We start from the raw sequence: 72089 nt of genomic DNA, 5'->3' as shown, positions 1-72089 counted from the left end.
AATCTTTATGTGTTTTCAATAATATTTCAATTGCATAAGTTATATATTGTTTGTATAATTGTTGTTGTTAATGTTTTAAAACCTCACAACCTGCTCCTACTATTAACAATAAAATTAAAATGACAAATATCTTAAAATTACAAACTATTTTAAAAACATTAACAAAAACGATGGGAAGTTAACTAAGTATGATTAATTAATTAATAGTTTATTGTTAATTATTTAATTGATAATTAATGATATAAATATAATATTGTTTAAGTTATATTTTAGGTGTGGGTGGATGCGTTTGTAAGGGTATATGATGGAAAGTTAAGTAAGCAAGAATTTGTTAATAAAATATTTTTTATTCAATATTAATTATTTAATTGAAAATTCATTATTTAAATTGTGTAAATATTATATTTTTTAGTTATATTTTAGCTGTGAGTTGTGTTTATAGGGATATAGAGTCTAAAGTTAATTAAGTAAATATTAAACAACAATTAGTTATTCATTTTAATTCAAATATGCAATTGATTTATAATTATGTAATTAGTTTGATGAATATAGTTTTTATGTTATATACTAGGTGTGTATTGTTTTGATTTTAGAGGGATGGGTGGGAAATGAATTAAGTAAATATTAAATACCAATAATTATTAATTTTATTTAAACTATTTAATTGAATTATAATTTATGTAAATTGGTTAATACATGTATGCTATGTATTAGGCTTGGGTTGTTGTGTTTTCTAGGGGGATAGGGTGGGAAGTTATTGAAGTCATAATTAATTAACAATTCATTATTCCTTCTTTATTAATTATTTTATTAATTATTTAATATGGTAATTGTGTTATACTTTTTTATTTTGATTATATTTTAATTGTGGGCTGCTAGATATGTGTGAGTGTAGTGCGGGAAATTGATTACATATTCAAAAATTGCTTTTTTACATTCATTATATATATTTATAATTATGTAAACTGTTCAATTGTTTTTTAAATGTATCAAAATATGTTTCCATTGCAGCCTATCCTTTTTGCTCTTCACCATGGACAAGGGTACAGCAGCACAGCCAGGTTTCATAGAATATTTATTATGGGTGGGCGTAAAATCCGTTTCGCGGGCATATTTGTGGATTTTCCGCGATTTCGCGATCCGCGAATCTCGCGCAATCGCGGTAAAATCCCCGAATCAGTGGGGGCGAATTTTCAGCCAAGCAAGGGTTACAGCAGCAGGTGCAAAAGTTGAACCTAATTTTTTTGTAACCTTTTACAAAAGGGTTACAAACAAATTAACTTCAACTTGGACACCTGCTGCTAATTGCTTCCTGGCGACCCTTGAAGCAGGGTCAGAGAATAGTTACAAGTAGGCAACAAGGCACCTGTCCAAGGAATTAAACCTCATCAGGAAGCACTTACAGATATAAAAAACAGGAAGAAGGGAGAGGATGGCAAATACACCCATTTTGAGTTGTTAGGAGGGGTTAAACTAAAAGAGACCTTTACAGCACAATTTTCATATGCATTTTGCTAAAAATAAAAAGCTGTATGTTCTGTAGGGGCAACTCAGGAATCTGGCCCTTCAGAGATCCGGCCTCTCTTTCTTTCTCTCGTTCTCTCTCTCCCTCTCTCTTTCCCTCTCTTTCTCTCTCTTTCTATCTATCTATCTATCTATCTATCTATCTATCTATCTATCTATCTATCTATCTATCTATCTATCTATCTATCTATCTATCTATCTATCTATCTCTCTCTCCCTCTCCCATAAACAACTGCATGGGTAACTTCGCTATACAAGCGGCTCGCGAAGACGCAAAAATCCCTGCGAACACCCAAAAAAACCCCGCGAGCGCGCAAAAAACCCCACGAACACGCAAAAAACAAAAATCCGCAAATTTGCTCAAATTTGCTCATTTTGCAGATCGCGAATTCGCAAATCCGCAAATTCGCGGATCGCAAATTCGCAAAATTCACCCATGCTTAATATTTATTTTTATTTAGTAAGTTTCACCATCAGGAGCAGACATAAGACCAATGCATTTCAGCCATAGCCTTCAACAGGGACACAGAGTTCTACAAGTGTATAATGTACTTTTAAAGGGTGAATCCTCTCTATTAATCCTCCCTGACCTTTCGGCGGCATTCGATACTGTCCACCATCCCACCCTTCTTAACACCCTTAAAGTTCGCTTTGGTTTTGATGGCACCATACTCAAATGGTTCTCCTCATTCCTTCAAAACAGATCCCAACAAATTAAGCTCAGTCAATGCCTCTTCAAACCCAAACCGGTCTCACTTGGCGTTCCACAAGGCTCTATCCTCTCATCCACCCTATTCAATCTATTCATGGACCCACTCACTCTCATTCTCAAACAAGCCAAAATATGCTACCACCTCTATGCCGACGACACCAAACTTTACTACAAGATCAAATCCCACAATGACATCCTTCACCTCAGCGACACATTGAATAAAGTTCAAGCCTGGTTCCACCTCAATCATCTCAAACGGAACCTAAAAAACTGGAATCATCCTATTTAGTCCCAAGAGCAACTCTCTACCTATTCAACTCTGGATCAACGAAATCACAGCTCTCCACTGCCCCCTCTCCACCTCGAACTCTGTCAAATCCCTAGGCATCAGCATTGACCTAAACCGGAATCTCATCCCACACATTAAAAATGCTGCAAAAAATGCTCTTTTCACCCTTCATCACCTCAAAAAACTGAAACCTTTTATTCCAGCCGATGACTTTAGAATCATTGTCCAATTACTTGTCCTGTCTAAAATTGATCATGGTAACGCAACACTCGCTGGCACACCTAAAATCCACCTGGCACAGATTAAATGTGTTCTCAACCTCGCCGCCAGACTTATCTACGATTGTAAAAAATTTGACTGCATCTCTGCTGCCCTTAAAAACCTCAACTGACTCCCAATCGAAGGACGATCCACATACAAGATTGCATGTATCACGCACAAAGCCCTCCACCTAAACACCCCCTCTTATCTTGCTGACAAATTACAAAAAGCTAGGTGCTCTAGGTCCCTTAGGAGCACTAACTCCCTTGTCCTAATCCCGCCCAAACTCAAATGCAAAAAAGCCCAATCCCGTGCATTCTCTGGGAATGCCCCTACGATTTGGAACTCTCTCCCCAAGGATCTCCGCTGCAACCCCTCCTACCCTCTCTTCAAAAAAAGGCTCAAATCACTTCTTCTCAACAAATATTGCGGCACCTAATGTCACTGATTTGAGCACTGTCCACTACTGCTCCCCCTTTCCCACCTCTCTTACCTCCTCTCCGCCTGTTTTACACCCCCTATTTCTCCGATTCTCTATCCTCTGCATCCTCTTTTTGATCTCCTTGCCTCTCCCCCCACTCACTCATTTAAAAGCTATGTTTTTTATCCTCAATGGTTACTTGCATGCAGCTTTTGTCGTCTTATATGGCTACCTCCTATCCATTTGAATGTAATGTTTTATATCTTTCATGATTAATGCACACGGTGAACTATTTCTTGTATGTATACCGACCTTGTAAAGCGCTCTGATACCCTCGGGCCCAGTAGCGCTATATAAAACTCTCTAAATAAATAAATAAATAAATAAACTGATGCCTACTTTTCAGTTATGCCACAATGTTTTTGATGGTAAGCGAAAAAGATTTATGTATATTCAATTTTTGTGGATCTTCCACATCCCATTGCACAATTCTTACAATTTTCAATTAGGTCAGTTTATATTCTATTTTTTTTAAATTTAATTTCTATCTTTTCTTCTGTTCAAGTTGTTTATGTTTTTTAACGGATGCTCTATATTTATGGTAAAGTACCCATTTAATTACTATAAAGGAAAGAAATGTATTGACACAGGAATGTAAGAATAATCTTGATATAAGACATTTTAGGGAAAGTTCTAAAATGCAATTTAGTTGTAAACATCTTCACTCTTCTGTGCAAAATCGCATCTCTCTCTCTCTCTCTCTCTCTCTCTCTCTCTCTCTCTCTCTCTCTCAAGAGACCATCCTAGGCATTCAATTTACTATGGCACTAGTTCAAGCTAATCATATTAATATTAGATTATATACATACATAAGTATATTTTCGGACAGACATTTGACTAAATCAGAGATACAGGTTTTGGAGAAAGGACTTTCTTTTGTTCCTTCAAAAAGAACGGATTTCGTAAAAATGAAATTGGAAACTCTAGAGTTTTGCAGAAAAATTAGATTAAAAACTTACTTCAAGGACCAAGAAACAGAACCAAGTGTAGAAGTGACAGGCTTACGCCGCAAATCAAATTTCTGTCCCCCAGGGAATAAAGTACCTAAGGAGGTCTTAGCTTTTGAAAAAACTTTACTGTCCGCAATAACTGAAATGGAGTCCAAAAAACAATTCGTCAAATTCAATCTACCAAAAGATCAAAAAGACGCCATGCTTTCCTTAAAAAACGACACAACCTTGACAATAAAGCAAGCGGATAAAGGTGGCGCTGTAGTGGTGTGGCAAACGGACAAGTATAAAGCAGAGGTTATGAGCCAATTAAACAACACAGATTGCTATAGAAAAATCAGAAGCGACCCTACAGTAGATTTACAGGGACAACTGCTTAACATTTTACAACTAGGCATTGAGGACGGTTTTCTTGGACCCAAGGAATTTTCCTTTCTTCAGAATAAAAAACCACGCATGCCAATTTTCTACGCTTTACCCAAAATCCATAAAAATGAAACCAACCCACCCGGCAGACCCATCATTTCCGGGTGCGAGTCACTATGGGAGCCAGTCTCCAAATACATTGATTTTTTTCTCAAACCATTCATTTCATCAGTTCCAGCACATCTACAGGATACCACTGCATTCATTAATAGATTAACTAATATTCCATTTGATCCATCCACACAGCTGATGGTCACCATGGATGTGGTTGCCTTGTATACTCAGATTCCTCAAGAGGAAGCACTTGAGGCTCTGACCTATTTCTTAAACACCAGGGAACAACCAGTAAGGGTACCTACGGATTTCATCATCTCACTGGCCAAACTAGCTTTACAAAAGAACTTTTTCTCATTTGGGGCTGACTTCTACTATCAAATTAAAGGGGTGGCGATGGGCTGCCCCTTTGCTCCAGAATTGGCTGTACTCTTTATGGGCCTGTTTGAGGCAAAATTTATATGTGATAACAACCCATTCTCTCCATGCATCAGCCACTACATGCGCTATATTGACGATGCGTTTTTCATCTGGAATGGCTCTGATGTAGAACTTAATGATTTCCTCAATTGGCTAAATGGACGTACCGAAGACATTAAATTTACCATCAACTTCAATGCACGGCAAATTACCTTCTTGGATGTTAAAGTCTATGCATTCGATGGCACACTGGCAACCACACTATTTAGGAAAGAAACCGACCGAAATCGTGCACTACATTACACTAGTAACCATCCACGAAGTCTCCGCCAAAACCTTCCATTCGGCCAATTCCTCCGAATCAGGCGCAATTGTACATTGAAAGAGGAATATTTTGATCATGCGCAAAACCTATTGGAACGTTTAATGGCTCGAGGTTATCCGAAAAAACTTCTTAAAAATGCCATGCGCAGAGCATGGTGGATGCCGCGAGAAGTCCTTCTGGAGAAACAAGTGAAACCGCCACTGGAAAGAATAGTCTGTGTGACTACTTTCTGCCCACAGGCCAATCAACTTAGGAAGACAATTAATCAGAATTGGCATCTAGTGAAGAACCTGGATGAGAGCTTATTTCAACCACCCCTTATAGCTTTCAAAAAAGAAAGAACTATTGGAAACGCTTTAGTTCGCGCCGCACTACCAACAAAGGAACCGGCAACTCTACGTAATTTACTTGGGCTGGAACCGATCCGTGGACACCACAAATGCGGAACCTGTGTCTGCTGCGACAAGACGATTGAGGGCGAGTTGTTCTCCTATAATGGCATTTATTGGAAACATACAACGTTCACCAATTGCAAAACCAGAAACGTTGTATATGGGATCTTGTGCCCCTGCCAGAAACTATATGTTGGCAAAACCTCTCAGGAAATACGCCAGCGTGTTAGCCAACATAAATCTAGAATAAGAAAATCTGTAGCTAACGCCCCGTTGGTTGATCATTGGATTAAAAAGGGTCACACTGAGCATGACTTAAAATGGACTGTACTGTGCAAAGTGGAAATGGACATAAGAGGAGGCGACCTAGAAACTAAACTTTGCCAACGCGAGGCAACTCTCATTCTGAAATTTAACACGTTTGACAACGGGCTAAATGAACTATCTGAAATTTCCAGAGCCCTTTGAATCACCGCCACAAAAGAACTACAATTCCCACAAACACAGTGAGCACCACATGACCCTGTACCCTCCAATGAGCCGCAATGCTATTTCCGACTGTGTTTCTGCAGCCGCTTCCTGCCTTCGTATGATGGCGTCTTCGAACTTTTGAGCAACACGACTTGCGAGACTGATTGAAGGTATACTTCGAACCAGCGCCGCTGCCAGCTACCTGTGCGGTATTGTGACCGCTTTGTGCAATTTTGCTCCCAATCTAAATCAGACCCTTTCTCTCCGCAGCCCGCGGTGAATACTCCCGCCCCCGTCCGCCCTCGAAAGTGAAACCGGGCCGCATGCAACCTCGGCTGCCTGACAGGTACGTACGGCACTGTGATCCACTTATGTCCGAGCGGCTCCACTGTTCCCTGGGCGCTCAAATTTTTTTAAGAGGGGAACGTCCCTGCTTGTGTTTTCTCTCTCCAGGGTCAGTAATCCCTCCAAACACCACCCGCTTTCCGACCCTGGACGCACAACTGAAGCGTTCCTTAAGCAATCCTGGACACAGGTTCGGGCATACAACGTACGGTCGTGCAATCTACGAACACAGGTACCCCATCTTCCTTGATTCAGTCTAGTGTAGGCGACTGCAGGGTAGAACTGTGTTTTCATGTTGTGCCACATTTTTGTTTACAGATCTTTTCTCACATCCCTCCTGTTTACACCCCAACTGTCATCATACACAGGTAGGAGCCTTTGCAGGTGGTTCAGTCGCTTTCTCCTTCATAACTTTACCGATTTTTAAAGGAAATGTTTTTCCTTTTACAGATTTGACGGTCTGGTCCTGATGAGAATCGGACAAAGGGTCCGATTCGAAACGCGTCGACCTTGTGAACGCTCTTTATTCTCTTGTTCGCTCTTGGGTTAAAAAGAATTGTGTTTCTGCATTTTTAGAGAATTGTATGTTATCCAATATCTGAAGAAATAATTATTGGTTTTCTCTTGATTTGTGTGACTTGTGTTTGACTAAACCATTGACCCATTGTCATCTTTTTTGTTGTGTTGTGTTACATGTTCCTTATGTTTTGTGGATCTGAAGGAGTGTGAGTATGAATGAAGAACGGATGTTTCACGACTGAGGTGTGTCTATTTACTGTTCAGTGTCCAGAACGTTTGTCTGGTTCCTTTTACTTGTCATTTTGGTCCTTCCTTTTCACATATATATATAAGATAAGCTTTGTAATTGTTTGGTTGTGTTGTTCCATAATATTTTTCTACTAAATATAAATAAATAATGATGGATTTATTCTAATTATCGGCTGACAATTGAATGTTTGTTGGCTTTGATTACTATTTTGACCTTTAAATAAGACTCAGTACGAGCACCTTATTTGTTCTTTCTATTTACAGACTTTGCTTTACTGTAGGTGAGTCTAAGCCCTTCTTTGTTGTATTGACAATGTTTTTGATGGTAAGCGAAAAAGATTTATGTATATTCAATTTTTGTGGATCTTCCACATCCCATTGCACAATTCTTACAATTTTCAATTAGGTCAGTTTATATTCTATTTTTTTAAAATTTAATTTCTATCTTTTCTTCTGTTCAAGTTGTTTATGTTTTTTAACGGATGCTCTATATTTATGGTAAAGTACGCATTTAATTACTATAAAGGAAAGAAATGTATTGACACAGGAATGTAAGAATAATCTTGATATAAGACATTTTAGGGAAAGTTCTAAAATGCAATTTAGTTGTAAACATCTTCACTCTTCTGTGCAAAATCGCATCTCTCTCTCTCTCTTTCTCTCTCTCTCTCTCTCTCTCTCTCTCTCAAGAGACCATCCTAGGCATTCAATTTACTATGGCACTAGTTCAAGCTAATCATATTAATATTAGATTATATACATACATAAGTATATAAATATATAAACATGTATATAGATTTACAAATATATTAGAAACTGTGCAAAAAACAAATCTTGTACAAGAAATTGCCAGTAGCACCTCTTCTATTAGGTTTATAGACCCACATATTATTGTGAGAAGATGTTATTCTTGGTAACATTCTTGATCATCAGTGCACATTAGTATACAGTACTTTACTATTAATTATATTCTCATCAAACCAACATTTGCTCCTTTTCTGGGTAGAGAGTAACATGCCGTACTGTGTCTAAAATCCTTTTAATAATCAAGTACAACTTTATTTTTCAAGAATTTCTTTCTTTTCTACAGATAATGCTCTTTTTCCAAAGCTGTCCTAAGGTGCTTATCTTTATTAGTATTCTTATGTGCAAAAAACACGTTTTTAAATTATGCAGAAAATATCCCAACTTCATATCTATTTGGAAAAGATCTTATGGTTAGATATTTTTAATTTTGAACAGATTGTTCTTCTAAGCATAACCACAATCCTCTCAGCAAATGCACCTATAAAATTATACTTTAGGGTATTTTCCCATGAATATAATGATTAATCTTAAGATCAAACTTGAAGAGATACATTTTTTAAAAAAAAGTATTTATTTATAAAATTTTTTAGAGTTTTATATTTTTGTTCAATTAATTGAATTATTAAAATATGGTATGTGTTTGAAGTGAAGTACTTCCCTACTGCTGCATGGACTGGAGTGGGAATAGTAAATGTTACCCCTCCTGAGTCCAACACTTTCCCTATTGTTGCATAGACTGGAATCAGTATAGTAAATCTTACCCCTCTGCAGTCCAATGCTTTTCCTACTGCTGCACATACTCGAGTGGGAATAGTCATTTTACCCCCCTTGAGTCCACCACTTTCCCTACTGTTGCACAGACTGGGGTGGGAATAGTACATTTTAGCCCTCACTAGTCCAACCCTTTCCCTACTGATGCACAGAGTGGAGTGGGAATAGTAAGTTTTACCTCTCTGGTGTCCAACAATACCCATATTATTTCTACAATTCAATAGTTTTGTTAAAATTGTTTAAATATATATCATTATTATGTGTTTGTGTATTTATAATCTTTATATATAGTTTTGTAAATGTTAAGATATTTTTAGCAAAACATATTTTTTTCCATAGTTTACCCTTTTATATATATATATATATGCTTGTTATATTAGTAAAAATTGTAGATCATGATATAATTTTAAATGAATATTCTTAAACTAGTTTTACATTATTTATGTGTGTACATAAATCTTTTTATAGGTATATATTTAATTTACATTATATTCATGTTACATGTTAAAATATTTAATATTTCGTTTTATATTTTTCGATATAGAAATGTTTGTAAGTATTAAAATATATTTTGTAAAACATATTTGTTTATCATTTACTTTTTTATCTATCATTCATTTAACATTTTTTGTATATGTGTTGCAGATTATTTGTTTCTTTGCATTTGCAGGTATATATGCATTTATATTTATATATAATATATATGTTATTATTTAAAATATTTATTTAATTTACATTAAATTAACGTTACATGTTAAAATATTTAATATTTACCCTTTTAACTATATATTCATAATTTTTAAAAATATTTCTGTATATTTTTATTTGATATTAGTGAAAAGCAATATTTTTTATATTATTATATTCACCTTTGCGAGTATAGGGAGGCGATATTTTCAACATCGATATTTTGGACTCGATTAAGGTACCTAACACACTAAGGGGCCAATCAGGATGTCGTTCGGAAACTTTTCCGAACTAATCGGCCTCGGACTTGTTTCCAAAAGAATAAGGATCTGTGAGTCCCGACGACTGATTACGAGGCTACCCAATATTGTTCGGCCTGACTCGCATTGACTTCAATGGGGTTCTGTGTTCTGAACACGAACACAGGCTCCCGGTGAAAAAAGGGGTGGTTGGGGAAAATCTTGCACCCTGTGGCGGGAAGAGGTGTCCTTGGGTACCCCCACGGGCCCCATTCGAACACCTCCGGGTGAAGGGGAGCTGCAACAGGCCTTTTTGTGTTGGGCAAATCCAATCAGAACGGCTGTCCGAATTGGTCATCATAATTGCACATTTGGAAATCCTATCCGTAGAGCTGTACGAACTGGCTCTAAAAAAAATCGTACTGTCCAAATACCTTTCGGAACCGATTCGGACTGCTCGACCGGTCTCCGGGCATCGTAATCGGTCGTTAGGAAATGTGTACGATTCGTTCCAAAACAATAGTTTTGAATCGGATTCTGCAAATCCTGATCCCATTCGGAGCCTTTCCGAATGACATCAGAATTGGCCCCTAATTGTTATCCAAGTTTCCAATTTAGGTTTTAACTCAGAAATGTTATTTGCAAATTGTTCTTTCTTTCTACACTTTTCAGATGTATGAAGAACAATGTTTAGCCTTCAACAGTTTAAAAACTCTGCCTTTTTCTCCTCACAAAATTGCTAAACCTAAATGATCTTATAAAACAATTGAGCTAAAAAGCCATTAATTCTGTATTCACTGCTAACAAAGCAGATGTACTAGTAGCCGCTTTATCTTCTACAGTAGAGAGCTTCCTGACTTTCTCATTGTCCAGAACAACTCCTACTGGCATAATGTTTGCCTGAAAAATATCTCCCACTAATTGTGTTCCATCAGTTGTACTACGAGTATGTCTGTGAGTAGGAGTCATTATTAGAGCATCTATGCTATTTACATGATACAGTTTAGGAAACAATGGAGCTAAATAGAAAACCTCTTTCCAGTCAACAGGCAATTGGAAACGTGAATCTTATCCACATAGAAAACAAACTTAAGGAATAACTGCCTTTTCTATTGTTAATATCTGAATAGACTCTCCAAGAACTTCAAATGTGTGTTCACAGTAATTTATCCCAATATGTCTCTTTCTAAACTGATTTCTACTTTTGTAAACACTTAGGGCCTGATTACGATGTCGGTCGGATGAGCGTCCGACCAACACTGTAGTGGAATGGAACCACCCGACTATTAGTCAACAGTTCCATCCACATTATTTGTATGCAACCGCCTTAAGGTCAGTCGGAAATATACATTTTTCAATTGCAGCTTGGGTGGTGGCCAGAAAAGGGCCACAGCACAAGCTGCAGTTGAAAATGGATGTTTACAAACATCCCTGCACTGTGTGGCAGGCACCATGTGGAGCCTGCCACAAGGTGTAGGTATGTTTGGCCCTGGCCCCATAGCAGAATGCCAGGGGCAGAGGGGCCCTTATAGGGACCACCGAAGTCACTTTCAGTCTGCCATGAACACAGGCAGAAAGCGACATCGCAATCCCGAGGACAGGGCAGAGGCTGGCTCTGCTGTCATTTTAAGATTTCTATTCCACCCGCCACCCCGACTGGCTCAGTGAGCCAGTCGGAAGCACAGCGGAATTCCCCCACAGGTTTCCCTCTGACCACCAGTATCAGAATACAGCAGTCAGACAGAAACCTATGAGGTAGGGCGGAAAGCCTCTGACGAGCTGTTGGATGGCTTTCCTCTCAGCATCATAAAAAAGGCCATTGTTTCCCTTTTTGTTGTCTATCTAATCTTAACTCTGGATATTTATTTTTCTTTTTGTACACCATCATCTTTCTCCTTCTTCAAAACATGTTTTAATACATCTTCCTCTTCATTTGTCTTATGAAACATGTGAGCTTTCCTTTCTTCTGATGCTAGAATACATTTCTTTTCTAATGGTCTCATTAAGCAAGTCAAATTTAGTTCTTATGCCTTACTGTGACCATCTTTGTAGGGGACCTAAAGAAATAACAAGATACTTCCACTGGTTTTGCTTGTGGATGAGGGTTCATTCTTTTCTAAAGGGGAATTTTAGAAAGAACCATATCATAATTGGAAAAATAACAATACTACATATACTATATAAACTATACATAGACACATATGAATGTGGAATATGGTTATAGGTTACATCTTCGGCAGCTAAGGAACGTAAGTGTGTACTGACAAAAATATTTAGCATCTAAAGCTTGGGTGTATTCCTGAACTAATCTAAAATTAAAATGTTTTTTTAAATGTTTTTGTTTACATCTATGAACAAAGCTTTTAATTTCTTATCTATTGTGAGTGAAGGTGATGTTGGTGCAGGTGTAGATCTAAGTGCTTATTTCTTTCGGACAAAACTCATACCAACTATGAGTGATAATATAATTATTAATGTAACAGCAATTACTATTCTACCCTTAGACTTGGTAAGGAAACACATGTTTGTCTATAGTCAGAACTTTCGTAGAATATAGCAGCAGGTAGATCACATTTTCTGTGTTGACATCTACTTGTGCAAATCAAGCAAAGCTTTCAATAGTTAATTTGTAATTATTTCATTCAGCTTATTTACATTAATCTTCATGAGACATTCCTAAACCTACTCCATCTCCTTCTAAAAATCGTATGGAATTTTTCTTAATTCTTTTTACTTGTCTTTGTTCGGGGGTAGTGGTCATGTTCACTTATCACAGTCTTTATAATTCATATAAACACAGTTCTCTGTTTGTTGAAACAGATCTCTCAGCTTTAAATTGGCTAAATATTTATTGTCAAATTTTATTTTGTATTATTATTTCAGGAATTGAAACCAAATGCTGTCTTAGTGTGGCATATTATGGTGGTTCACGTGACTCTAATTTCAGTTCATTGGGATCTTGATCTGTTGCGTTAGGCATGTTCTTTGTATAGTAAGTCTACCCAGGTGCTGAATACCTACAACAAGGTACTTTTGTTCTCTTGAATCTCCTTGAGTCTGTCAATCTTCTTCCTACTCACTTATACCACTGGATTCTATTTCTTCATCAATGGTTTGTTGGTATGCGTTCAACTGACACACAAGATCACAGTTTTCTCCTACTACTTGGCCATTTCGATCTTCATTGTAGTAATTCTTCCTCACAATCGTTCCCTTATCAGGATTGTTCAATAGTTCTTGTGGATGTTCATGGTTCCTCTTCTTTCAGCTCTGAGATCTTTGTCTACAGTGGTTATTTCCAAACCACTTTGCAAGATCTCAAGAACTTAACCAGGTGTGGAATTCTGCTGTACTTCACCCCCCTCTGGTCATTCAGTATGTATGGACTCGTGTGGTCTTGGGCTTGGCTCAAAGTTCACCACTTCCTCAGGCGGACACCTCACTCTTTGGGAGTGTGACGCATGCACCCAAATCAGTATACCAGCATTTTTCATATCAGTGTTTGCCATTGGAATCACCTGGTAGGGGCACTTCCACCTTGGCTCCAGGCAGGATGTTTGATCATGCTTTTTGAAGAGGACCCAGTCACCACAGTTAAGGTGTTGATACTGCTGCTTGCTCAGAGTGGCTGTAGCTGCTCCAACCTGTTGAGAAACAGAACATATCAAATCAGCTAACCCCTTGCAGTAGTCGAGGATTATGTCACCTATGATGTTCACAGGTGCATTTGCAGGCGCAGCAGGCAGTTGCATAGCATGCCACATGAGTATCTGATGAGGCGATAATCCTGTCACCCATGCTTCAGAGGCTCATCACAACTAATGGTAAATCATCTGTTCATTTTAAAGAGGTGGATGAGTAGACTGTAGCCAAACATGATTTCAACCTCCTGTTTAATTGTTTAACTATACCCAAAGCTTCTGGAGGATAGCTACAATACAGCCTCTGTTTCACTTATTCCACACATAGCATTCGAAGAACCTCATTCTTAAGGTTGGTCCCTCAATCTGACTCTAGAGAAACTGGTCTGGTATGAGTTCGCATAACAGCTGTTTGGCTACAGTGAGACCGTAATTTCTCTATGTTGGGTAGGCTCCACCCATCGTGAGAAAATGCACACTATAACCAGGATATATTTCAGCCCATTACAAACAGGCATTTTAATAAAATCCAACTGCATCCTGTTAAAGGGTCCTCCTGATCTTCCTATGTTAATCGGTGTTACAGAGGTTCTTCTTCTTACACTCAGCTGCTGACATGTGACACATCTACAGCATAATTCTTCAGCTAGAACTCTGAAATGGGTATTAAAACAGTTCTGCCTGAATAATCTCACCATTGCATCTCTCTCAATGTGTGCAGGACCGTGGGAAAAAACAAGCTATCTAGAAACAGTAGTTTTCCATCAGCTGTAACCTAAATGCATTGGCATTTTAACACATTCTGACCAGACTTATCCTTGCTGCTCTGCCTCTGAAACTTCTACCAAATGGACTATCTGTAAATATAGTCACTCACAGTTGCACTGAAAGATAGGAGGCTCATGTAAGGGTGATTCATTCCGCCTTTTGTTCAGTGGTATCACCTCGAGGTCAGGAGGTTTCAACCACTTCCTGAATTGTACAGACAGCGTAAACTGCTCTCAAAGTCCCATCAATATCTCTTAAACATGAGCCGTTCACAAAGATTACATAGTAGTTACATAAAGTAGTTCATACTTAATATCAGGTCTTTGCTTGGTGCAAAGATGTGTAATATCAGCCTTGCTCAACCTTTTTCCCCCTCAATTTCATTTTCATGCAATGGTAATAATGTAGCTAGATTGAGAGTTTCACACAGTTTCAGTTCCATATTATCTACAGCAATAATTTTGTATTCATATTTTGCTGTTTGTCACATATTGAGTCTTAGTCCAAGTGAGCAAAATTTCCACTGAGTGAGGGATCATTACTGTAGGAGGGCGTCCCCTGACTATGGTCTCGCTTCTCTCAATAGTGACACTAACAGCTGCAATCACTTTAAGGTATCCAGGCAGTCCTGTGGTAGCAGGGTCAGGATTGCTTGCAAAATATTCCATAGGACTCCGAGAGTATCTACATAACTGAGTAAGCACTGAGAGAGGGCTGCCCTCCTCACAGCAAAACAAAGTGAACATTTTAATGTAAGTAGGTATTCCCAGTGCTGGGACATGACAGAGATCTTCTCCCATCTCTAACAATGCTTTTAAGGAGTCGTTGTCCCATTGAAGTGGACCAAAGACATCCTTGGGTATCAGCCCCAGTAAAGGCTTGGACACTAAGGAAAAGTTGGGTGTTTAATGTCTACAGTAGCCCACCATTCCCAGAAACATCCTGACCTCTCTCAGTGTTCAGGGTGGATTAATTTCTAAAATTGCTTTGATTCTCTCTTGTGGCACCTTTTATATGACCTTCTTAATCACATGTCCTAATATAGGACCTCTTTCTGGTATGATTGCAATATACTTGGAGACACTTTGGGGCAGATTTACAAGCCCCTTGCACTGCCGCTGCATCACGCTGCATGACTCACCAGCAGCGCAAACTGCTGAGTGATATTTACAAGCACATGTAACGCCATCCTATGTGACTTTACTTGTGCTTGTAAATATCTCCCCTTTTGATGCAACACTTTGCATGTTAGGGGCATGGCACGTTGGTGCTGTGGGTGTTCCCACGCAACACCCATGTCCACTGATGCATTTCCATATTTTCGGACAATCGTCAATCTGGAAATGCGTCAGAATGGTACACCACCCTAGGGGTGGCATAGCGAGGAGCAATGAGGAGGAATGATTTCATCTCTCCTGGTTTCTTTCCTCCTTCAATGCATGCTGCATTCTACAGCACACATTGGAAGCGGAAATCACCTCAATTGATTGTTTTTATGCAGGAAGATGCCCCTTTCTGCACAAAAGCAATCTCCCACCGACTCAGGCATTCTTGCACCATGGTGCAAGGGAGCCTGCGCGTGGCAGCAGTTTGTGCGCCAGCACAGGGGGAAGCATGGAGATGCAACATATTGTTGTAAATATTGGTAGATAATGTGGTAACCAGGTATAATACCAGCTACAGGCGCTCCGCAATGTGTGTAGGGGAAAGTAAATGCGACACAATATTAGAGGTGCTAATAGGAAAGGGGGGGTCTCTTTCCACAATAACCCGAACATTAACCATCAGAGAATGGAATAATCTTTATTTCAAATTACCAATCCGAGCCCAACAAAAGCAATCTACCGTAAGTCCACTTTTACTCCAAAATGTATGATCTGGGGTAATTAGTATCCTGTTTCTTCACAGTGTTGCAAATTCCTTATAACAGTTCAATATTGATCCATTTGTGTAACCAGTATATATCCAATCTGATTTTCTCCAAACATTTGTGCTTTTTCCTGTCTGTCAACTTCAATGTATGTTCTCGGGGTAGACATTGTACACGTTCAATAGCCTTATCAATAACCTGTTTTTTGTAACCCCTTTAAGTAAATCTTTTTTCGATATTACATACAGTTTTCGCAAATTCCTGGTTTTTACTACAATTCCTTCGAGACCTAACAATTTCTGCATAGGGTATCGCATCAATTTGAGATTTAGGGTGACAACTTGATGCGTGCAGTAATGCATTACAATAAGTATTCTTTCCATACATTTTGCTGCAGATTTTATTATGCAATATGTACAATTCTACATCCAGGAAAACAAACCGTTCTAGACTATACTGGAATGCCAGTGTGAGATTGTATTAATTGAAATTCAGGTATGTAAAAATATCTTTTTTTAACCACAGAGATTCTATCAAAAAAGTGAAAAAAGTGATGATTTTTTTATTTTTACCGTTTCTAAAAGGGTGCTAGGCTCTCTCTTATACATGAAAAGATGGGAGCACAATGTGCTTGTTAAAATACCCCTCACACACTAAAAAAACCGTTAGTGTCATGCTTCATCATAGGGGTCTTCCCGCCCCTATAACGGGACGGGGCCTGCTACGACCAGACGGAATACGCGGGAGCACTAAGATGTGACAGAGGCTATGTGTAAGTGCATGGGTATCAGTGAAAGTGTAGGGACCTAACACTAGTGAGTGTGTAAAAAGTGAAAAAATAGAAAAAGTTAAAAATTCCCTGGCTTAGTAGAAAAAAACAGTTTTATTCGCTTCTCTAGCTGGGAACATTAAGAAGGGGTTGTGTGGTAGAGCATTAGCTACTACCTAGTCGACATGTTTCGTAAGCAGTCCCCTACTGCTTACTCATCAGGACCATATAGCGATCCCTACTGTTACTACTCAGGTGAAGCAGAAAAAATTGACCTGATGTGGTCTTGGAAATCATTATTCCTACCCCCGTGCTCCTCCAAGAAAGCACGGGGGTAGGAAGAATGATTTCCCCTTCTGGCAGAAATTAAACTGCGCAGAACACCCCTCGTCTGCAAACTCATGGGGTGCTGATATTTATTAAGATAAAGACCACATCAGGTCAATTTTTTCTGCTTCACCTGGGCCAACTCATGCCCTGAAGCCCAAACAGCCAACTTATTTTTGTTGGTTGTTTGTAGGACAGTAGGCACTATTTGTTAGAACTGAGTAGTAACAGTAGGGATCGCTATATGGTCCTGATGAGTAAGCAGTAGGGGACTGCTTACGAAACATGTCGACTAGGTAGTAGCTAATGCTCTACCACACAACCCCTTCTTAATGTTCCCAGCTAGAGAAGCGAATAAAACTGTTTTTTTCTACTAAGCCAGGGAATTTTTAACTTTTTCCATTTTTTCACTTTTTACACACTCACTAGTGTTAGGTCCCTACACTTTCACTGATACCCATGCACTTACACATAGCCTCTGTCACATCTTAGTGCTCCCGCGTATTCCGTCTGGTCGTAGCACGCCCCGTCCCGTTATAGGGGCGGGAAGACCCCTTTGATGAAGCATGACACTAACGCTTTTTTTAGTGTGTTAGGGGTATTTTAACAAGCACATTGTGCTCCCATCTTTCCATGTATAAGAGAGAGCCTAGCACCCTTTTAGAAACGGTAAAAATAAAAAAATCATCACTGTTTTCACTTTTTTGATAGAATCTCTGTGGTTAAAAAATCTTGCTTTGGAGGGTGATTCTATCAGTACCTCTACGCTTCTCCTTTTTGGTTTGGATGTAAAAATATCTTCCATTTGTCGTATAGAGCCCGTCTATATCAATAGACAGTTGTCTATATATCTCCCCCAGTAATGGATGTATTGAATCCAGGGAGAGCCTTAAGGTCCCCAGATCCAATCTACCTGAAACCATTCCATATTGAGATTAGCAAAAGACGGAGCGAATCTCGAACCCATAGCAGTCCCAACCAATTGTTTACACCAGGTACAATTGAACATAAATACATTATTGGCAAGTACCAGTTCAGTCATTCTTGAAATCATTTATGTGTGTTCCAAGTACCCAATACGTCTTTTTTTGTGGTCCTCATATGTGACATTCCAGCGAAAGGTGTTTATTATGGTATTATCAGTTTATGGAAAAAGATCGTATGCCCACAGGCTGCTGGGTATTTCCTTCCTTTGATACACCAACCTTCACCCTTTGTTTAGAGGTGGTGAGGTTTCCCCCACTTAACCTCTCCTTGGATTAGGATGTCTTATTCCTTGGACCATTGGGTGACTATTGCCTGATTGGATTTGATTTTTTGAGTACAAGAGGTTCCCAGGTGCTTAGCCTCTTCACTGATCCATTTATACATTCCCTACCAAACCACCTAAATGCCTTCAACCAAAGCTAAACAAGATGGCAAGGTGCTTGTATTCCAATCAATGCATTTTCCCTACTTGCTAATATAATCAGGATTTGTAGGAGCTATTCTTGCAATTTCCTGTTTTTCCCAATAAATCTAGCATTCTCTATAATCCCAAATGTAATCAAGGATAAGCTTACCTCTATTTTCCTTTTCATGATATCTATTAAGACGGTACCCACGTCTAGCCAGAATGCTTCAACTCCTGGGCACTGCCAGAACATGTGCACATCATCTGCTCTTGTAAGTCCGCATTTCCGGCAGTACCTGATTTTACCTCCTATTCTCGATAGTTTCTTAGGAGTCCAATAAACCCTATGTAATGTAAACAGATGATTTTTTCTTAATGGAGGGTACATAACAAATGACCAGAGCGTAGTCATAGATACTTGCCATAGCGATGTTAGATCTGCCATAGGTAAAGAATTCTTCAATTTTTCTTCCTGGACCAGCATCCAATACCACTTAGCCTCTTCTTTCTTTAGCTGGATGTTGCCACATATTGTTGTCTCCCAATTGTTTGATTCACCTACATTTGCTTGAAATGGGCCCAACTCACTGGTTGCAAATATTTGAATCTGGACAGCTGGTTATTAGATTTTATTGCTAAATAATGCCAAGAGATATCATTGTTCTCATCCATTAGTTGACCCCCTTTCTCTATTGCAGCATTCATAAGTGGTATAGTCTGTGAGTCTAGGATGTCATGTACGCTCCACGGGATCCGGATGATGATTATAAAGCCCGCCTCCAAACGTCACAAACACTCTGATATATATATATCAACAGAGGATTTGAGCCATTAGGTGAGGGGTAAATACAAAATAATAAACAGGGAAGGGAAGGAAGGGGTCAGCTGGGAAAGGGAAGTACCTGAAACGACAGAACATACAGAGATAAGAACACCGTTCATATAGCACTGTCAATACCCAATGTACTTTCCTAATAGGCTAGATACCTGTGTGAAAAAGCAGGACTCGAAAATAGGTTTTCTCTGATTCCCCTCTTGGCAATAATGCTTGAGTCCTATATGGAATATACATATATTAAGACCAATCTCATATCCACTACTGAAGCAATAGAACCAGGCAAGATACCACCTATCCTACCTTTGGTATGAAGAGATGCTTTAGTATAAGGGGTTCCTGAGGTGGGTTACCACCAATGAAAAAGAATAAATAGACTGAGGGGAAAAAAGTATATAAGCACATATGTAGAAACACAGATCACGGTAATGCGTGGGAAGAAAGAACCACAGCACTCCGCTCTGCTCTTCAACTGCACACCAAGTCAATAATAATCCACAGGTACTATAAATGAAAATGTTCAACAAGCAAGAACGGAATGTTGCTGAATAGTATTAGAATTGGCTAATACTATAAGAACACAACCTCCTCAAGAATCCACAGTCTGCTCATACGGCAACGCGTAGCTGCGACCGCCACCGCGCTCCGCATGTAGGAATAAACAAGTTTGATCACACAGTAACAAAGCGCTTGTTCTGGATACACAGAGCTGCGACCGCCACCGCGCACCACCTACTCAATGTAGTAAAGAATAATTGATTGTCGACAGGATATCACTCGAAGTACAAGAAGACACGGCGGCGTGTGGTGCCCTCTACCACTCCGCTCCGCTCTTCACTCTGAATTAAATAACAAGAAATATCTTCCGATGCTAGATACGAAATGGCAGCGTGTGGCGGAATACCACCACGCTCCGCTCAATGATCACTCAAACAAATGGCAAGGCGCGGCAGTTCCTTCACTGCGCGCACCAAGAAACGGCAACGCGTGGCAGCTACCACAGCGCTCCGCTCACCGACGGTCTAAGAAGGGCGGGGGACCGCTCCTACCTGATGCCAAAGATCACAACGACAGCGTCCCAGGCGTTCTACTCGAATACAGCAGAGAAGCGACCTCCTTCCTCCGCTCGAGTCCAAACACAGAATAACATGCAACAGGAAGCGTGTCACACAGTCTAAAGTAGCCTCAGCCGAGGCTTCTGGGAAATGTAGTCTTTTCCTGCCTGAACAAGATTACAGTCTTATATTCCTCTTAACGCTGTAATGCAGGCGCTTAGTCGGACCCTGACAGTATGCCCTCCCTTTCAGCGCCTACTAGGACCAGGCCGCATAGGAAACCTACGATGAAAGGAACGAATGGCCTCAGGAGCATGGATGTTGGACACGGGTTCCCAGGAGTCGTCCTCAACCGAATACCCCTTCCACAACACCAGGTACCACAACACACCACTACGGAACTTTGAATCCTTGATGCTCCGCACCACGTATTCAAAGCCCCCATCACACAACACAGGGGGGGGCCTACGTCTATCCGAGAAAGCGGGTTTCAGCAGGTTACAATGGAATACAGGATGAATGCGAAGAGAACCAGGCAGTTTCAGTTTATAGGCCACAGGATTGAGCTTTTTCACCACCACGTAAGGCCCAATGAACTTGGGGTGAAAGATGCTGCGAAGTTTGAATCTGATATTCCTTGTTGAAAGCCGCACCTTATCACCCACCGCATACGATGGACCTTGTCTCCTGTGTCTATCTTCGTACTTCTTATACTCTCTCTTAGCCTTTATTATGTGAGACCTGATTTTCTTGTCTATGGCTTGAACCTTACGCATCTGTCCCAGCACAGTAGGCTGATTGGCTACAACTTCAGGAATAGTAATGGGAAGGATTTTAGCATTGTACCCATAAGTAGCACAAAATGGAGACACCCCCAGGGAACAGTGCCAAGCGTTGTTATAGGCCACCTCGGCCATCCACAATAACGAAACCCATGAGTCGTGTCGTGAGCATCCGCAGCATAACACCGGAGATATTTCTTCAGGGTTTGGTTCAACCTTTCCGTTTGTCCGGTCTGTTTGCGGATGGAAGCTGGTAGAAAGAGAGGAACGAATACCCAGGGCCTGACACCAAAACTTCCAAAACCTGGCGATGAACTGCGGACCCTGATCGGATACGATGACTTCGGGTACTCCGTGTAGCCTGATGACGTTGGTCAACAGTAATTGTGCTGTCTGTCCTGCCGTAGGCAGATTCACGCAGGGAATAAAATGACCCAATTTGGAGAGACTATCGATCACTACTAGAATGGCGGTCATACCCTGATCCGGGGGTAGACCGGTAACAAAATCTAGACTTATAGTCTGCCATGGTCTTTTAGGAGTAGGTAGTGGAATCAACAAACCTTTCTTTTTCCCGGTCTCATTTTTTGCCATAGCACATTCGCTGCAAGATCTCACCCAAGCAACAACGTCTTTCTTGACCGTGTCCCACCAAAAGTATCTTTGCAACAACTGCATAGTCTTACACACACCTTGGTGTCCCACCAACTGGGAATCGTGACACCATTCAAAAGCAGTTTTTCTCATAGCATTATCTGGAAGAAACAACTTGTTGTTTTGAAAAGGAAGTCCTTTCTTCAATGTGCGACCACTCCCCTGGGTGGCCCACACTACCCATTCCCCCGGAGTCTTTGCCCGACAGATGTGATCCAAGAACGTGTCAGCTTGAATCACACACAAAACCTTTTTTGGATCCACAATGGCCTCAAATCTGGTTATCTCGGTTGAATCTTCCCCCTGATGTTGTCTGGATAGTGTATCAGCCTTTTTGTTGCCAGCCCCAGGACGAAAGGTGATAACAAAGTCATATTCTGAAAAGAATAGCATCCACCTCATTTGTCTCTGAGTGAGGTTGCGGGCGGTTTTCATGTACTGTAGATTTCGGTGGTCAGAGAATACAGTAACAGGAAAAGCAGCCCCCCACAAGTGTTGACGCCATTCCTGAAACGCCTTTTTAATAGCTAGCCGTTCTTTCTCCGCTATGGTGTAATTTCTTTCTGCCAGGCTAAGCTTCTTTGATAGATATGCCACCGGATGTAATAGCCCCGTGAGGTGATTCCTTTAAGACAAGATAGCCCCTACTGCTTCATCTGAAGTGTCTGCTTCGACAATGAAAGGATGTTCCGGCTTAGGGTGTGCCAAGATCGGAGCGGTCGTAAAAGCGGCTTTTAGGGTTTGAAAAGCTCCATCAGTGACATCTGTCCATTGGAATGGAACCCCTTTTCTTAACAACTTAGACAAAGGGGCAGCCACCTGAGAGAACTGTGCTATGAATCTACCGTAGTAATTAGAAAACCCTAAAAAACTCTGCACTTCCTTAATGCTTGCAGGGACTGGCCACTCTTGTACTGCCTTCACCTTTCTTTCAGACATCTGCAACCCAGAATGACTCAGCACCACCCCCAAGAATTCCACTTCAGGCACACTGAACTCGCATTTGGAAAGCTTGCAAAACAGTTTGTTATCCCCTAGCTTCTGCAATACCTGAGATACCTGAGCATGGTGCTGTGTGGTGTTGTCTGAATAGATAAGAATGTCGTCTATGTAAACAACAGCGCAAACATCCACAAACTCCTTCAGGACGTCATTAAGAAAATACTGAAACGCCGCAGGGGCGTTACACAGCCCAAACTGCATGACAGTATACTCGTATAGGCCATAACGAGTCTTGAAGGCAGTCTTCCATTCATCGCCCTCTCTAACCCGGACCAGGTGGTAGGCTCCCCTTAAATCAAGTCGTGTGTAAATCCTAGCATCCTTCACCTGATCCAGTAAAACAGAAATTAGAGGTAAGGGGTATCTGTTTCTTACAGTGTTCTTATTTAACACCCTGTGATCGACACACGCTCTCAACTCCCCGTTTGCTTTTTTGATCAAAACAAGGGGGAGGCAGCAGGAGATCTGGAGGGACGGATGAACCCAATGTCCACATAATGGTCAAGATATTCTCTCGAATGCGCTGTCTCTGGGACAGATAGGGCATACACACGACAGGAAGGTAGTGTAGCCCCGTCCACCAAATCTATCCGACAATCATAAGGTCGATGAGGAGGCCGCTGTTCAGCCATACTTTCACTGAACACTTCCTCATACGCCTTATATTGTGGGGGTAAAACCACCGTTTTTTCTACAGCTGTGGCCACTACCAATGGTAGATAAGACACTGCAGCTTTCATCACACATGAGGAAACCACATGCTCTCTGCATTCCTCGGACACAAACCGGACCTCCTTTGTCTTCCAATCAATCGTCGGATTGTGATGGCTCAACCAGAGCATTCCCAGAATAACCTCGTATTGAGGCGCCTCTGTAATATTCAGTTTTAGTTCCTCTCTGTGATGACCTTCTGGTATTTTTACTGTCAACACAAGAGTGTCTGTTTGTTCGGTGATCTTTCATGATTTCAACGGTTTCCATCCACAGCTAGTACCTCTTCAGGGAAGTCTCTTGGCACTCTTTCTAAAGACAAGGCAGTGACCAACCCACTATCTATGAAGTTCCCGGTGGCTCCTGAGTCAATCATGACTCTCACCTGATGGTTCTGGAGCTGACTCTCTAAGCACATGGGAAGGAGTATGTGTGTCTCTGTCTCTAACAGCGTCAGTACAGTTAACGAAGGGATCTGGAAAGGGGGAGAACTATTTTCTAAGGCAGGCTCTACATTTCCTCCTTTCTCCGTGGTTCCCATTGATGTGATGGCCAACCTTTTGCTTCGATTCCATACACCACTTGCTTTCGGCTTAGTAGGGCAGTCCCTAACATAGTGACCCTTTTTACCGCAGTAAAGGCAAAGGCCCAAGGCTCGACGATGTTCCTTTTCTTCCTTGGACAGTGGGGCTTTGACTGCCCCTATCTCCATAGGTTCGGAACCTTGTTCTGTAGCCGTTAATGCCCTTCGTGGGCTAAAGTCGGACCCCAAGTACCCACGATCCCATCGTCTCCTGTCACCCCCTCTGTCACTCATCCTACCATCCAAATGTAAGGTCAGATTTATCATGTCCGCACAGGTAGCTGGCTGGGGATCTATCTGTGCTATGATGTCCTTGAGTCCGTCCCTCAATCCTTGATAAAAAAGGGACATCCTCTTTTCCTCCGGCCAAGCAGTTTCAGCTATCAACCTGTTGAAATCCGTCATATAGGATATCAGGTCTCTCTTTCCCTGTCTGAGTGTAAGTAGCTCTCTGTCTGCACTGAAGGTAGTGGCTCGGCGATCGAACACTCGCTCGAATTCCGCCCTAAACGCCGTCCAGTTATTCAGCACAGGGTCATCATTGCGCACCAAAGGTACTGCCCAATTAGCCGCATCTCCAATCAAATAGGAAATGGCGAATGCCACTCTAGAATGGTTGGTCGGAAAGGAGGCCGGTTTGCATGAAAAGTGCATCATGATTTGTGTCAGAAAGACTTGGGTTTTTGCTGGATCCCCAGAATATCTCTCCGGGCTAGCGAGGGGTATAGGAGGCGGAACAGTAACCTGGATTTGTGAGGGGGAGGCATCAAAGGGGTTCCTGCTTAACCTGTCCACCTTTTCTTTTAGGGCAGTGGCCTCAGCCTTGGAAGCAACAAGTTCCTGTTGCACCAACACCAAGGCCTGAAGCACATCCTCCAAGGTAGCCATATAATCCCCACCCGGATCGGGTGTAGCTTAATTCGTGGGCGTGTTATTCTGTCATGTATGCTCCACGGGATCCGGATGATGATTATAAAGCCCACCTCCAAACGTCACAAACACTCTGATATATATATCAACAGAGGATTTGAGCCATTAGGTAAGGGGTAAATACAAAATAATAAACAGGGAAGGGAAGGAAGGGGTACAATACACACCGAGCACAGGGGTTTGAGGCTATACGATATTGCACCTATCCACTAGTGTCACATTAATATCTGCAATTTTTAGGTGCTAAGGACAGGAGATCCAGACCCCTAGGTCTCCCTGAGACTAAAAAATCTCAAACAAACACAATGTAACACAATGTCCAGCACTCTACAAACGTATAGAAATTATCTATTTCTGTGTGGTATAGTAGCCAAGGAAACAACAATATTCTTTATGGATAAACACCATATAATTCCAACATTTCATTCATTCCATCCAAGGAAGTTAAGAGTCTTCAATGGTTGAGTAGTCAGGTCTTTTATTCTGTTCAAAAAAGGCTATCTTCATAAAAGCAATGTTGTAGCCAGTGCCTACGCGTTTCGTCCAAATGGACTTCTTCAGGGCAGGTAAGTCACTGTTTTTTGTCTAATCTGTTGCTTCATCTAAGGAGTTGTCTGTGGGTTCCTTTCTCAGCGCAGTTGTGCAAGCATTATGACAAATATCTTGTAATTGGTAAATATAGTCTTTTCGTTGGGGGTCCCGTAACTTAAAGAGATATTTTCGTGCTGTCTTTAGTGAAGATATTTACTGAGCCGGATTGTCGTAGGTCCAACTCATTGTTGTGAAACGTAGAACCGAAGCTTCATGGCATCGTAACCGCATTCGCTTGCCTTACAAAGGGAAGGAAGGGGTCAGCTGGGAAAGGGAAGTACCTGAAACAACAGAACATACAGAGATAAGAACACCGTTCATATAGCACTGTCAATACCCAATGTACTTTCCTAATAGGCTAGTTACCTGTGTGAAAAAGCAGGACTCGAAAATAGGTTTTCTCTGATTCCCCTCTTGGCAATAATGCTTGAGTCCTATATGGAATATACATATATTAAGACCAATCTCATATCCACTACTGAAGCAATAGAACCAGGCAAGATACCACCTATCCTACCTTTGGTATGAAGAGATGCTTTAGTATAAGGGGTTCCTGAGGTGGGTTACCACCAATGAAAAAGAATAAATAGACTGAGGGGAAAAAAGTATATAAGCACATACGTAGAAACACAGATCACGGTAATGCGTGGGAAGAAAGAACCACAGCACTCCGCTCTGCTCTTCAACTGCACACCAAGTCAATAATAATCCACAGGTACTATAAATGAAAATGTTCAACAAGCAAGAACGGAATGTTGTTGAATAGTATTATAATTGGCTAATACTATAAGAACACAACCTCCTCAAGAATCCACAGTCTGCTCATACGGCAACACGTAGCTGCGACCGCCACCGCGCTCCGCATGTAGGAATAAACAAGTTTGATCACACAGTAACAAAGCGCTTGTTCCGGATACACGGAGCTGCGACCGCCACCGCGCACCACCTACTCAATGTAGTAAAGAATAATTGATTGTCGACAGGATATCACTCGAAGTACAAGAAGACACGGCGGCGTGTGGTGCCCTCTACCACTCCGCTCCGCTCTTCACTCTGAATTAAATAACAAGAAATATCTTCTGATACTAGATACGAAACGGCAGCGTGTGGCGGAATACCACCACGCTCCGCTCAATGATCACTCAAACAAATGGCAAGGCGCGGCAGTTCCTTCACTGCGCGCACCAAGAAACGGCAACGCGTGGCAGCTACCACAGCGCTCCGCTCACCGACGGTCTAAGAAGGGCGGGGGACCGCTCCTACCTGATGCCGAAGATCACAACGACAGCATCCCAGGCGTTCTACTCGAATACAGCAGAGAAGCGACCTCCTTCCTCCGCTCGAGTCCAAACACAGAATAACACGCAACAGGAAGCGTGTCACACAGTCTAAAGTAGCCTCAGCCGAGGCTTCTGGGAAATGTAGTCTTTTCCTGCCTGAACAAGATTACAGTCTCATATTCCTCTTAACGCTTTAATGCAGGTGCTTAGTCGGACCCTGACATAGGAGGCACAAAGGAGTGCCGGGAGATTTCCAGATTAGGGCCAACTGGCTGTAATAGGCTATACCTAATATTCTCCAGACTGGATCCACAACTTGCAAGCTGCACTCAGGGCTTTGAGCCAGATGTTTTTGAAAAATGTGGGTTACCTGTACTTAAACAGAAAGTAGCTACCATGTACTGCAAAGTCTTGAGCTAAAGCTCTATAACATGGCCTGGCCGAGTTGTAATTCTTTGTTAACAATACTATAAGGTTTTTAGCTGAAAAGTCCAGAAATACAGCTGAAAGTCTGGGAAGGCTAACCTGCCATCTATTTTAATCTTGTGTAACTTCTTCCATGCTATTCTTAAACTCTTACTAGCCAAAATAAAACTGATCAGGTCCCCCTGTATTTTTCTGAACCATTTTGTCTCAAAGTGCAGGGGTAAGGCATAAAATATGAGAGTGAACTTAGGGAGGATAGTCATCTTGAATAAGTTTACCCTGCCAATGATTGATAAAGGCATGTGAGACCAAAGCTGTAATAGCCTCTTGGTTTCTCTCATGAGCTTCTGAAAGTTTATCTGGGCCATATCTTCCACATGTTTCACTACCTGGATTCCTAAATATCTTATCTCTTTATGTTTTTTTCCAAGGTGGCGTATAGCTGTATATTCCAGGCCATTATCTCAGTTTTCCCTTCATTAACCTGATATCCTGCTACCGCCCCAAAGTCATTTAATATATACAGAATAATCGGGAATGATTCTATGGGATATTTTGTGTAAATCAACAAAACATCAGGGCATCCTTCTTAACCGAGTCCCGCTATTGAAAGGGCTAAATCCTCTGTTCTCTCCTTACTCTCTTAGTCATGGCTCAATATATAGGTTACACAATAAGGGGGAGAAGAGACAACCTTTCAGGTACTTCTACCTGTCTTCAGTTGTTGAGTGAGAGAGTCATTGATTAGGATTCTCACAGAAGGGCATCTATTTATATTTTTTATTGCATTCTGGAACGTATCCCCCAGCCAATTCTGCCTCATCACAGCATGAAGGAAAGGCCACCTGACCCTGTGAAAAGCCTTAGTGGCATCTATTCTCATAATGGCTAGTGGAAGATGTTTATTTATAGCTAGGTCTATAGCACACACCAGATCATGAGTAAGATTGTTTAACTGCCAGCCTTTCTTAAAACTTTTCAGTGAGATTTCAATTAATTCTCCTATTACTTTATCGAGTCTTCTGGCCAGTATATTTGTGTATAGCTATTAATCATTATTAAGTAAGGATATCGGCCTAGATGATTTGCAACTTTTTGGGATTTTTGTTTGGTTTCAAAATTAATGTTATAATGACATCATTCCATGTATCCAGGACAAGTACCTCTTCTATGTAAATTGAGTTAAATAAAGAAGTTAGTGCTGTTATGGTTTCATGCGCCAAGGCTTTATAAACTTCACTTGGGATAATATCTGGCCCTGGGTCTTTCCCATTCTTTAAATTTTTAATTGCCATGGATTCTTCTTCCGAAGGTATTGGCTTATTAAGATAGCACCACACCTCCGGATTGCTGTAGGTGACCACGCCCCCGTGGTAATGGCAGCAAAATCTGGAGTGCGGATGAGTTCGAGTCCGTGTTTGTGCTGACAACCGCGTCCCTTAAAGTACCGCGGCTCTCGGAGGGCAAACGCTGTTGGATAATTCCCATAAATGTAGAGCGTGTGTAGAGTGCTGAGAGGGTGTCTGTCTGGTCCCTCGGAGCAGAGGCTACTTGTTTTCTGCACCCGCTCGATAAAGGAGAAGCAGCCTCGGGCATTGTTTGCAGATTCAGGTCCGGCTGTAGTGGAGGTCTGGGACTGGAGCGTGGAGTGGAGTGGAGAAACGCTCCGAAAACACTTGGAGAGCGGTGAGAGGTGAGGAGGCGAGGAAGGGCAGGTGAGGTAAGGAGAGGGGAGAGGACGAGAAGTAATGACTGTATAAAAATATATAAGGTTTGACATTAGAATGACATTAGAACAGATTTGGCAGTACCTGTAGGACATTTGGTGCATCTTGACGAAGGAGAATCTGGCTGGCAGTACAAATCTTCTGGGCATTGGAGTGGTGTTGCTGCATGCTCACTTGTTTTCCCCTCACTATTACAGTGACACACCTTCCATCAGGCTAACATGGGGAGAAGTGACAGATTGGGTCGGTTGGTACCCAGACGGGAGACTGCCATTGGCTTAAAAGCAAAAACCCGGCTGGCTCTGGCGCAGAACAAACATTTGGCTGTGGGAGGTGGCAAACCAGGAGTATTGGGGGAGCCTCATCTACAAAATTCCAGCTTTGAGAGCTCCTAAGAGGAGGAGCTAGCGCTTGAAGTAACAGCCGAGTCTCTCGTGACACTCATGGGAGCCAGTGTCCCCCCGCCTCATACCATCTGCGAGTAGGCCAGGAGACAGTGCAAGTCAGATAGAAACATCAGAAAGGGGCAAAACTGGAAAAAATGAGGAAGGGGGTAGGAAGGAGTTTCCCCTGTTTGTGAAAAAATCAGCACAGCCTACCCCCCTGCAGCCTAATCTATCTCTATCTCAGGATACTGTTCCAGATCTTGCCTCCCCTGGCCCACTCCCACTGAACCTAAGCTTATCAACATCAGCATCTCCGGATAATTCCGTGGTGGTGCCTGCTACTTCACACACCCAAAACATGTTAGCTTCACCCTCTACCTCACTGCTGCAAGTACTAGAATCGAACCTGCCAAACCCTGAATCTACATCTTGCAGTGACTTTGTGTTGCAAGCATCTGTTTAACCTTTAGCTCCGCTAACTCAGGCTAATCAATTACAGATCTCAAATGGAAGCAGTCTGACACTTTCCTCGCAATCAAAGGTCGTACAAAGACAGCAAGTACCTACCCCACAGCACGATTTGGAATTTTTGATGGCTTTTACTGAGGACTCAGCAGTCACTGGTACTACTAAACAGTTGGAAATTAAAACACTGCTCAATCTCATCCTCGAAGAGATTAGAGATATGAAGAGATCCCAGGAGAATTAAATAGCTTCTCTTCATTCCAGATTAAATAAAATAGAGGAGGCAGTTACATGCCTTCTGGGTAGAGTACAGGAAGCCGAGACGAGGATCAGATGTCGGGGTTGCTTATCAAAGTGCGTGATGCTAATAAGGATAATCTTTTACTGGAAAATAAACTCGAGGAGTTGGAGAACCATTCTCAAATCTGCACATTGTGGGTGTACCAGAGAGGGCGGAGGGGGCTCAGGTGCCGCAATGGGTGGAGTCTTTATTAAAGAAAAGGATCTTCTGGAATTCAGTGGAGATTTGACTATCACAAGGGCCCATAGAGTTCTGTTTCATCCTTTGCCAAGCTCAAGTGGTCCACGCAAGATCTTAGTTAACTTTTCAGATTACCAAATTAAGGAGAAGGTCCTTGCCAGGGCCATACAGCAAAAGCAATTTTCAGTAAATGAAACTTCGAACTGTAGATTTTTCCAGATATGTCTCCAGCTGCAGCCCGGAGGCAGAAATAATTTGTTAAATTGCTTTTTCTGTTCAAGGCACAAGGAGCGCAGGCATCTATTGCCCAACAGTCTAAATTACGCGTCCTTGTTAAGGGGAAGTTCCATATGTTTACCAACATAGATGATGCACAGGAGCTCCTCAAAGAAATGTCAGGGCCTCAGTAAGGTGGTAGATAATTGTTTTTTTGCTGAATGGTCTGAGGAGTTTCTTTTCTTTGCTTAAGGAAGTGAAGGGGGAGGGGGTGAAAAGGAAACTTTTTTCATGGAGGTGAAAAAAAAATGAATCAAGCATGTTTTCAAAGGTTGTGATTTCTAGCCAGATTGTATACAAGATATAAATATACTACGGGGTGAGGATCAACCTGGGTGCAGCCACATGGCACCCTTAAAAGTAGCTGGGGGGGTAAGAGGTGAAGTGTGTGGAGAGGCAGGGGTCTCATCTCTTGGGGGGGAGGGGTCGGGGGTAGGAGAAGGGTTGGGGGGTCAAAAAGGTTAGCAGCAAAATGAGCAGTAGCAGGGGCATTTCAGTTAAAGAAATCAAAAATTACTGGTATACGTTTATGGTCAGGTCTGAAAAAAAGGGAAGAATAATGGTTAACAGGTGTCGCATTTTATCTATCAATGTCAAAGGGATATTAAATAAATCTAAGTACTGAGCATTAATAAGGTGGTTAGTTTCCTGTTCCGCACAGGTTTTATTTTTTCAGGAAACTCATTTGAAAACAAATTTTCCCAAATTGTATCTTCCCAGGTATTTTTCTCATGCATTATTTGCCTCTGCCGGGCTAGCTAAAAGAGGGGTGGCGATATATTTCAGCTGCGATCTTCCTTGGGAATTCGGGCAAATTAGGAGAGACCCAATTGGGTGATCGATCTGGGTCGAGGCTAAGTTGAATGGGATGATTTTAAATATTATAAACTATTATGGTCCATTAGTAGATGATAATACCCGATTGCTCAGGATTACTGAACTACTTAGAGGGACCCCGGGAAAAATAGTAGTAGGTGGAGATTCAAATTTTATTAAAGACTTAAAGAAAGTGACTTCAAATAAAAATAAAAAAGAGTTGAAACCCCAAACTAAGAAAGTCCTGGAATCCCTAAAACAGGAGCATTTATTAGTAGATCAATGGCGGATATGCAATCCATTTGCGGCTGAATTTACATTTTATTCTAGTCAATTCCACACGGCCTCGCGGATTGACTTTTTCCTCAGCTCGCGGTCCCTAAAGGTTTTAGATACCTCAATAGGGGTCAATCCCTTCTCTGAACAATCTTTCGTTGCAGTTGAGTTCGAGATCGAAGGGGGAGTGAAGGTTCAATCCAGGTGGCAGATGGATCAGCTACTCCTTCAAGACTCTATTTGGTTGGCTTCAACTAAAGAATGGATACAGGAGTTCTTTAATTTGAATGAAGGCACTGCAGAAACCTACCAGCAAAAGGTATATGAGGAGAGTCAAATGGTGGGGAAAATGTTAGCAGGACAAACAAAAAACAAAAAGGAAAAAGCTATAATTATGGAGGTTATCGATCCTAAAACACAAAATATAGTCAGAGACAAGGATGATATTGCCCGAGTGTTTTTAGACCATTACTCTCAGTTATATTCAACGACATATGAGGAAGGGACAGATCTTATCCATAGATATTTTGATGAAGTCCATCTCCCTGTGGTACCTACCCATCTATCAGATAAACTTGAGAGTGAAATTTTAGATTTAGAAATTCGGGATACAGTACAATTAATTGCTGGGGCGAAAGCATGTGGAGCTGATGGGCTTCCAATTGAATTTTATAAAATCTTTGTCAAAGAATTGACTCTCTTCTTGGCTAAGCTATCTAATGCTGTTATATTGGGAGAACAGGTTCCTTCAAGCTTTAAGGAATCCATCATAGTGAGTTTTGTCAAGAAGGGAAAGAATGAGAAGGACGTCAATTCATACAGGCCAATCAGCCTTCTCAAAGCTGATTTCAAAATTTTAATGAAAATATGGGCCCAGCTCTTCTCCCTGATTGCTCAGGCATTAATTCATTCTGATCAGTCTGGCTTTGTCCAGGGAAGATCTATGACCTCAAACACCGGGTTTTTAATACAGGATTTAGAATTGGTATCTAATAATAAAATTACAAACTTAATTTCAATGGTCGACGATGAAAAGATTTTTGACCTGGTGAATTGGAATGCTTTATTTATCGGTTTGTTAAAGTTTGTTTTTTCAGATAGAATAATTAATATGTTGAAAAACATTTACCACGATGCACATTAAAGGGTGGTGGTTAATGCCAATTCGATAGGGACAGTGAATATTATTAGAGGTACCAGGCAAGGGTGCCCGATGTCCCCCATCCTGGTCACTTTTTTATCAAACCACTAGCATCAAGAATATGGGGTAATCCCATTATTAAGCCAACCATAACAGGAATGGCAAAAATCAAACTATTCGCCGACGATAATATTTTATATTTACATCCTGATAGATTAAATCTGGATTAAGCTTTAGGCGAAATAAGTAGGTTTGAACTGATTGGTGGATATAAAATTAATCAGAATAAAACTGAGCTGTTGGTAATGAACTCGAATTGTAATTTTCTACCTGTCAATTTAATACCACAAGCCTTAAAAAAAGAACCAATCAGATACCTGGGTATCTTTGTTTTCCAACCAGTTTGATCAATTATTTAGCCTGGACTACTTGACAACGCTAAATAAAATTAAAATGTTATTGGAGAAATGGACTTTATTACCCTTGACCTTGATTGGCCGTGTGGCACTTGTAAAAATGTTGATTAATTCCCATTACTTTAGAGAGATCGAATCTATAATCAGGGGTTTTGTTTGGAACAAAAAGGTTTTAAGGGTGAAATTGAGTATACTTCAGTTGAGTACTACACAAGGGGGCCTAGCTTTACCAAATATTCGTACGTACCTTATGGCAGCGATAATGTACCTCACAGCACGTTAATTGAAGCCCAAGGGACTGTTTGACGTGTTTTTTAATGAAAGAATGATTCAGGAAGGAGGCTCTCAAGTTCCGATCTTTTTAAAAACAGCAAAATTACCAAAAAAGACCAGGTATAACACTATTCAGGATTTTGCTTATAGACTGTAATATTTATTTAAGCAGGAAGGGGGTGGTGGGCTGCATTATTTGAAATTAGAGGAGTGCAAGATCATGGGGCTTCAAATTAATTCGAACAAGCTCCAAAAGTGGAAAGACTTAGGCTTTGGTGATCTAACTTCCTTTTTTACATCACAGAAACCTATTACTTGGCAAGAGACCTTTGTTAGGTCAGACAATAAATTAAAATCTGGATTTCTTGAATTTCTCCAGATTACTACTTTTATAAATAAATATAATTTGTTGACAGGCATAACTCCTCTGGCTACCTATTGATCCTACACTACCGCTTTGTATAAAACAAAATTAACAGGGCTAGGAAACTGGTATACATTTCTGAGAAAGGGTGAAAATTCACCTCTAGTTAATGAAATCCTGGTTAAAATATCTCAGGAAACCGTCTGCTCCTTTCCAAGACAGGAATGGGAACGGATCACCCAGCTAGGAGGCAAGGCTCTCCGTGCGGGCAATTTTCAAGAGAATGTCTTTTCTATCCCGCTGGGTGGCCTATCTAACTCCCAAAACTTTGAATAAACATTTTTGCTGGAGTAGAAAATTGATATTTTAGATGTCAGCTCCATGAGGGGGGAGATTGGCTCCATATTTTTTATACATGTCGGAAATTGGTCAACTTTTGGTCAAACATTTTTTCCTCAATAAGTCAGGCTACTAATAAGATAATTGAACCTGAAGCTGAGATTGCAAACTTTGGCATTTCAACAAGGAGAAGTGAGTTGTATAGGGCAGAAGAATCTTATACGGCAATCTACACTTTGGTGGCCCATTCCCTAATACTTCAAAACTGGAGGTCTGAGGAGGTACCATCCTATTTCAAATTGGTGAATAAAATGATACAGGCTAAAAATGTCAAAGAGGCCCTTGTCAAAAGAGTGGGATCCACGAGAAAATGTATCAAAAATTTGAAGTATTTTATTAGTAGTGAGTCCTCAACCACCACGTAGCATTTTATTAGTAATATTATGCCAAAATAGAAGTATAGGTTTGGTAGGGTAATAATTTTGGTTACCTTTGTAATGCGTACTTTGCACTTTCTTTTTCTTCACAGTACTGTGGCACATTATGCACTTAAGGACTTTAGCACAAGACACTTTATGAATATTAATAGTCCAGGCCAGACATGTCAACATCCTTCTCTGGCCGGGCCCTTGTACAAGTAGCTCTGGACAGATTACAACGGTTTGAATTATGAGTACTGGAGTATTGTGACTGTGAAATTGTGATAGGAAAGAGAATGCACTTGGCACTGTTAGGCAACATATTTTTCTGATTAGTATAAAATTTGTATAGTGATGATTTTAGCACGTAAGCACTTTAGCGCAAGACACTTTATGAGTACTAATAGTGTAGTCCAGACATGTTAACATATTTCTTGTGCTGGGATCTTGTACTGGTAGCTCTGGTCAGATTACTATGGTTTGAACTATGTGCACTTGAGTACTGTGACTGTGAAATGTGATAGGAAATAGAATGCACTTGGCACTTTTAGGCAACATATTTTGTATAAAAATTGTAAAGTGACGATTATTCCTGAATGTGATGAAATTATGATAAATTATTGGATTTTACTCGATTTCGCCCAAAGTCAACGAAAAACCCTTGTAGTGGTATTGTTTTTGATATAAATGTTTTCTATTGCCCTCTGCTTTGCTCAATAAAAAAAAAGAACAAAAAAAAAAAAGATAGTGTTCTTTGTCAAGTGTCAGTTTTGGTAGGGGGTCATTTAGGAGCCAGGTGGTGATTTGCTCCTCTGATATTACTAACTCTTCCTTATATAGGTTTTGGAAGATGCTGGTTAAGGCCCTCCCGATCTCCTGGTCATCATAGAAGCTTTCACCTGTGCCCTCCAAAACCAGTTCTTTTATTGTGTTCCATACTAGATCAGCCCTAGCCTTGCAGGCCAGTAGCTTTCCACAACTTTCTCCATATTCATAGTGTGCAAGTTTGCTTGCGAACCATCTTTTCTTAACAATCCCTTCTAGATGTTCGACTAGCTCTATTTTTCTATGACAATTTGCATGTGTATTTTTTTAGTTGACTTTAAGTCAGCTGTCTCGTACAGATCTTTTTGCATGGCGGTTATTCTCTTCTCTATCCCCCAATTGTATCATCGTTCTCTTTTTTCCTATGAGCAGCATCATTTATTAATCTCCCTCTAATGAAGGCTTTCTACGTATCCCAAATTACACAAGGGGGGCAGAGCCTACATTTATTTCAAAGTATTCTTGGGTATCATGTTTCAATTTTTTTAGGATCATCTGTTCTCCTAATAGTGCCCTACCCATAGTGCATCTAGATCTAGTTGGAATACAGTCTAAGTATAACTCAAGCTTTAAGCGGGGTGATCCGATAAGTGGAGTGCTTGATGTGAAATTGCCAAAACCTTGTTTCTTAGTTTGGAATCAATCAGAAAATAGTCAATACAGGAGGCATGGCTATATTTCTTGTTCTGGTGTGTGAACCCTTTGTTTCTGCCAGCTTTCTGTCTCCAGGTATCTGTCAAACCCATATTATGCATTATGTTCTGTATGAGGGCTCTCATCTTAGGTGTATTAACCATCTGCCTAAGCATGGATTTATCTAGTTCAGGGTCAAGTAAAGTATTAAAATCACCCGCCATTAACCGCTTAACTGCGGCGGAAATTCCGCTGCGGTGCGGCGGTTCAGCGGAGTTGGCGGGGCTGCGTCAGCCAACGGATGTGCGCAGCACTATGAAGGTAGTGCTCGTGACGGCCGTTGGCCGACAGAAGCCTACAAGGGGTTATAATAGGGTTGTCATCTTTCAATAGTTGTTGAAACAGATCCTGTAAGGGTGACGGGTTGTCAAAATTCGGGCCATAATACTTATCAAGGAGTATTTTATGCTAAGAATTCTAACTGTAGCTATTACCCATCTCCTTTTAGGATCTGAGATTATTGTTATTAATTTAGCATGGGCAGAGTTTTTTTTATCAAAATTGCCATCTCTTTGTTGTAGTTCTGGTTGGTGCATGGAAACTGATGGAGCCAGCTATGCCCCTTGATTATTGACTTGCACTCCAACGGTCGTAGATGGGTTTCTCGAAGATTGTTTTAGAAATTGCAAAATTCTCCTTCTCCTGCCTGCTACTCTTAGGCCATTTACATTTCATCTTAACACCCTCAGGCAGTGTTTCCTATCTGCGTCAGTGATCATCTAAAACCATTTGCTTACAGTGCTCCCTCTGCTGTACACACCTGCACAAATGAGGACCATGTATTTTTCTTTTCTCACAATGCTCCCACATCTGTGTGCTATTTACATTTTGTGTGCAACACTTCCCTTCCCTAATCCCCGTATCCAAACCCCCACCCAGTGAAACCCTCCCTTTAACCAACTTGGGCATTGTACCTGCCCTATTGCTCTCATCTCTACAGGCTTTTATGTATAGTTACGGTGTCTGTGGACATAACCTATTTAGGCTTTTATTTGCTTTATAAAGCTTTCCACTTCCTCAGGATCTTTAAAATTATACATTGTATTATTCCACATGATTTATAATGTTGCAGGGAATTGTATTTGAGCTCCTAGGAACTTAAGCTCTTGTATGTGCCTGCCTAGCTCTCATTGTCGTGTTTGTGTTTCTTCTGCAAGGTCTGACTGTATGCGAAAAGACCATCCATCTTTAACATAGGAGGCAGCTTTTAATGCTTTAGAAACTATCTTTTCTTTGACTGAGTAAGTGCTGAAGTTTATAAGAATATTTCTGGGCTTGTCTCTATTGGGGTTCCATCTGAAAGGGTCCCTATGGATTTGTTGAATATCCTGAGAGATATCTAGGTCCCTAATGTCCGGTATTAGTCCTTATATCAAACTAACAGCAAGCTCTTTCAGGCTCTCTGCTTCTTTTCCTTCTGGTATGTTAAGGAGTACTAAGTTATTTCTCCTAGAGTTATTTTCTAAGATCTCAATCTTCTCCTAAAGTGCTTTCTCTTTCTCCTTGCAATGTTGGATTTATTTGCTGTTTCCAGCTACCTCCCTTCTCAGATCATCCTGGAGGTTTCCAAATTTCTAATCCTGTCGGTCAAATCAATTAGTTTATTTTCAAGGTTCTCACATGCATTGCAGATTCTTGCTTGATTAGCCTCTGACATTGTGAATCTGTTTTTTATCTCTTCCGAGAGTGTATACAATAGTTCCCCAATGTTTTCCTGCCTCGTGACAGGGGGAAATGTCTTCTCAGCCTCAGCCTGTACAGGTGTGGACGTCACCGATTAGTTTTGAATATGGGGCATGGTCTCAGGAAGTGATAGATCTTCTTCTTCCAAACTCTGGTACCTATTATCTACAGGTATTTCAGATAGCTTCAGGGCCACCCCGCCCAGGTGTCGGTCCATATTACTATCTCCACCCGAGGGACCTAAGGCCACAGTATCACTAGTAAGCATGCTTTCGCCCCCTCACCTTGAAGAAAGAACTTTACTGAGGATGTAATTTAGATTTTCGACCCCCTTCCGACTGAGTCTGGTGTTTTTTAAAGATTAGAGGTATGATCTTTAAGGGGACACCTGATGAGGGGTTGGGGAACTGAAATATGGGTGAAATAACTGGGGGGGATTCCTTGGCCTTACCTAGATCTTCTCATTTTAACTGGGTGTCTGAGACTTTGATACAATGGTTTCTCAATGCATACCTGTTTATTGGTTGTTTTCTAGGTACAGATAATAAGACCCACTGGGTATTCTCCAGTTTTCTCCTCTTTGGTGTTTTGGCAGTGGAGGAGGACTTCCCCAGCACCTTTGCTTCCTTCCCTGGTGCGGGTGACCTTTTCGGGCTCATGTGCTAAAAGAGAGTTTGAAAATCCAACTTTGTTTGTGGTGAGGTTGGCTGTGGCTGCACGCTTGTGCTGATTGTGCCGCTAGCCCCCGGAGGTGAATGCATGCAGCCACCCGCCGATCCCTGCTTAGTGGCAGGGATGCCAGAAACCACAGAAAAACCTGTGTTGCTGGCCGCTCGTTGGATGGCGTCCTACACAGCAGAGTGTTAAGCAGCCGCCCACAGCGCCAAACATTGCAAAATGTGAGGAAGGAAAGCAAAGAAAAACAATCTGAGGGAGAAGGAGAGGCCCGGGACATGAACAAAGATGACAAAGTTATGCAGAGTCCAACAGAAGTGTCCAGCGCCATCTACACAGGTATGCATGCCGCCAGAGAGATGAGTGCTCACGGCCGAATCCTTAGCTGGCTGCCATGTTCCCCCACTGCTCCTCATTAGGTCTTTTATTCATAAAGAACCTCAGTGCCTTAATTCCTAGGTCGCATCGTATATTGGTGTACAGGGAAACTACATTCAATAAATTCAAGATGTACTTAGTATCTTGTATATATGATGGTAAATTAATGATATATGGTCTGAGGAAAATATCAATGAACTGTGACTGTCTTTCAGTGGGACCCCCAATCCCAGATACAATGGGTCTCCCGGGTGGTCTAGTGGGATTTTTATGTATCTTTGGAAGTGTGTAAAGACAAAGAAATGGTGGTCTGTCTATGACAAGATAGAAATATTCATCATTGCTAAGCTAAGTAGCCCCAAGTTGCACCACTGTTTTAGTTGTTTATTAATCATTACAGTACTAGTAGATATGGGATTCCTGTCAAGGCATTTGTTATACATACAATCATTCAGCTGTGAGAGTACTTCATTGTCATATTATTATTATTATTATTATGTTTCTTATATAGCGCCTGAATCGACCCCCGAAGGGGTATCTCCACGCTTGCCTTGGGAATCCGTCCTGGCTTTTCCCTGTGAGATAGCCCCTACAGGGCATCCCCAAGGTGAAAGCCAGGCATCCCGCCACGGGGGGCCGTTGTAGAGATTAAGCAAGCTTAATGCCCAGAGTTGCAGAGTGTGAACCCATGATTAGGTCAGGCACCGAAGCGAGAATTATCGAGTCCATGGACATTTGAGCTCAAGACTCTGCCGCGTCGGGAATTGAACCCTGGTCCCGGGTCTGACCTCTGCTTCAGGGTCTGCCTGCTCTAACCAGTGAGCCACACTTCTCCAGTTCATAGTCAATCTTATTCATCAGGACAATGTTGCCTCCTTTGTCAGCCTCTGTAATTGTTAGATCCTTATTGTTTTTAGAGTCTTAAGTGCATTTCTTACTTGTGTTGACAGATTGTCCTTAAACAGGTGTTTTTTCTTACATCAGTCACTGCCAGTTATCTTCTCAATCTCTTGAATAACAACCATATGGAAAATATCAATGTTATTTCCGGATGTCAGTTGTGGGATCCATTTTGATTTCGTTTTTAGTCCACTATCTTTACTTAAGTTAGTGTTAAGCTCAAGATCTTGTGAAGGTTTGGTCAGGGTCATAGGTTGATCCTCTATGTCTGCTAGGGATAACAAAATCATAGTGTCATGTATGTCCTGTATTGTTAGGTCACTCATTTCTGAAGTCAAACTCAAAGGAGGGATATGAAAAGGATTTGTAGAGAAGAATTTCCTTAATTTGAGTAACCTCACAAATTTGTACAAGTCAACGCAAGTAGTATACCAGTCACATCTGGTAACAGGACAATACCCCAAACCACGTCTTAGAAGAGAAATCCTATCAGGTGTAAGTATAATATTAGAGAGGTTAACAACATTGAAATCTTGACAGCACTCAATCGGTCCTTTCGAATCAGTTATTGTTTCCATGAGCGTGTTTGTATACCCTTTCTTTCTGCTTGATGGCCCCTGTCCTCTTGCACCTCTTCTGGTCTTTGTATATCTACTGCCCTGCCCCCATATCTCGATTGCCCATCCTGATGCATCTGACCTCCTTTAAACAACTGTTCTCAGGAGCCTGACTGGATGTACCCTCTCCCGGATCCTCACTCTCGCTACTGGATAGATTGCTTGCAGATGTAGTCTCACTAATCACGGAAGAGTTCTCAGTTGTATCCGGGCCCGAGTCTTTCTTAATTAGATGATCAAATCGTTTAGCAAACGTGAGGACTCTCCCATTCATATAGTCTATTTCATCATGTTTAAGTTTTCTAGCTTTTTTCTGTTTAATCTCATCCTCAAGTTTGGGCAAAACATCCTTTAAGATGGCATCATTCTTTTCCGTTGGCTCTGGTAAATTGAGTACCACTTTCAATATCTTCCTATCAGCATTCTCATTAAGTATATGTATTAGATTCCTAGAACTGTTATTAAGTTCCATCTCCCATTGTAAAAGTAAATCAGCTTTAAGATCATCAAAGGTGGGTATTATCTGTAACCTCAAGCCTTGTAGGACTATGTTTAGTTGAGATACTGCATAAGTGTAGCAGCATCCCTTCATTTAGACAACTCAGCTCTTTTAAGTTTCTCAAGACGTAGAAAAAATTACTTAAGTCCTTTTCTCTTATTTGTCCTATTAGTATTCAAAGATTTACCAATTGTGGCCCCTGAACTTTGATTCTTGAACAGGTCCTCAGCTTCCTTATCACGATTCATCATTAAGTATAGTTGAGAAAACCCCTGCGGCATCCCTAAAACCCAAACACTGTTAGTAGATAATGCGTAACCAGGTATAATACCAGCTACAGGCGCTCTGCAATGTGAGTAGAGGAAAGTAAATGTGACAGAATATTAGAGATGCTACTAGGAATGGGTTGGTCAGTTACCACAATAAGCCCAACATTAACCCTCAGAGAAGGGAACAATCTTTATACCAAATTACCAATCCAAGCACAACAAAAGCAGTTGAGTGTTGAGTGATAAAATCAACCAGCGGCAGCAATAATTATCGCTGGCCGCCCTTAGCCTGAGGAATTTTTATCGACGGCTATTGCAGGTAATTATCGCCATGCTAGCGCTGTATTACCAACGCATAGTGTAATGGCGATAATTATTCCTGTGATAGTGATGTTTCCCATGGAAAACGGTGATATCCTTGTCGATTGGGCTGGGTGGTCTCAGCCTTATAATCCACCACCCATTGGCTAACATTGTTTAGTCAAAGGAAAAGCAGGCGTAGGGAAAGTAGCGATAACCAAGGTTAGCACTACTTTTCTCATTGCTATGCTTGTAAGCGTGCCCATTGATAATTGGAGAAATGTCGCTTAGCGACATTTCTCCAGTTATTTTGAGCTGGAACGCCTACTTTGCATCTCATTAGAGATGCAAAGGTGGGCGTTATGGGAAAGGGCGCTAAGGTAAGAAATCACGGGATAGCGTGACCTTGCTGATATAGCGATAAAATTATCGCTGCTTTCGGCCGTAAACGGCTGCAAAAGCGGCGATAAATTTTAATCGCTGCCTTGTTGATATGCCCCTGAGAGTTAAGGGAATTGTATCTGTAAACCAAATGGTTCTTTGACTCGCATCACTAAATCTGATGTCATAATATGGCTTACTTTGTCCATAGGATGCCTTGTAGTCATTTTGCACTTAAATGGTATTTGGGTACTAATGACATGCAAAGGGTAATTTTGCACCTCACTGTCCTGTCATACTGATGCACACCTTTCAAACCAAAGCGACAACATAACATGTTCTTTCTGTAAAGAGTGATTTTGTACCTAAATATGATGTCACACTTCTAGTGATTACTTCAAGGGCACATTTTGCACCTAAGATGTGTTTTGCTCTGAACTGTGATCTGTGCTCCTAAAAGTATTCCTAAGACTCCAGCAGCATGTTTCATAAAGAGATTAGAGGATGTGCATTTCTGGTAAATCTTCAGAAATTCAAAGATAGGCTTTTAGTCAACGATCTTTACTTAAGCCAGTGTTAAGTTCAAGATCCTGTAAAAGTTTGGTCAGGGTCATAGGGTCATCCTCACTAGGCTCCTAAAAGTATTTCTAAGACTCCAGCAACATGTTGACATCTACAAGAGATTGTTCAACTTACATGTGACTTTGAGGCTTAATGTAATACAACTATCCTGCTTTCTTTGCAACAAGGGTAATTTTGCAACTAAACGTGAAGTACATATAAATGTGATTTGGGTTCCTTCACTCAAACTGACACTGCAACAGAGATGATTTTCCACCTCAATATGTTTTGCCACATAAATATGATATTCCACTGTTGTTGATGTTTCACCAAGTATTATTTTGCACATAAAGGTGTGTATGCTTTAAAATATGATCTTTAACCCTAAATGTATTCTTCCCGTTCAAGTGTCTCAATGCTTCTTTTGATGTAGCAGAAGCGAATTTGCTTGTGAACATGATTTTGAATGTAAAATTTATGGTGAAATTTAATGTGTTTTTGCCCATTAATTGTTTCCAAACTTCTGTTGATGTTGCATCAAAGATGATTTTGCATCTTAATGTGATTTTATTACTAAATGTGTTACCACAGTTCTACTTACTTAACTTATGAAAGTGATTGTGTACCTGAATGTGATTTTGCGAATAAATATGATTTGTGCTCAAAAGGATTTTCCACATCCAGGCTCATGTTACACCAAAAGTGATTTTGCTGCTCAATATGTTGCCAAACAGATGTTGGTAGACCCAGCAGTTTCTGGCTGGCTGGAACGCATTGAAACCAGACAAAATCTGCTGTCCTACACTGGTTGATTAAGTTACACTTGCCCAATAACTTGTGCTCACCCTTGGGTAGTTTGCCACAGAGCAGTCAGGTTTGTCCTCAGGTCAAAGTGTAAAGGATTGGCACGAATCCACTCTCGTGACACACTGAGTACACTACAAAAAGACTCCAGACTGTATGTATAAAACACTGGTATTTGCATTACACACTCATTGAAATCAATATGACATACACATTGGATATATGCTCAACAGTTATATGCATTTGTCAAACTCCCCCATAGCAGCGGAACAAATATGTACCAGTCATAGGGGATTCACTGATCCCGTTATCACCTCAGCCTCGTAAGCAACTTAAACCCATGTGCGTACTTCCCCGAGATGTTTATGTTCCAAGCAATCCCTCCCACATCAAAAGTGACTGAAATACATATGCAGGCTTTTCAGAGGTATTCCACTTTCCTGCTAATCAATAAATCATTGTTTTGTTGAATGCGACTACTCACCCGTAAGGGTCTCAAGGCGCTGGAGAGGGGGGGAGGTGCAGGTTCCATTCCATCAAAGACGAGGCCTATTGAAGAGCAATGTTTTGATGTTTCTCAAGAAGATGGGGAGTTTCACACTGAAATCCAGTAAAACTCACCTACTCATGTTTATGATGGGTATATCTTCCTGAACTGATACCCACTATTTTTACTTCACAGTGTCAAAGAGCACAACATCCTATTAAAGGGAAAAGCTAATATCTTAGGTTACCATACCCAGAAATGTGAACAACACATTCACCTGTTTTAAAATGAGAAATTCTTGATCCAATCCTCTCATATCAATCTGTATATCCTCACCACATTGTTTGATACCCTGAAGGCCCTTCGAATGTGTGATTTACACTTCATTTTTCATTAATGCCATTCATTATTGACCAAAGTTCAAATATTTTATTCACACCGGAAAACGAACTACTTGCCATCAACTGTGAGTGGATTGCCTGCTGTAAATAATACTGTAGAAAACTGGCCTGCTTGCAGATACGCCCTACCTATTGCCCCCATTTGAACTGCTGGATGCTATAGAAATTGACCTGAGAGTGTATTGGGTCCTTCTAACCAGGCCCGCACCAGTGCTCTTTAACTCAAACTGTGAATGTGAATTGATATACCCAACTGGCAAGTACTTTTACACCCCTGTAAGGTCCTGGTATATGGTACCAGTGGTGCCCAGGGCAGGGATATAAAATGGGCACCAGGGCTGCAACACGTATTGTCCCACCCTGATTGACCACAGTAAAATCGATGTGTGCAGGTCTGCCATGTAAGCCCCGCACAAGCAGCCTACCTGCTCGAGTCGATTGTGCACACATCATGTGTGGCAGGGTCACCTCACTGCATTTAATATAAGTCAGTCACCCCTAAGGGAAGCCTCCTAAAGCCCAGGAGGCAGGGTGCTTTATATTATCTGTGTAGAAGTATATGCGAAAGCATATACTGCCCTGTGGTAGCGCTCTAAATGTAATTCTACAGCAAGTGACCAACAGTCCATAAGGTAACATGGGCTGACAAAAGGACATTACCTATATGTCTAGCTCAATAATGACCCAGCCGAGTTCTTTCGAGTTTGATTCAAACACCGTGCTTTTCAACCCTGACATGATGGTGGTGTCAAGATTAACCAAGCACACACCCAGGTGGCACTCTAGCTAGTGCACATCTAGTTTAGTCCAAGTTCTTTGGTGGATTTATTCGAAATCTTGCCGGCAAGACCGAAGTCTGACCTTATGTAAGGGACTGTTTGCCACTCTCAGAGGTCAGAGACAAAGGACCTGTGTGAGCAGGAGGTGACACCTCTCTCTGCCCTGACAGAATGTCTAGTGAATTACACTGGTGAGGCAGTGAGCGTCAAAGGCTTCACTGGCACCACTGGGCAAAAGAACAGTCCCCCACTTGAGGACAAAGCCTCCCCCTGCCCCAGACACTGTTTTTCACGGGCAGGTATGAAATTAGCAATGCTGGAAACTGTCCACCTCTACAACGCTGACCACACCTCTAGGGGCTGGCAGATGAGGTGCAAAACTGAGGATGGTTTTGGTCACCTTGAATTTAGGTTAGAAATCAGGTTCAGACCAGATTTAGTGACATGCACCCACAGGATATTGTCACTACTTTGGCAGGTTAGCTGCAGGACTAGATGTCCATTGGCTACTAGTCCTCACACTCACTAACACCCCCTAAATCCAGTATTTAAGGGGCGCACCCCGGACAATGAAACCTTAGATTCAACATGATATCAAGATGAGACCTGGACACACGATAGAGCAGGACTGCACAAAAGGAAAGGTGCAAAGTACTGCACCTTTGACAGTCACCCTGCACCAGCTGGACCACATCTCACCCATGACCAGGGAACAGTTCCAAAAGGAAGGTGAACCCTTCTGCAACCTAAAGACTTCACATTAATTCCCTAGGACTAGGGGTACTAGTCCCCTGCAGTCAGCAGGCACAAACCGCAGAGCCTACAAAACTAAAGCCTTGCACCCTGAGCCACCTGGTGTGGCCATTCAAAGTCCTTGTGCAGGTGTTTACTGGTAACTGTAGTCCCAATCATCAGCTAGGCTTGACTTTCTACAACGTTCTCCTGGTCCTCCGGAGAAAGATTTTCTCAACTGTAGGGCTTGCAGGTACCAATGCTTGTTGGAGGTCAGTGTGACCACTACCTGCTTTATTTGACACTTCAAGACAACACTTTAATCTGCTTGAATGATCAACCTCTCCTGTGGCTCCATCATTAAGATTTTGCACCTTCGCAAGTTCTCATTGGATTACTTATATTGCTTCATTTCATTTTCAGGCCATTCCATCAAGTAAGGTGCTTTTATTTATTTATTTTTGTATATGCACTTAACATTTTCCATATACACATTTACTACTGTGCTGTGCACACATTGTCCCCTTCTGTGGTCTTCCATGCACAATTTGCTTGCTAGCACAACCAAAATCACAACATAAGATTTATTTTCGGTGATAATCTCTGCCTTGCTGTGAACAAGGACTGGACTCTTCTCACGTGAACCAACAGTGACTTTAAGGAGTTGCTGGCTTGCCCCCCTGTTCTGAAGTATCAGTGTCATCAAAGACTTCCTGCAACCCGCGGCTGCTGGACTCTGTGAAGGTGTGAGTCCTGCCTTGCCAGAGGTCACAATCCAGTCCCGGGACTCGGAAGTGGGTTCTGCAGCTATTTTTGTTACAAAATCAATGCAGTGACAAATTGGCGCCAATTGGAACCGACGCATTGCCCTTTGATGCTGATGCAGAAGCTGATAGAAGACATCACAGCGATAGACTGCGTGGCTTGACACCACACCTGCATCATAAAGGGGTTCGACACCTACGCCTTCATTGACTGCGTGGATCGGAACCGACGCCTCACCTCCTTCCTCGGGATCAACAACAATGCAGTTCCTCCTCACCTCTTCACATCAAGTCATTGATGCCAACGTTTGCTCCATCCAAGATACTTTGTCTGAGTCCTGTAGCTGGCATGCCCTCCATCACAGTTAGCCTGAACTTTGGATTTGCCCGGTCTAGCGCAAACTGAAGTAACCCTTTCTCATAAAAATATTCTTTGTTTTTCTAAACCAATGTGCATTATTTTTCTGGTGTTTTTATTGTGTTACTGTGTGTGCGTGTCTCTTGCACAAATTCTTTACACATTGCCTTTTCAGATAAGCCTGACTGCTCTGTGCCCTGCTACTATAGGGTGAACACAGACTATTTTTAGGGTGTATCTAGCTTACTCTGAATAGGATTGTGGTCCCTACTTAGACAGTGTCCATACCTCTGCCAACTAGAGACCTAATTTCTGAATGTCTGACATAATATCGACAGACAGAATATCGAAATACAAAAATATCGGAGCAAAAATATCAACATCAAAAATATCGGAATCCTATCTTCATAAAGGTAAGTACAAAAATATCGAAAAAATAATATCGTAGTACAAAAATATCGGAATCAAAAATATCGTTTTTTTAAATGTATTAATAATAATGTAAAAATATTTTTAAAATACATATAATTTTACAAATATTAAATAAAAATATTAAAACAAAATTAAAACTAATACATATACATTTAAAATAAATAAAACACTTAATAATTTAATGTATTTTTTTTATGTTATTTATTTGATTTAATGTAATATTTTTTTGTTTTTACCCTGTACGCCTGTACCCCAAAAACCCAAAATTGACCCTGAACCCTAAAAATATCCCTGTACCCCAAAAACCCAAAACTGACCCTGAACCCTAAAAATACCCCTTTACCCAAAAACTGAAAACTGACCCTGAACCCTAAAAATACCCCTTTACCCATGAACTGAAAACTGACCCTTATCCCTAAAAATACCCCTTTACCCAAAAACTGAAAACTGACCCTGAACCCTGAAAATACCCCTTTACCCAAAAACTGAAAACTGACCCAGAACCCAAAAAATACCCCTTTACCCAAAAACTGAAAACTGACCCTGAACCCTAAAAATACCCCTTTACCCAAAAACTGAAAACTGACCCTGAACCCTAAAAATACTCCTTTACCCAAAATTGAGTAATATTATTTAATTACCAATTAATTATTAATTAACAATAACAATAAAGTCAATATATTAGCACATTAGCTGTAATGAATTCAATTTAATAATTAATATTATTTTTCCCAATTAATTAATTAAGAATAACAAAAAATTATATATAAAAAATTACTATAATTAATTTAATTAAATAATTAATATTAATTAATTACCAACTAATTAATAATTATAAATATGTACAAAATTATATTAATTAATTAACTAATTAATATAAATTAATTACCAATTAATGTTTTATTAAAATATGTACAAACATATATTAATTAATTAATTATTATTAAAATACTTCCCACCCTATTCCCCTATAAACCCATAACCTGCTATAGAACATATTGATCAATTAATCAATTAATTAAAATTAATTAAAAATTATTTCTCAATTAATTAATTAATAATTCCTACTAATTAATAATTAATTTAACATAATTAAATTACTTCCCACCCTATTCCCCTATAAACCCACAACCCGCTACAGTAGTAAAAGACAATATTTAATTAAATTACATTAAAAATAAATAATAAAACATAATAAATACAATATAATATACACTAAATTTATTTAAAATTTGATATTAGCAACATCGAAGTTATTTATTTCGATATTATTGACATCGATATTTAAAACTTCGATATTACTGATATCATACTAATATCGATATTAAGACTGTCGATATTACTTACCTTCGATATTTTGTCCCATCGATATTTAAACTTCGATATTTTTGTATATCGATATTTAAAAATCGATATTTTGTCTGTGTACCCTAATTTCTAACAGTAAGCCTACTGACTTTAATAAACTACCTGCTTTTAACTTACCATCACTCTACCCACATTGGCCACACAATGTTATTTGTTCCTGGTCTACAGTGCCCAATCGGCAACATTGCCTTTTAAGTTTCCGTATGACTTCCATGGACTATTTTGATATTTCTTCAAAGCTCTTTTCTTCATACCTTTTACCATATTTTTGTGTCATTTTATTTATTAGAATGAATTCTCACTAAGATCTGATCTAGAGACTGGTTCTCTAGTGTCTCGCCAGCCTAATGTAGTGAGAATCTAACTATTTAAAAACAAAAGTATGCCGGTTTGTCCTTTATGCATTACTACACCATTCATCCGATCGCCATGAAACTTTGGGAGTTGTTGAGTACATTCCCGCGAAGGTTTCTGGCAAAATAAAACATAAATACAATTTTTAAAAAAAAGTGTTAAAAGTTGTTGGGTACACTCCCGCGAAGGTTTCTTGGAAGAAAAAAACGTTAAATATCGGCCCCCCGGCCCCCCGGCCCCCCAGGGCCCTCATAATCTTTCCAATACTGAACATTTACAGTTTTTGGTGCGACTCGCTTTTGCAATGACCATCAACAAAGCACAAGGACAATCGCTGCAAGTGTGTGGACAAGATTTGGAGAATCCGTGCTTCTCACATGGACAACTGTATGTGGCCAGCTCATGCATTGGAAAACCTTCTGATTTATTTGTGTACGCACCACACAGAAAAACAAAAGCTGCTGTGTATCCACAAGCACTTGAATAAATAAACAGTATTAAAACATAGTATGCGCACAACGTGACATTCCCTCCTCCCCAAATTCTGTCACCTTACCGCCCACTACGCCCAAGAACTCTCAGAATCAGGGTATGTTGTCTAGGGCGTAGCTTTTTATTTACTTCAAACCAAGTAATTTACCACAGACCATTACCAAAGAAACGTATCCTTTTTGGATATATAACAATTATTCACAGCATCACACTTTAGCTGCATCAACATGTCAACGGCAGTAAGTGAATTAGGCACAACATTACACTTTAATTTTAACTCGGCCATACACTAGAACAACTTGGCCGTACCTTTGAACTTTACGCTTTAACCTTTTTAACTTGGCTGTACATTAGAACTTGGCCGTACATTTGAACTTGATCGTCTCGGCCACCAATGTTCCACTCTGCTGCGCACATTGTGCCGGCAGGCCACAATGCGCTACAGCCAACAGTTGCACTACTTGACATCCAGGGCACCGCATACCGCACCGGCCCACCGGGGTACCTGAACACAGGCCTCCTCCCCAAGATTCTACTCAGTCCATACGTTGTGGGTTAGGGCAGTAGAGTCCAGGACTACCGGCAGGTCAGTCCCTCCTCCCTGCCGACCCACTGCACATGTGGAATCTACCCCCTCCTGGGGTCCATCGAATGGCTGCACCTCCATTGTTGTGCATCCTTCTTTGTTGTTAACTGTCAGCGCTCCGCCACAGGGTGAAAAGCTCTCCGGCGTATTCAACCTCCCCCCGCAGACGCTGACCGTACTCCATAACACCTGCATGTTATATTTTTACGGAACCATGCCAAATTCCTGAGTAGACGAGTAGAGCCAATTGTGCCTATTGTTGGACTTGCTACCAAGTTGTTAATTAACCCCTAAACCAAAAGCTTAATACCCCGGAGAACTATCAGTAATCCCATAGTCAGATTATCCGTCTCCCCCCCCGTTCATGGCTCTGCAGCCCCAAAAGTGAGACCCTGGTCCCAAATGTCCCTGCTTATTTCTCTGTTGGCAGTAACAGACAGCTATAATGGACCCCAAAGGGCCCCAGAATGTTATCCATTAGTGTATTTCCTTTAACGGTGCCAGGAAACCAAAAAGTAAAATTAAGGAAGGAAAGGTCAGAGAACGCTATCTTCACCAGCTGGTGTACCTCCTGCGGCCTACCGAAAGTTAGTTGTGTAACACGCTATTGGTCCTTACTAAAATTGCCAGCCTGTAAAAGAAAAATATATAACTCTGCTTATAAAAACGTTGGCCATTGAAATTAAGGAAGGAAAAGTCAGAGAACGCTATCTTCACCAGCTGGTGTACCTCCTGCGGCCTACCGAAAGTTAGTTGTGTAGCACACTATTGGTCCTTACTAAAATTGCCAACCTGTAAAAGAAAAATATATAACTCTGCTTATAAAAACGTTGGCCATTGAATGAAACCACCATACCATAGATGAACTTTTAAGCACCTCAATAATTTGTGCATTTTGCCCCTGGCCGGTGTAGAACCCGCGGCCTACCGAAAGTTAGTTGCATAGCATGCTATTGGTCCTTACTAAAACTGCCAGCCTGTAATAAGAACAATATGTAACTGTGCTTATAAAACCTTGGCCATTGAATGAAGCCGCCATACCATAAAAAGGATTTTCAAGCACCTCAATTAGTTGCACATTATGCCACAAATAAACCGCAAGCCCCTCTGATTGTCGTTTGTCTTTAAAATGTGTGTGGTTATGAAGGCCCACTCCATGTTAAGTGCTACGCACACCACAAGTCCTCACTAAGAACTGCTGATACTTAAAAAGGGAAAGTAAAAGTTTTTGGCAGTAAAATACAGCCCCATAGGTGTGCACTGGTAAGTGGGATGAGGCTTTAAAAGGATTTCCGTCCCCCAGGCCACTCCTTCTTACCTGTGCTGCGCACCATTAGTCTTCATTAGGGACCAGCTGCTGACACGTAAACAAAAGAGCACACAGCACTCTGCATAATAATGCTTGGCCATTTAGTCAAGCCATCCTAACATTGATAGAGTAATTGAAATCCCTTTTTGCCTGTGGATTATGCCAATATAACTCATCACTTGTTGCTGGGGTGCGTTACAACATATCTCTTCCCCAAGGCCCGCATGATTTGTATTGTGTTGCACACCAAATTGTCATCACATTAAAGCATAGCATTAAGTTGTTCATACTCTTGAAATCTCTGCTGCGCACATTGTGCTGGCATTACTTGCAATCCAGGGCACCACATAGCACACCGGCCCTCCGAAGTACCTAAACCATAGCATCAACCTCTAGCGACATTCACATGTCAAAGGCACTAAGAAATGTAAATTGTCCTTATAGTTACGCATAGCGTTAAGTTGTCCATACTATTGACCACTCTGCTGTGCTCATTGTGCCGGCAGGCCACAATGCTCTACAGCATGCATTTGCATTACTTGAAATCCAGGGCACCGCATAGCGCACCGGCCCTCCAAGGTACCTGAACACAGGTAGCCTTCCCCAAAAATCTTCTTGGTCCATAATCTCAGGATAGGGCAGTACAGTCGAGGACCACCAGCAGGCTGGTCCTGCTGATAATTTGAAAGGGGGAGAGAAACTTTGCAGATAAGTATGTTATTTCTGACACCTACCAAAAAAAAAAAAAAAAAAAAAAAAGGAACAGCCCTGTGCATATCCATGCTTTGCAATATAGAAACGCCGCCCCAATGTTTATTGGTTCCTCAGCAATTCCTATTCCCTGTGAATAGATGAAGAGTCCTTACCAAGAACTGTGGACTATTCCCCACTTAACCTGTGGATTATATCCCAAATAAATCGCTACCTATTATTGGAAAGTGCTTTTTTTTTTTTTTTTAATGCATTCTTTCCCCAAGGCCAATTGTTTTGAACAGAAGTTCTGTTCACACGTTTTACACAAATATACTGTACTGCAGATGCAGTTTTCCGCCTTGCCCACTGGCAGTGTGCTGACTTGCCACAGTGCCTGCGAACTTGGGCGAATGTAATGCTAGTTTCAGCCCCTTCTGGGGGCTTTTACACAAAATTGTACCGTGTAATCCGGAGGCACATACATCAATACCTAGCACCTTGGCCTCAGTACATCGCATTATGGAGCTTGATACCAACCGATACCCTTGGTGCATCCGATACCAGGTGTGCTGCCTTAAATGGACTTGTGTGTCTTCCTCTGCCGGCTGGCCACACCCACTCCGAAAATGCCTGTTATCTTCATGGGACCTTGCCGCCGCCATCCCAGCGAGGACCTCATACCGGCAAGAGAAAATTCAAACCATACTGTTAACTGGTGGACAATACAGACATTCCTGCACAATCCTAAACACCATACTACCTTGCGCCTTTTGTGGTAAAAGTATCCTGCCCCACTTATTATTTCCACTGCGTAGCCTTCCCTTACTGTGCCGTTATTCAGTTCCAGATGAATGGGCACGGAGAAACCTTAAGTGTCCCGGCATGAAGACATGCTTCATACCAAGCTCCAGATCGTCGCGCATGCATTTAATACTGCGCCCAGAATAGTGATGGCAAGACGCAGGGATTACTGTAAATTCATGCCACACAAACACATGCAGCCCCTGTGTATACTCCCCGGCCCCACCTAGCGCACCTGCCGTGAGCCTATGGCCCCATTATCGCCACCCTCGCCTGAAGCTGTGTTACCCAATTAAAGTTGCCGCAGAAACCACTGTTGCCAAAATGTAGGAGCAGCTTTTGCACCTACAGCAATATAGTCAGAGGCAGGCGCACAACGCCCATTGGGCTCAAAGGGTTTCAGCCCCACCCCCCTGTCGTGTATGTCCGCCTGGCTGAGACAGCTTCCCAGGCTGGCGACCATCTTATTGCCGCCGCACCTGAGTACTTCACAGGTCTCTAATAGACCATTTATTTGATAACGAGGCTTTGTTGGGGTTTTGCACCCTTTCTTAGGGCTCCTGCAGCTTTACTCTTGGCTCCAGTTGCGCCTCTGGTCAGAGGTATCTGACCAGCTGAACTGGCGACAAAAATTAATATAGTATCAGTTACGTAAATAATTTTGAAAGTCAGGCTTCGTTTTAAAACTAAATGTACTTTGGTTTGTAATTAGTTTAAACATAGGTTAACACTGGCCCAACAAACTTTTTTGGAAAAATTGACCTTTAGAAACTGACGCTGAAGACCCAGCTGCCCAACAGCATAGCTGGAATACTTAGCCGTAGCACAAAAGATAAATAGCAAAAGTTTGATAATACTAAAACCATTGGTACAGAGAAGCTCAAAAGGAGATTATAATTAATGCCAATCAATTGCTCATCCTCCCTAAACTTCTCATCTGTCTGAGTATTGGACCCTCCCGGAGTTCTTTGCGCATTGCCCAAGGAGGACAGCCAGTGACAGGAGTATGCACTGGCCTGAGCTCCCCTCCAAAGCCCTCTGCCATGGAAGCTAGTTTAGTCACTGGCACTGAAGCTGCAGATAGCTCAGCCTCCCGGCCCCTCCACTCGCTCACGGTCGACCGCTGCCACTTCAGGCCCCTTGCATGCTCTTCCCGCCCACTCGTCCACCGACATAGCGGAACATTTGCGGCCATTATCAGAAAGCATGCAACTCCATTAACTGGCGCCCCTTCCCTAGGCATGGGGGGCGCCTGTTTAATAAATCAATACATGGCATCTTCTTCATATCCAGGGCATACCACGTCCGATTGCAAAGAACAACCTGCGCAGAAAACACATGGTGTGAACATAAAGATATCTGTATGCTGTGCGAAATGCAACACAAACTACAAAATCACAAGGCTATAAATGGCCAGAGAATGCAACCACTGACTAATAAACCCACAGCGAGCACTCAAGACCAGATCAGTAAAATACTCCCTGATCTGAAGAAGCGTCATGTCGGTGCACGCAGCATCTAGTATGCAGCAAAGCCGACCACTCTGCTGCCAATAGCATCCGCTACTCCATGCAGCATACACCTTGTTAAAATACAGAATGTACGCAACTACTGCATTAAATATTGACCACAGGTTTACATCATATGCACCAAAAATGCTGCATGTATATGTATGCATGTCATAATATGAAGAGTGAGTACTAGTACAGCGCAGACCTTCAGCCTAGCCTGCACATAGAACACATGGTGTGAACATAGCAATAAGGGTATGCTGTTAGATATGAAAAATAAAACAATAATTACCAGGCATTTTCAGCGTGCCCTTCCAAAACAGTAATGACTGCATGTTAGATCCTCGTACACAGCAAATGCAAAACAAACTACAAAATCACAAGGCTTTAAATGGCCAGAGAATGCAACCACTGACTAATAAACCCACAGCGAGCACTCAAGACCAGATCAGTGAAATACTCCCTGATCTGAAGAAGCGTCATGTCGGTGCACGCATGTTAAAATACAGAATGTATGAAACTACTGTCACAGACCTTTAGAGACATCGTGAATCATTGCAGCAAGCACATGTGTTGAAAACATATCAATTCTCAATCACTATACAAGCTTAGCATTCTTGCAAGGAAATGTACCTTTATTGCTGCACAACTCCATAATGATGTGAGGAATCGTCAGGCACAGACATTAACACACGAAATGTGTGGAAAGTATATACATATAGACGGCAAGTTGAATGGGGCTGTTCCTGCTGCAGGAACAATCCCTGACGTGATCACAGCTCTCCAAACTCCCCGCACAGGAAACAAAACTAAACCACCATGAAAGTATCCAGCCCCGGCAGTGCAAGGTCATACTTCGTTACCCAGTTGTAATCCCTTTCTGACAACAGAATATAAATTCAAGTAAAATACGCGCTTGTATTTTAAATTCATCCACACAGACCATGGACCAAGTCCCATAAATGGTACTTTCTTCCCAACTTCTCACGTCACACGTTACATTTTAAAAGTGGTCCTGTACATTGGAATGAGCAAGGGAGAAAATCGTAAATATCAATGTAGGAGCGTATTTGCAGTGACACCAAGATTGAGACCTGCTCGGTCAAGCAAGCTGTATGAGCCACTGGGCCTTCATGCACCATCTCATTGCTTGCTTATCTAGAATATTGAGCCCCCAGACGTGCATATGCTGACATGTTAGTCCTACCGAACAGAAATCAACTGTGAGGCTTTTAATGTAACAATGCCGGGCCCCGGGGAAAGCAGAGTCGCAGACTAGTCTTTCCCCGGGGTCTTTCGCGCAGGGGATAGTCAAGGCAGGGGAAGGGGAGGAGCTAGGGGGTGGGTACTTAAGCGCGGGGGAGGAAGGGATCTTCCTCTTTTCCGCGCCTGGCACCATCGGGAGGGAGCTCGAAAAAGAGTTGTAGTTAGTGCGTAGTTTGAGGCCTGGTGCTACTTTTAGGAATTGTTCTCGGAGCTGTTCTTACGACAGCTGGGTTTTGTACTTCTTTCCCTTGCTTTTGTTGCTGATTTGGCCGGGATGTCCGGGGTGTCTGCGGAACAGGTCCGTGAGGCCTTGTTGCTGCTCGCTAGGGCCGGCCGCGATGACTTGATTAGGCCCGGGGTCATGGACCAGGCCTGGGTGGGGGCCACCAGAGGCACGAGGGCTGCCTCGGCGGGGGTGCAGGCGGCGGTTTTCGCCTGCCTGGAGGACGATCAGGTTCAGGAGGGTGGCTCGGGGGCCAGGAGGGGGGGGGGGTCCCGAAGGATACTGCGCGGGGCGGGAAGCGCCGGTCGACTTCCACTCGCCCCTTCCCCCAATTGGAGTTTTTGCCTGGGGCCTCGGGGGCGGCCGCGCGGGCCGTGCCCGAGGAGCTTCCGCTCCAGGGTCCTCTGTTGGCGCCGGACGGTGCTGAGCGGGGGGTGGAGCTAGGTGACGCCCGGGCTGGGCCCGCGCAGGGCCTGGTCGGGTCGGAGGGTGGTTGCGGGGCCCCCGGGGCCTTGGTTCATTTGGATGGGGCTTCTTTTAGCGGGGATGGGCCTGGGCTGGACCTGCGGGTGTCTGGGGGCGGCCCGATTGACTTGTCCCGGGGGTCTAGGGCGGGAACCCCGGCCGTGGTTCGGCCGTTGGTGCCTGGGTTTGCGGTGGGCAGGAGTGCTTCCCCCTCTCTGGTTCCCATTGGCGGCCCGGGTTGGGTCCAAGGTTTCCACCAGGTGGGGTTCTTCCCCAGGGGGGGCGAATTTTTTGGCCACGGCCAGCCGCTCCCCCCTCCGATTTGGGGTTCAGTCTCCTGGGAAGAGAGGGCCAGGGGAGAGCGTATTTTGGAGCAGATACAGGAGGTCAGGTGGGCCGAGGAGACTAGGGCCCGGGTTGGTTCTGTGTGGGGCCCCGACATTGAGGGGCCCCCCACCCCCACCTCGGAGGAGGAGAGGGAGGCGGAGAGGCAGGAGGAGGAGATTCGGCAGGCAAGATTGAAGAGGTCAGGCCTGGCCGCCCACCCTACTGGGGGCGCGGCCGGGGTAGGGACGGCCAGCACGGCTTTGAGGCCCGATGGTGCCGGGGCCCTGCCAGGTTCGAGCGACCTGGGGGGCGGGAGGGGATCCAAGTCGGCAGTTGTCGGCAGAGCCAAGGGGGGCCTAGCGGGGCGCAACACGGCTCCGAGACGCAGGTCAGAAGCAGTAGGGCAGTCCGCGGCGGCTGTCCCTCCCCCGCGGGATCGGGCAACGGGTTCTGGTGGCGCCACCGTACAGCGTGGCCGCGAGTGTGGAGCCAAGGGAGTGAAGCGTGCAGTGAAGTGTGTCTCGTCTGAAGGTGTGGATCAGGAACCGGTGCTTGAACTGGATTACGGTGTTGTGAGCGAGGAGTAAGGGGAGGTGCGGGATGACCTGGAAGGCGTAGGCCGCGCAGCGGGGGGTGATGACCTTGGTGTCTTGCAGGTCGACCCCGGATCTCGGAAGAGGACTGGACCAGTGAAGGCCCGTGGAAAGGAGTCCAGAGAACGGCCCCGGGAGCGGACGGAAGCACTAACAGGTGAGAGTGCCTGGTGGGCGGCTTGGGATGACGCACCCCGGGGTGGGGAGGGGAGGAAGCGGGCCTGCCGTTCGGTGGGAGTGGGGGATGGGTCTGTGAGGGAGGGGGGGGGCGCCTTCGGGCGGTCCACCTGAGGATGGTAAGAAGGTGGATGGTAAGTCGGTAACTTTGGGAGTGCAGACTGACAAGAGTGATGGGAAAGATGAGAAAGGGGTGAAGGTCCCGAAGAAAATGCCGTACATGGGGCTGGCAATGCCGTTGGGGTCACATTTGTCCGAAAAAATGAGGGAGAAGATCTGGAAACATGAGTTTGTGGATGTTTTTAAGTTGTTGCACCGGGAGGTTCAGGCGAAGGAGGGTTCCAAGGAGGAGGAGTGGGAGTTGACGAGGCGGCCTAGAGTGCCGATCACCATGGAGAATTGGACTTCGGCTTTTCTGATCTATGCTAGCGTGTATTGTGTGAAGTATCTCGACCGGGCGATTGCGTTGTTCAAATACATGGACATTATCCGCAAGGCGCAGATGCAGTTTGGGGGGTTTGCTTGGCTGAGCTATGACGAGGAGTTCCGGGCCCGAGTCAGCGCCGATCCGGAGAAGAGCTGGGGGGAGGTGGATCAGGAACTCTGGATGCAGTGGATGGCGTCGTCGCACTCGTCGGCCTCTACACATACGGCCAGCGGTTTACCGGTGTTGTATCGGTCTTTTCCGACGCGTCCCGCCCAGGGCGGGGCGGGGGGCGGAACTGTGCCCAGCACCATTGTGTCCGGACAGCCGCCCAAGCCGGGGGGGGCCTCCACAGGAGTGTGTTGGAGCTACAGTCTGGGTTTCTGCTCCAGGTACCCGTGCAAGTTTAAACATGAGTGTTCTAAGTGCGGAGGGAAGCACCCCAGCCTCTCGCTCGCCACCCCTTCTGAACAGTGGCGGAATGCCAGGGGGCGAGGACAGCCTGGCCCGAAGGGCGCCTACTCCGGTTAAGGTGGAGGCTATGGCCCCGTGGCTCGCGTGCTACCCTGACCGCGAGGCCACGGCGCGGCTCTTTTGGGGTTTCACCGAAGGCTTTCGGGTGGGTTATCAGGGCCCCAGGGAGCGGCGGTGGGCCGAGAACTTGAGGTCGGCGAAGGAATTGCCGGGTGTGGTGGCTGCGAAGTTGAGGAAGGAGGTGTCGGAGGGGAGAGTTGCAGGGCCGTTCCTAGACTGGCGCTGCCGGACCTGATTGTCTCGCCACTGGGGGTTGTGCCGAAGAAGGAGGTAGGGGAGTTCAGGATGATTCACCACTTGTCCTGGCCGGAGGGTAGGTCGGTGAATGACTTCATTGCGGAGGAGGATTCGAGGGTGCTGTATGCGTCGGTGGACGATGCGGTCCGGATGGTGCGTTCCTGTGGTCCCGGGGCGGAGCTGGCGAAGTGCGACATCAAGTCAGCTTTCCGGCTCCTGCCGATTCACCCGGCGGATTTCGGGCTCTTGGGCATGCAGTTCGGGGGTGCCATCTATGTCGACAAGGTCCTTCCCATGGGTTGTGCCATCTCCTGTGCCTTGTTTGAATTGTTTAGCTCTTTTCTGCAGTGGGTCATGGTGAGGGTGAGTGGGTGCCGCGAGGTCACTCACTACCTGGACGATTTCCTCTTCCTGGGACGGGCGGGGTCGGGGGATTGTGGCAGGGCCCTGTCACGTTTCCAGGCCTTGGCGGTGCAGTTTGGGGTGCCTCTTGTGCCTGAGAAGACGGCTGGTCCCAGCTGTTGCCTCACTTTCCTGGGGATCGAGTTGGACTCTGTTGCATGGTTGGCGCGTCTGCCTGCGGTTAAGGTGAAGGAGATTTTGGAGTGTCTGGAATGGGCAGTGGGGGAGAGACGGATCCCTTTGCGGGCGGTTCAGAGGCTGCTGGGTTTCCTTAACTTTGCTTGCCGGGTTGTGCGGGCGGGGCGCACGTTCTGTCGGCGGCTCGGCATGGCCATGTCGGGGGCAGTGCTTCCGCATCGCCGGGTGAGAATCTCGCTGGGGGTGCGGTCGGATCTACGGACTTGGATTGCCTTCTTGCAGGAGTTCCATGGAGTGCCCTTGGAGTTTGATGAGGAGAGGGCGGTGTGGCAATGCCAGATCTTTTCTGACGCGGCTGGGTCAGCGGGGTTTGGAGTGTTTTGGGATGGGCGGTGGTGCGCGGAGAGCTGGCCGGCCTCCTGGTTGAAGCAGGGCAGGAGTATTGCTTTTCTCGAGTTCTTCCCTTTGCTGGTGGCTCTGGTGGTGTGGGGGGATGACTTTCGGGACAGGACAGTGCTTTTCCACGTGGACAGCATGACGGTTGTGGACCTTGTGAATAACCAGAGGGCGAGGGACCTGCGAGTGTTGAAGCTGTTGCGAAGGTTCATGCTGGCGTGTCTGCAATTGAATGTGGTGTTTCGGGCCAAGCATGTCCCTGGGGCGAATAATGACATTGCGGATGCTTTGTCTCGTTCGCAGTGGCAGCGGTTCCGACATCTGGCGCCGGGAGCGGACGCCTGCAAGACCGAGCTGCCGGCCGGCATCTGGGCCTTGGGGGAGTGAGGATGATTGGTCTGGTGGAGGGTTCATTGGCACCGTCCACGAGGAGGACATATCGGTTGGCATGGTCTGAATTTAGTTCTTTCATGGGCTGGTCGGTGGATGGTGTGGTGAGTGGGGAGTCGGAAGTGCTGGGTGGTGTGAGGGGCTATGTGCTCGCCTGCATGGACCGGGGCCTGACTGCTGCTACGATTTCTGGAAAGTTGGCTGGCATTTCCTTTTACGGTATTCTGTTTCTGGGTTTCGACCCCACCAAGGATGTGATACTGGCTCGCATGTTGCGGGGGTGGGGCCGGGAGAGGGGTGTTGGGGGAGGCCGCCTGCGGGAGGCGGTGACGTTTGACCTGTTGGTGCGACTGGTGGGGGTGTTGCCTGAGTGTTGCTATGACGGGGCTGAGGTGGGCTTGTTTCGCCTGTGCATGGTGTGGATGTTTTTTGGGGCGTTCCGTGTGTCTGAGTTGCTGGGCACGAGGCGGGGGCCCGGGCGGTTGTACGAGGATGTGCGGGTGGATGCGGGGCATTTGGGGATTTGGCTGGGGCGCTCTAAGACTGATCGGATGGGCCGTGGTACGTGGGTGTGGCTGAACGAGGCTGGTGGGGCGGTTTGCCCGGTGCGAGAGTGGCGCTCCTTCTGCGGGGTGGGAGGCCCGCGGGGGGGTGAGATTTTTCAGCATGTTTCGGGTGCGAGGTTGTCGGCGGGCCAGCTGTTGGCGGTGTTGAGGATGGCTTTGGGTCGACTGGGGATGAATGGTGCGGGGTTTGGTACTCATTCCTTCCGTATTGGTGCTGCCACTGCAGCGGCTCGTTTGGGTTGGTCCTGGGACTGGATCCGGAGTATTGGTCGTTGGAAGTCTCGCTGTTGCGAGCGGTATGTGAGGAAGTAGCTGGGGTCCCAGGCAGGTTGATGGTTTGTGCTTTCTGTTTTGCCCGTTTCTAACATCTTTTTTCTTCGTAGGTTGTGTGGGTGGCCCGGGTGGTAAGACGGTGACGTGGATCGTCGGGCACTCCTTTGTGCACTGGGCATCCAAGTACGCTGACCAGCAGGTTTACGGACGTAACCTGGGACTGAGAGGACAATTGCACGAGGTGAAATGGTGGGGAAAGAGCGGAATGCGATGGGGGGCACTACTGCCCTGGCTCGCGTAGATGGTGCTCCAAAGGGGCTGCCCGGATTTGTTGATCATCCATCTGGGCGAGAACGACCTGGTGCAATTGTCTGGACTGGCTCTGTTGCAATTGATGCAGAGGGACTTGGATGTGCTTAAATCGAGGATGTCGGGGGCCTGCATTGCCTGGACGGAGCTGGTCCCCCGTAAAGTTTGGAGAGGGGCCATGAAACATGGGGCCATTGAAAAGGCCCGGAGAAAGTTGAATCGGGCAATGAGACTCTACTGTGTTGATAGGGGGGTGAAAGTCATCTCACATCCTGGACTTCGCCTGGAGGAGCCTTTAGCCTTTAGGGAGGACGGTGTGCATCTGTCTCGTCTGGGGAATGCATGGTATATGATGGAACTGAGGGATGTGGTGAGCAAGTTGTGGAATAAGTCGATCTGGTGTCGGAGGGAGTGACTTGGCGCTGACGGACGGACGGCCCCTTGGTGGGGGGGTTTGGGCAGTGTACCGCCCTACAGGGGGTCCACTGGGTGGCAGGTTCCGAAGGGATAGGGGGTCAAGAGCGGGCATACCCATCCCTTGGGGGGGGAGACTTGGTCAGGACGGATCGAAGTTGGTTTGAAGTTGGCAATGGCTGGGGGCTGGAAGGGTGATTGACGGCAAGTGGAGGGTGTTTGGAGCCGCTAGGGCTCAGTATTGACATGAATGATTGAAAACGAATGGGGGGGATGTATGAGTGGGGTGTTCTGTTATTGTTTACTGTTCTATTGTTATGCGCAGTTCTGGTCTAATAAATGGCCTTTTACGCCTATAACTGCGTGGTCTGTTTATTGCGCGATGCCGGGCCCCGGGGAAAGCAGAGTCGCAGACTAGTCTTTCCCCGGGGTCTTTCGCGCAGGGGATAGTCCAGGCAGGGGAAGGGGAAGAGCTAGGGGGTGGGTACTAAAGCGCGGGGGAGGAAGGGATCTTCCTCTTTTCCGCGCCTGGCACCATCGGGAGGGAGCTCGAAAAAGACCGCCCACCCACCCGGCAGTTAGAGGTGGTTCGTGGGTTGGCTTTGTTGCGTTGCCAGTTTAGGCCAGAGCTGCGGTAGGCAGGTTCCGAAGGGATAGGGGGTCAAGAGCTGGCATACCCATCCCTTGGGGGGGGAGACTTGGTCAGGACGGATCGAAGTTGGTTTGAAGTTGGCAATGGCTGGGGGCTGGAAGGGTGATTGACGGCAAGTGGAGGGTGTTTGGAGCCGCTAGGGCTCAGTATTGACATGAATGATTGAAAACGAATGGGGGGGATGTATGAGTGGGGTGTTCTGTTATTGTTTACTGTTCTATTGTTATGCGCAGTTCTGGTCTAATAAATGGCCTTTTACGCCTATAACTGCGTGGTCTGTTTATTGCGCGATGTCTCTGACGGGACACAAAAGCTGCAAGGCAGACAAGTGTTTGCGCTTTTCATTTTAACCAGACGAAACAAACAGGTCCCCAGGAACATTCTCCCATAACAATATGTATTTAAATTCAGATGTTTTATTTATCCACTCTTACTACCGCATGACCACATAAACCATGCCCACAAAATAATTTACTTATCCAGCACTACAATCAAGTCCATAAGGGTCGCGAACCCACGTACTGCGGTATCGTAGTCCAGGCATTAAGGCGTGACGCCACTCACCAGGATATCCTATTGCTAATGATAACGGCAGAACCCCACACGACGGTGCTGCCACGGAACATTAAACAAATGAAAACCTACATGATACGAATGAAAACAAATATAACAAACTTAACTAGTAAGTCAAGTCAAGTCAAAGAATTTATATAGCGCACTACATACCCAGAGGGTCTCAAGGCGCTTAGGGAGGGGAGGAGGATTACTTGTCAAATATCCACGTTTTAAGTTGCTTTCTGAATGCTAGGTGGTTCTGGGTAAGGCAAAGGTAAGTGGGGAGTGAGTTCCATGTTTTAGCTGCCAGGTATGAGTAATACACTACGCCATGGCCCCCTCCGACTCAGCCTGCTACCTCCGCCACCGCCGATCAGCAACTTTTTCTTCACATCAACGATGCTCCAGTAGCCAGGCTGTGGTCCGAAGGGACAAAGAGAATGAAACCCCCCAGAGCACAGCCTTAAATACCCACTAAGTTTCGTTTCTTTAAGGTTTCATTCACTGTTTAGGTTTCGTTTCTGCAAGGTTTCATTTCAGCATCCAACCCCTTCCTTAGCCAGGGGCCCCAGAGGAGGATCAGCCCCGTGGCGCAACTAAGGCCGCCCCTCCCCTGGGCGCGGGGGGGGCGCCTGTTCAACACTTTAAAATGTTTTCCGTAATAAAATGAATACGTTTCAATAAAAATGACACAATGTAAATTGAAAGTTATCATAACAAGTTTCCTTAAATTTCCTTTCTTCTGAGATCGCAGCAACGTGCGACGGGTAAGCTAGTAATTCATAAATTAGAGAGCACATACCCACATACATAGAGGTGATTTGGGCCATATCTCTTCATCCGTTGGTCTGTTTAACTGTCATTCACATTTTGCTTCAATCCGCCAAGACGTGCAGCATGGGGCAATGGGTCAGTCCATTCAGTCATTGGCTCTCTTGTAAAGCAAGTAACGGTATTCTGACTGATAACATATGCACATCTGCCTTAAAGCAGTACACTTCAGCACTTAAGTGCCAGTGATGATGGGCCAATACTTCACTTTCCAAATAATTATTTCTTTGGTTCTTTATTGTTATTTTATTACTTAAGTCTTTGTCTATGTAGAGTTATTTATAAAGTGCAACTGTTACTCCAAGGAGTGATCTGGCGCTACTGCAGAAGAGTAACAGTGGGAGAAATAAGACGGAAAAAGCATAGGGACTGGAAAAGTGGCAGGTCTTAAGTTTATTTCCTAACACCTGTGTCCCCTTGATGCATCTGAGTGTCAATGGAAGTTTATCCCAAAGGGATGGGCCCAGGAAAGAGAATCATCCTTGTGTGTTTAAACTGTGTCTTCGTTTTAGAATAAATCAAACCCAGCAGTATTTTATCTTTGTATCAGTAAGAATCATAATTCTTGTGATGTGCATTACATCTCAGAAAGGATTTCTCTACCTTTCCTAAGTACATTTGCCTGGTAGGAAGAACCCATACTCTTTTTGTTATAAATATAGGTAATGGTAATTTGTTTTCATTAACATTTTTTATTGTAAGTATATGGTTTAGAATGCGGCCTGTTTTCATTTTTTTTTAACTTGGCATATGCATGCAATAACAAACTTACCATTACATCAGCTTACTAAAGCCCATTCGATTGACTTTATAAATGCAGAATGGGACACAATGCTTGTCCTCTGGCTAGACCTCGATTCCAACCAAATAGTATTCCCTTATTTCTAAAATGGTGTGCCCATGGACAGTCAACGGATCTTCCCATGGACCATGCTCAGACTAAAAGGACCAGGATATGTAAAAGTTTATACCCTTTGATGCCAAGTAAAAACCTCTTTGAAGCGTTATTATCTCAAAAACTGCTAAACGATCTAGCCCATACAGACAAAATTATACTTTATAGTAAAGTTCTACTTTCAAGTCAAGTTTGGTGTAAACCTGTTCACTGTTTTGGGCTGTAGGTGCAAGCAAAATTTCCCAAGAGAGCTTAATGTGAAACAGACCTTTTTTGTACCCACCTTAATGTATATTGCCTTGACAGACATTCATGGACTTTGTCATGCCAGATCTTAGCAGACTACCCTAAGTGAGTGTCAGATGTGTGTGTCAAATTTATAGGCAAATCCAAAAAAGCTTTTCCAATGGAAACCATAAATACACAGAAATAGTTACACACTACCTACCAAAAATTGAGAATGATTCTATAGATATTCCTGCTTTTCAAATAATAATGCATTACTCTATCGAATCTAGAGACATTAGAAGAATGATCAACAAACAGTGAGGGATCTTTCAGTCAGATGATGTCTTAAAAAGAGCAGTAAGCAATTTTCCATTACTTGCATATTGAAAATCATGTTCATTGAAAGATTAGTTGGTCGATAGCTATTTAAAAGCATCACAGAATCAAAACCGGTTGACAATGATCGAGGGCTTTGTGGCATGCAAAAAATTAAAAAAGCATGCAAGAACAGCTAGTGGCAGGAGAGGCTGAAGAGGGTTTCTTTATGCAATGCGTTCTTGTTCATGACATAACCAAAAATGGGAATTAGCAAGGGTGTGCTCCTATAGGATGCATAAACCATGCTGCTCATTAACATAGTAATTTCATGGCACTCTCATCAACTGTCTTGGACATAAATGAAGGACATGAAAACGTATGCTGTCGTTTGGCTAAGTGTACAGGGGAGATATTAGTGTCTCTGGCCTCACTGCCTGCACACACTACAGCTCCCACCTCCTTGGATGATTGGCGTGAGTTGTGCCACAGGAGCGATGTTGATGTTCACTCTTAAGTATGCAAACCCAGACAAAGCTCCAACATTCATTATGATTGACACTCCTAAAGCGAAATGGCTGTCCTTTGGGGTGGTCCAGATATTACTGAGGGAGACTAAATCTTGGCACCTCTCTCTGTATACTGTACTGTTGTCTGATCCACAGTGTGAAATGAGTGAAGGAAACTGGAACACAGCTGTTCTCTAAGTATTATTTTGTTCTTCTTTACATCAGGTCTTCTGACAAAGACAACGCTATATTTGAAGCCAGACTTAAGAATTAGTGTACAGGCTCTTCACCATAAGGAAAAGCATGTCTGTTGCATGTATGTTTTCCAAAGGCCATATCAAGTTGCCAAAGTAGTCCTTTGTTAATTTCCTAGGGTTTTTGTAGGGGTTTACACTCTACACACAAAGTTGTCAAATGTAAAAAAAAAATTACACTAGGTGAAAAAAACTGAAAAAACACTTTTGGAGGTGAAACACCTACAAAAAGCAACTTTTGGCGGAAAGAAACTGGAGGGCACCGTTTTTAGTTCACACGTCACAAGTTTAAACCTGGTCGTCTTTGTATCCTTTTATTACATTCTTCAGAAAGTTTATATTAGGCAAATATCCTATCAATTTGAAAAGTGTTTCAGTGTAAATAAATGTATTCTTCAGCGACTTTTATGCGATCATTGTTTACGTCACAGTGCAATGTTAATATCAAACGCACGGTACTCGTATTTTTCAGTGAATGGAATGCTTTCTGATTTTAATCAATTATTTTTCACTTAATGATATTTTTTTTGCATTTCAAAAGCCCTTTTACTCTGCCTCGCACGACTCTAAGGCTTCTATACTGCCGAAATACGATGATCCATATTTACAAATGAAAGATAAAGTCATGGTTCATATGCGACCGAAATGCTTAATGGGATTTTCTGGTAAGTACCCCATTATGTTAAAAGAAAGCCCTATTAAAATTATCTATTGACGCAAGCCGAGAAAGGCTTTTTCAAGCTCAGATATTTAACACTATTTAGCAAGGATGGGAATTTGCACTCACTCCCTGGTTGGCGCCACAGCATAACTGCAGCGTTTCAAGATCGCTTGCGATGGTGTCTGATAGAAGTACTTTTGTTTTTTCCCCTGTCACCGGTTTTGTCTCAGCTGGAGCTGGCTCATTTCTAAATGAGCTTACTCTCAGCACTGCCCATCAGGCACGTTTCCCTCCTTCATCCTCGCTCTCTTTCCTGTGGCTGGGTTTAAGTCCTTTCTTCTGTCTTTTGTTCTTGAGCTCAGCGAAGTAAACAGCAGGATTGATCTTTCCCTGCATCTTGGTATTGTTCCAAGTGCTCATCAATAGACATGGGCTGGGAATGCACTGACTGGAAAGGAAGGGCAAGATTGAAATTCGCTTTTTGTTCTTTGCGCCTTTTAGTGTGCAGCGGAATGTCCCTAATCCGAAAGCTGCTACACTGACTGCCATCGACATGCAAATTATTCATCAAGCGACAAGCCCCATATTAGCGCACTTTGAAGAAAAGAGTCTTTCAAGGTATCAGAGCTGAGAAAAAATAGCTTTTTTTTAAAGTAAGGATGACTGCACGAGGAGTACAAATATTGTTAAATTGCATTTGCTTGCATCGGGTGCCCACTGAAACCACAAGCTAATGTGGGTTTTCGTAAAGTCAAAGAAAATAGCAGCTGAGCATCACCTGCCTTTTTTGGCTAAAGAAAGTCATCCAGTTATCCCAGACACGTGGGGTCTTGTGCTAATTTGCAATTCTGGTGGCCACATTCCTTAACAAACTGTATGAATCGACTGTACTTTGTCACATTTCAGCTGGTTATCCCAGCCAGGTACACAGAATGGACTCTTTACTTTCTGGAGATGCCAAGGCATATATGCTGTTTGAAAATGTGTCTGCAAAATGTGAAGGTTTCAATTTGAACTACTGCAGGGCTCAATATCGGTAATTCCGAAATTACAAATAGCGCCAAGGTTCTTTGATTCAAGGATTCAGACTTGCCCTACAATTATGAGATTTTCCATCGTGAAAGTTAACTTACCATGGAAATAGGTGTTTCGACAAAGATTTCATTCAGATTTTACCTGCTGAAATATCAGTGCAAAAACCCTGAGAGTGTGGCAGTATCTCATATCTAAGAATCCGAATTGTGGTGGCACTGGAGAAAACTGTTTTTTACTTTGACCCCCTACAATTGGGGTCAAAGTGGTATAGCAAACTAGAAATTTAGTATACACAAACATCTGGTAATTTTAGTATGGGGTGAAATGTGTCTACTTTTAGGTATTGAAGATCTGTCTGATTTGATTTCTGTGTTTTGGTTGGATACCAAATCGCCCTTTCATACTGCCACCTAGACATGCAGCCCGATTCATGAAACGAAATTGCGCTCGCAAAGGGCCAGATTCTGAGAATCTGGCCCTTTGCGAGTGCGATTTTTGCATTTGGGATTCATCATCCCAAATGCAAAAATCGCTATTTGCGAAATCGCATATTTGCGAGGAATTGGATTTAAGGAATCTCTAATAGAGATTCCCTAAATGCAATTCATCACCCTATTTGAAATTGCAAATTCGCAATATTTGGTCGCAATTTACCACGAAATCTGACTTCGTGGTAAATTGGGAAAAAGAGTAAAAAGCACTTTAGTGCATTTTTTTTTTGCTGTTACACACACACATGTCCTTTGGACATGTGTGTGCGCAACACCTGTTTGAATTTGCATTTAAGGGGTGCTACAGGGTGTCCTTTGGACACCCCTGGCACCCTTTAAATCGCTATCTTATTTGCGATTAGCAAATTGCTAATCGCAAATAAGGAATACTCCCCATTCATTCCTATGGGCCTTTTGGCCCATAGGAATGAATGAGGAGTTATTCCTTATTTGCGATTAGCAATTTGCTAATCGCAAATAAGGAATGGGTAGGAATCGCATTTAATTTTGCGATTCCTACATGAATCCCGTTTTGCGAGTCTGTAATAGCGATTCCTTATGAATTGCTATTACAGACTCGCAAAACGGGTCTTTGATGAATCTACCTGTAAGTCAATTGACTTTGAAAAGGGCCGTAATTAATTGTGTGCTTGTCTCTTTAAGAAGTAATAATAATCACATGGCTTTACCAATTCACATGGGACAACAACTGATGGAATGTTCTTCAACGACCTGAGAAAGCATGGTGTGGATCCGACTCTTTTTGTAACATATGCTTTTTTTCCTAGTCAGCTACCATACCTGCATTGACAGGATATTCTAAATTTCTTTTCATATCTTTACAATTCCAACTGGTGCAATATCATTTGAGGACCCGGACAAGTTCTCGCTGAGGAAGAAACACAATCTGCCCACTCTCAATACCCTGGTACCAGGTAAGTAGCTTGTGCAAGCAGTACTTACTTTATCCAAAGAGAATGTTTTGTACTTGGAGGTGCTACAAACGCATACTCATGTGAAGGATTACTTTTATATTTACATTACTTAACATGAATACAAATTTTTTCTGTACTGGGTTGTTTTATGTCTACTGTTTTTCTACCCCGGACTTGAGGACCTCCTGGAGGGACATATTGGGGTTGCAAACTCAGCCTCAGAGTTTGTAAAATCCATTTCAAAATTGGGAATTTTTAAATTTTGACTGAAGGGCAGGCTCTCTTTAGGGCACTCTAATGACCATCAGTAAACTGAACTCAAGACAAAAGGCATGATTTAGATCTTGGTCATCACAAAGGTGACAGATATTCCGTCCACCTAAATGTAAATCCCATTATATCCTACGGGATTTATATTCCGGCGGACTGCCTATGCGTCACAGTTGTGACGGAGCAAGCCATCCACCAAGACCTACTTCAGGCCCATAGCCCATTGTGTCTTTGACTTGCTTGGTAGGGGCTAGAAGATAGAGACTGGCTAGTATGTTCCCTTACCTAATGAATATATTGCATTTTGGTATATAATTAGAGTTTGTTTGTGTCCTTAGTATTAACATTGAAGCAGGATTTATTTAATGGAGAATATAGGGGCGTGGTGTTGGTGAATAGGCAGAAGAGAGGAAAACATTACAAATACCTCACTGTTGGAAATTGGGTTACTAGTATAGGGGGGGGTGAAACCCTACTCAAACAGCAGCCACAATTTCTGTCAGGGTGAAGTCACGAGCAAACCCCAAACTAACCTGTGCTCAACACTATAGTAGCTTGGCACAAAGCAGTGAAGCTTAACTCCGAGGCACTGTGTTGAACATTTGTTCTGCACTTCAAACAGTAATTAAGTAAAAACACAACACATGAAAAATACTGATCCAATTAAAAAAATGATAAACATTTTTGGAACCCAAAACAATAAAAATCCAGTCAGTAGAACCGGAAATATGCAATTTTAAGTTTTAGGTTAAAATAGTGCCTTTAAGCACTAAGCGCCAACTGGCGTTATCTGGTTCCACCAGACCAGGACAAAGTCACCAGTTCAGGCCAACTGAGATGGAGCGTGGACCAGATACAGAGACCAAGCTAGCCTGCTGAACAAGAGTACCTTATATCGTTGGAGGTGATTCAAATAAAAATATGTAAGAAAGAAGAACAACCAATCAAACTATTAGAGGACACAAGATCTGTTAGGAACGGCATATGACAAGAATAAAACTGGACTAGTGAATGCTACTTGCGTACAATCAACCAACTAATGGACACTGCACGTTTTGTTGTCCATAAATATAATAGGAGGAAACTTTACTTTTAAAGCAACTGAAACTAACTTTCATCTCACTTATGAGGTAATATTCTGTACCTGATAAAAGACATTGCAGGCAGCTATTTTTCCAGGGCAATAACACTCTTGCATAATTATGAAAAATAATTAACAGAGATGGAATATTTTAGATTCCTGTGAGATAATATTCTTAAAATGAATTTTAGAAATGTGTTAATGAAGAAATGCTAGTGATAGTAACATTGTTGTTATTGTTCAATGTTGCCATCATTGGGGCGGCTGATGATGAGTGCCAGGGTGATGGTCTTTCTGGTGTTGACTGGGAGCCATCTAAAGGTTCTGCAGAAGCATACAAAGTATGTGGACGCAGGAGGAGAAAACTTCATTGACTTTTCGTTTCATGGTCAGTTTGCTGTACTGGATTATGCCTAGGTTGTATGAATGGTCTGTTTTTGTGGGCGTAGGTCCGAGTTCTGCCGGCCACCAGCTGTGGTCCAAATAGAGGAATTCTTCCTAAAGATCAATACTTTTGTCTTGTTGAAGTTGAGTTTGAGGCAGTTGTCTCTTATCCAGTAGGCTACGTTGGTCATGACATCACAGAAGTTGGTTTTGGAGTGGGCCTCGATGAGGGAGAAGAATAGTTGAGTGTCATCATTGTATGAGATTATGTTGAGGGTGTGGGTTCTGATGACATCTGCAAGATGTAGGTGTTGAACAGGGTGAGGATGAGGGATGATCCTTGGGGTATTCCGCCTATGATGTCCTTGAGTTCAGAGACGAAGAAGGCAGCTGGATGCTCTGTGTTCATCCTGTATGGAAAGAGGTGACCCACTTGTGTTTTATTTTTTTGTATGTTGATTTTGTAGAGTCTGTCAATGAGGGTGTGGTGGGAGACTGTGTCGAATGCAGCAGAGACGTTGAGGAGGATCAAAGCAACAGTTTCTCCTCATACAAGGAGGATTCTGATGTCATCTGTGGATGTGATCACTGTGGTCTCAGTGCTGTGGTTGGCATGGAATCTTGATTGTGAGGCATCAAGTAGGTCATTTTGTTCCAGGTATCCGGTAAGGTGTTGTGTGATGGCCTTCTCAAGTTTTATTTATTTGTTTTATTTATTTAATGCAATTTTATATAGAGTGAACATTACCCGAAGGTGTCAGAGCGCTTTGCATAAGAACCAGTTGCGATACATAAGGACTTAGGATTACATGCATCACATAAAAGATACAAACAGAAAAAAGTTGCAAATGTACAAGTTTTAAAGTCACACAAGGAAGAGATACAAACAGAAAAAAACAAAAAAACATTGCAAATGTAAAGGTAGTAAAGTCATTCAAGGAAGGGATATGAATGGATATACTCTAAGAGTCACATAGGAATGGTAGATAGTACAAAGGTCTACTGCATATACTAGTGATTAGAGCTATCTCTATATACATAGGGAAGGGATAGGAATGGATATACTCTAAGAGTCAAATAGGTATGGTAGATAGTACAAAGGTCTACTGTATATACTAGTGATTAGAGTTATCTCTATATACATAAGGAAGGGATACATATGGATATACTCTAAGAGTCACACAGGAATGGTCGATAATGTTTTAGATTGCCTCTGGCTGGCAGGTGTTTTCTTTAGGAGGGGTCTGACCTCCATGTGTTTCCATATTTCCTGGAAGGCTTCTATGGAT

This window comes from Lissotriton vulgaris, chromosome 6, assembly GCF_964263255.1.
Source record: "Lissotriton vulgaris chromosome 6, aLisVul1.2, whole genome shotgun sequence".
Taxonomy (NCBI): Eukaryota; Metazoa; Chordata; class Amphibia; order Caudata; family Salamandridae; genus Lissotriton; species Lissotriton vulgaris.
Note: the sequence above shows the minus strand (reverse complement) of the source record.